Genomic DNA, 72,089 nt, shown 5'->3' on the forward strand with positions numbered 1-72,089 from the left:
CTTCCCATCAATACCTGGGAAGATTCTGGAAAGATAATCAGGCAATGAATCTGTGAACATTTAGAGACAAAGTCATAACCAAAAGCCAACATGGTCCTGTCAAAAACAGATCATGCCAGACAAATTTATTGCATTCTTTGATAAAGTGACAAAATTAGTGGACCAAAGAAATGCTGTGAATATAATTTACTTGGACTTCAGTAAGTGATAAAATAGACCATAACCTACTACTTGATAAGATTGAAAAAATGTGGATAGACAGCATCACCATCAGATAGATTTGTTACTGGCTGACCAACTGCACCGACAACATAGTCCTTAATGGAAGTGCATCTACATAAAGGGAAGTATGCAATAGGCCCAGCTTGGTGTCAGATGACACCAAACTGGGAAGAATAGCCAACACTCCAGAAGTAGTCTTAAGATATAGAAGGATCTTGACAGACTTGAACACTGGCCCCTATCTAACAAAATGAAATTCAATGGGGAGAAAAGTAAGGATGTACATTTAGGCAAGAAAAACCAATGGATGATACCGGGCTCAATAATAGTTACTACAAGAGTGATCTTGTTGCAAGCTGGTTATCACTGGCAGCAATCTATGGAAAACTTCTGAAAAAACAAGACTCCCTGGACCAATTAGAGATTTGTCACCTTGCTATAAATCAATAATCCACACTTATGAAACCAGTTCGAGAATGCAGTGTTTTGAATGCAGTATTGAAGAAAGATTGATTTGCAAACACACACATAATCATATACTGCTCTTTACTTCAATCAGAATAGAGCTGGAAAGGACCTTGGAGATCTTCTAGTCCAACCGTTGCTCAAGCAGGAGACCCTATACCCGTGATGGTGAACCGATGGCATGCGTGCCACGGGTGGCACACATAGCCAATCAGTGGGCATGCAAGGTCAGGTCCGGCGCATATATGCGTGCCGACCAGCTGATTTTTGGGCCTTCTGGGCCAACCAGAAGTAGGAAAACAGGCAGTTTTCTGCCTCCGGAAGGCCTTAGGGGAGGAGCCCATTTTTCTCTCTCCCCAGCCTCCAGAGCCTTTCTAGGAGTCTGGAGAGGGCAAAAATGCCTCCCCCAGAGGCTCCCCCATTTGCCAACTTCCAGTGGAGATCTTACTAAGGATTTATAAAGCGGTACTAATACTTCACGTGATTTTGATTCTATGCCTCTGTTTATACAACCAAGGATTGTATTAGCTTTTTTGGCTGCTGCCACACACTGCTGGCTCAAGTTTAAGTGATTGTCCATTAGGACTCCATGGTCCCTCTCCCAGTTACTGTTTTACTCATTACTCAATAGGGTGTCATCATGTAGTATACATTCTTGCTGTTTGCTCTGTTGTATTATGTGTGTGTTTGTGAAGCAATCTTTCTTCAATAATTTTCATTATCGAAAGAAAAGAATGAAAAGACATTTCCAACTTGATGTGTGCTAAATGAAGGGGAGATGGAAATGTTGCTGTATAGCATCATTTGGTACTGCAGCAAAATTGATGCTTGGTGGTAAAATAGCATATAGCACAGTGAAGATCTAATGGTCAATTCCAAATTTTGTTGGCTTATGATGCACCATTTCACCCAGATAAATATCATGACAAGAAGAATTTTAGTAGTATATAGATAAATTACACTGAAAGTAAAAGGAGAAGGGGACAGCAAATAATGAGATGGTTAGATAGTGTCATCAACACAATGAACATTAATTTGGGCAAGATCCAGGACACAGTGAAGGACAGGTGTTATGGTGTGCTATGATCAATGGGGTTGTGAAAAGTTGGACATGAACTACTAGAACTGAATATACCGAAGGCAACTGAAAGTCTAAATTGTTATTTGTTTCTTAGCTTATGTTTGTGGGTCTTTGATTTCATAACTGATAATGTGATTTTTCTGCTCCTTAGAGCAGAGTCATTACTTATAATGCCTATTAGCATGAAACTTTTCTGAGAATCATGGCCTCAAAGCTAAGTAATACCTTAGTCTAATTGAAATTAATGAGATGTGACTTAATCATGGCCAACTTGATCAATTTATTTCAAGAGAGCAATAGAATGACTTAGACTAAATGCAGCTCAGTTCTTTAGGATTTGGGCTATCTATCTACTGTACATAATTATATTATATTTCATTAAAATGATTACTGATAAAAGTTCAGTTCTGGGAAACCTGGTATCTTTTCATACACAGCTTGATTTTGTTGCTTCTGTACTTTGCACAATGAATATGATTAGTGGCAGTCTTCAAAGAGCTCATGCCACCAGATTTCAAGAACTCAATTATTTTTACGCTATTACTTACTACCTTAACCTCCCAAAATATAAAATTTGAAATACCTATTAATATCAATCAAAATTCTGTAATTCAATTAATGTAATAAATACTGTGTGCACAGTTGATTGCTAATTATTCTATATATAAAGATGAGAGATGACTACCATAAATTGGTGTATGTTGTGTTTCTAAATAAATAACAATAATTTTTGACTTGTCTGATTTGTTAAGATTTTAGGAAGGAAGGAAGGAAGGAAGGAAGGAAGGAAGGAAGGAAGGAAGGAAGGAAGGAAGGAAGGAAGGAAGGAAGGAAGGAAGGAAATTGACATGTTTTAGACCAGCCAGATTAAAGTTATAAAAGTATTTTTTTTCCTGTACCACATCTCTCCCTATTATAGTCTGATGGCGTGGAGTTTTTTTTTTTGTATAATTATTGTGACTTTAAAAGTTGACTTGGGTTCTAAATATTTATTTTAAAAAGTAGGTTATACATAAATGTTATAAATATATAACGTTCAGTTTATAATGCAGCACATCTCACTTAAGGGACTCCGGGCAGATTTATTTATTTAATAATTAAACAGAATAAAATTGTATTATAAGATGGTGAGTAATTGAGTATCCAAACTTAATTAAGTGTGGTGTATTATACATATAATGGCACAAAACCAGGCAATTTGGAAAGTTATTTTTGAATCAAGAAGCAATAATACATAGAAAATCATATTCCCTACCCGGATATTTATTGAAGAATAATTAAAGGAGATCTGTCTAGAGTTCTTATATAGAAAAGGTCTGGATAAATGAATAAATAAATAAATGTGTATTTAGTGCATACATAATGCCCTTCCAAAGTCTTAGTTATAATGTATATAAATATAAGACTTTTTCAGAGTCGTAATTATAATGAAAATATCTAACATACAATGGACCAAATAATCTCGCCATTTACCTTTCTAAAGCAAAAGGCATGTTAGAATCATTGCTGAAGGAACTAGGGCACAAGTGCATAAACTAGAGCCTTTCCAAATATTGTAATCAAAGTGTCATTTTCAGTGTGCTTGAAGGGAAATTTAATTTTAAAAATGAGTAGACAGTCAAATTAGCTGCATTTAACTGCATTTAGTTTTTGTCTTAGTCTAACCATTTATGTTAGAATTAGAGAATGAAAGCACCATAAGCTATTGCCTAACACCCTGTTCAGTGCAAGCATCCAAATTAAACAGCATTTTATTCATTCAATATGCAACAATATGTTTTATCAACTTTCTAGATTCTTCTTACTTTTGGTATCAGACTACCTTTTCTGACGTTTCCCTAATTTTCTTCCAGTCATCTGGCACTTCATCCATTGTCCAGGATTTTCTCATATCATCTTTCTTCATATTAGCCCAAAGAATAGTTCACTACAGCCCAGATATTTAAACTTATTCAAAGTTATTCTTTGACCATATTTTCATCCGTTTCAAAGTTGAATCCTGATTCTGGTTCTTCATAGTTGCTTCATATGGAGTGCATATCAGTACTTTCTTTCACCTGTATATGGGCTTCCTTATTAATTAATCCCCATTTTCACCTCCTGTATCCGTCTTTGTTTTAAGATCTTCACTAAAAATCTTTCTCAGCCTCTCTTCCACCTTTCCTCCCTCTCTTCCTTCTAATGATTTCAGCATCTGAGCTAAAGTGTCTAGCTTAGCAACACAAGGAGACAAAATAATGTAACATTACCATATGTCTTTGTACTTGTCAAAAGTAAAGCCAGGAGGTAAAGCCTAAGTAGTATTAGAATTTCTAACAGCTGTGGTTATGTTTGTTAGTCTAATCAACCATCTACTTATATTGGAATGTAACTGTAAAAAAAAAAAAAAAGGAGAGGGAAGAGATAAAGTTTTATTTTGACAACTCACAGTTTGTGTTTCCCAACAGAAAACTAATTAGACTCAAGAAATGGGGGGGGGGAGAGACAGACATTTTTGTTTTTAAAAAATCTATAGGATAAGCAAATATGGAGTGATGTAATGTATGCCCTTAATTCAAGATTTACTGATTGGTACATCCTAAAAAATGGCAGGGGGCTATACATGTATAAAAAATATATGCACACAGAAATATTGATTAAACTGATTATCAATTTAATTGATCATCAAATTGCTATTGATTCTTAGCTACAATATAGATGGATATTCTTCATACTGATCCAAATCTTCCAATTTTCCAAGGATTGACCATCACTTTTCTAATTGACTATATCTACCTTGCTGCTGATGATCCTTTTTTTCTTTCCAGTTCATACATTTGCATCTTTGGAGATTGTTAATGAATGCTTCTTTTGTTATCTGGGATATTTGTTTTGAATCTGATACGTCAATGTTAAAGAAAACAAGTTATTCTTAAATTTAAAGTGCACAAATATAAAATGCTGATACGGCTTTAGTGCTAAATTCAAGTTATGCACATATCATATGAATGTTATTGAAATGAATAAGAATAGATTGGCTAAATCCAAGTAAAATTCAATACATCATTAAAAGTAGATTACACAGTTTTTCAGAAAAAAACTTGAAATATTTCTTCTTATTGTTATTAAATGTTATTGTTCTCATGAATTAAATGATGGAGAACATGGACATAGCATTTAGAATTAACAATAAAGAGAACCATAATTTTGTGTTAGAAATTTTCCTTTTATCCTTCCATCTCCAGAAAAGATTCTCATCTGAGATCTTGGAAATCTCAGTAATAGTGACTGTACTGTATTTGAATGACATGGTCTACGGCTTCAATTAATGTATTGAACCACAGTCTTTGAACAGAATGGGTCCTGCAAACCCTGTCCTTCTCCAATTTGTTTTCCAGATTCTTTGGATTCCAGCTTCATATATGCGACTTAAATTAAATACATCCGCAGGGTTCTGATTGAGAGTAGATTGGGATAGATAATATAGAGAAAGCTTGTCTAACTCAACATGTACCATTTACATTGGTGTCTAAATGTATCAACCTAAAAATAATAGTATTTTTAGCATTTTAATAATTATTCTATAGTTCTTTAATAGATAATTTAAAAACCAGAGAGTTCTGTAACAGATTGAATTAGCAATGTGGGCTCCAACTTTTCCTTTGCATGGAGCCAGTTAAGAATAGCAAATAATAGGCATATTGTAATGAGTGCTTCAATCTGCCTATTCATTTTTGACCATTCAATCAAATTCAACAGCAAATTTACCAATTCTCAGAACTATGATTTTACACCTTTTTGCCCCTTGATTTAGAGCTCTCATTTTGCTTCTTTGAAAAAGTCCCAACCCACACAATAACTAATCTAGATATGAATTAGATAAGAAATGAGAGAACGCAGGGGTGAGCTTCAAAAATTTTAGCAAGGGGTTCTCTGCCCAGTTGCTGGGTGGGTATGGATATGGTGGGCATGGCCTAGTCGGCCTCCTGCACCATGGTGGGAGGAGGTGTTTTTGCTCTCCCTGGTCTCTCGGAACATGAAAACAGCCTTCCTAGGCTCTGGAGGCCCTCTGGAGGCCAGAAACAGGCCCGTTTCTGGCCTTCCTGAACTTCCAGCAGGCTCGTATTTCACCCTCCCTGAGCCTCCATGCACGCCCTGCACTTATCTGCATCCAAAATGGGTTGTGTGGAAACTCCTGGGATGGGTGGGGCGGGGTGGGTGGGGCAAGCCAGGAGCGGGATTTGGGAGTTCTCCAATCTGCACAGAATCTTAGCTAGAAGTTCTACCAAATCCCTGCAAACCTCCAGCAGCCCACCCCTTAGAGAAGGGACTAACAGAAATGGTAATATCTCTGTTCTTGGACAAACTCATTTTAAATATCTCTTTACTTATTAGTATATAACATAAATTAAAAATTGATCCAGAAAAGAAATAAAATGTGAATATGAGCCTTTGAATTGCTTTCACAGTTTTGAAAAATCAGATCTTACTTCACAGTTATAATCTATTCTTCTTCTTGAGTAGAAGGCCATCAAATGTCTTTTGTGCCTGTAATTGAGGGGAGGGGGCAGGGGGCGGGGAGAGAAGGTTTACTCATGTGGCTTGTGAGAACACCCCACAGCTGTTAGCCTTGTTTTGCATGTTTTACATATTTGCATATAACAAATATTTCCAAACATCCCAATGTTTATTTTAAAATTCATCACTAATATGTCTGGCAACACTGACCTCTGTGGATATGCGTTCCCTGGGTAAAACTATTCTGGAAACTTTTTAAAATGTTTGCTCTGTTTTTAGTGAAGGCCAGCACAAAACTAGCCCTGATGACTTAAAAGCAATGTTATTTTGTTAGCTAGAGGAATGACTTCAAGACCACAGTCATTTTCCTTATCTGTATCCCTCAAAAGTGAAAAAAAACTAAGATTTTACAAAATGGGGGAAAAAACTTTGATCCTCAATTATTTTAGTTTTTCTTACTGAAAGAGTGACAAAATCAGCTTGATGTTTGTGGAAGTTGCTACTTTGTTCTCTTTTTTTCTTTCAATAGACGAAAGGCATGAACAGTTTTTCTGCAGTGAAGATACAGTGATAAACCATGATTGATTGAGTTTGACTTGTCCAAGTGATGTAGTTTATATCCTTTACCACATAATAATCCCACCCACATCTTAATATAAAATGACAATGAACAGATTGCTTCTAACTAAAACATTTGCTGGTTAGAGATAATAATAAGATTTTATTTTTTTACTAATCAAAGCTACTTTCTACTTATTGTGCTCTGTTTGTGGTCCCCCAGCTGTGGTCCCCCAGCTGGCTGAACTCTAAGATGGACTCCATCAGAAAAACTTGTGACAAAGTGCCAAAACATGGTGTAGATCAGAGGCAGAAGACAAAAACCAAATCTGACTTAATAATTATAGTACATGAACATAATTATATAGATATATTTTTAATAGTACAGAAATGGCTTACCATTGTCTTCTGCCTTATCTAACTTTTTTCCTTTCCAAACATGTCCCTTTACAATTAGGCAACAGCATTTGCACCTTAGTGAGTTTGGGACACAGAGAAAAATATGCTGGATCCTTAAAGGTGAATGTACTGGATATTTATTTAGGACAACATGGTAAAAGGAATCATACCAAGCTTAGTTTGAGAGTCAGAGTTTAGAGCCTGGGTGAAATATAAATAAGTAAATGATGTACAATTCCATATTCATTGTCCCAAAGTATCTTATCTTTCTGACTCAAGAGAATTCCAAATGAATTCCAAATATCATTGTCTTTTTTTTTTTTTGTATTCTCTCTGCAAGATGCAGTAAATCAAGATGTAAACTAGGTATGTCACAGTGAAGGAGAAAAGAGAACCTCTCCAGAAGACACAAAATGTGAACTCATGGCAGAAATGATTTTGTCTCACAAATAAAATACCTATTTGTGTTTTCAATTTGTTTTGTTTGTTTCACCATTTAGATTTGTTTGTTTGTTTATTTATTTATATTTATTTATATTTGAATTTATATACCACCCTTCTCCCCCTAGGGACTCAGGGCGGTGAACAGCCGAAATTAAAATACATACAATATAAAAGTTAAGATAGCTAAAATAAATTAAATCAATCGGCCCCCAATTTAAAACCCCAAAGCTATACAATTAAAACTAACCCATAAAAAACCTAATTAGGCTAGGCCGGCTTGCTGAAATAAAAACGTCTTCAGAGCCTTACGGAAAGTGCGGAGATCCGGGATCAGTCATATTCTGGGAGGAAGCTCATTCCAGAGGATGGGTGCCCCCACAGAGAAGGCTCTTCCCCTGGGGGCCACCAGCCGACATTGCTTGACCGACAGCACCCTGAGGAGGCCCTCTCTGTGAGAGTGTATTGGCCGGTGGGAGGTTATCGGTAGCAGAAGGCGGTCTCGTAAATACCTAGCCCTAACCATGGAGCGCTTTAAAGGTGAGAACCAACACCTTGAAGCGCACCCGGAAGACCACCAGGAGCCAGTGCAGCTCGCGCAGGAGAGGTGTTATATGGGAACGCTATGTCGCTCCCGTAATCACCCATGCAGCCGCATTCTGGACCAGTTGGAGCCTCTGGGTGCTCCTCAAGGGGAGCCCCATGTAGAGAGTGTTACAGTAGTCCAGGCAGGAAGTGACAAGAGTGTGAGTGACTGTGAATAAGGAATTCTGATCCAGAAAGAGGCACAACTGGCATATCAGGCGAACCTGATAAAAAGCCCCCCTGGCCACGGCCATCATATGCTCTTCTAAAGACAGCCATGTGTCCAGGAGGATACCCAAGTTGCGAGCCCCCTCTGTGGGGGTCAATGACTCACCCCCAATAGCCAGCGATGGCACCAGCTGGCTATATCGGGATGCTGGCATCCACAGCCACTCAGTCTTGGAAGGGTTGAGTCGAAGCCTGTTCCTCCCCATCCAGACCCGCATGGCCTCCAGACACTGGGACATCACTTCAAGGGCATCATTGGGGTGGTTTGGGGTGGAGATGTACAGCTGAGTATCATCAGCGTACAGATGACACCGCACCCCAAATCCATGGATGATCTCACCCAGCGGCTTCACATAAATGTTGAACAGGAGTGACGAGAGGACCGACCCTTACGGCACCCCACAAACAAGGCACCTTGAGGTTGACCTCTGCCCCCCTGCCAACACAGACTGCAACCGGTCGGAGAGATAGGAGAAGAACCACCCCCAATCCCTCCAGCCAGTGCAGCATGATCGATGGTATCAAAAGCCATTGAGAGGTCTAATAGGACCAGAACAGAGGAGTAACCCCTGTCGCAATCCCTCCAGAGATCATCAACCAACGCGACCAATGCCGTTTCCTGCTGTACCCAGGCCTGAAGCTGGACTGGCACGGATCTAGATAGACGGTTTCATCCAGATACTGTGGGAGCTGTTGCGCAACCACACTCTCAACAACCTTCGCAATAAAGCGAAGGGTGGAGACAGGACGGTAATTTGCCAAAAAAGCCGGGTCCAGAGAAGGCTTCTTGAGAAGGGGCCTCATCACGGCCTCTTTCAAGGTGGACGGCAAGAAATCCTCCCCCAGAGAAGCGTTTATAATCCTCTGAAGCCAGCCTCATGTAACCTCCCGGGTAGCCAGTACCAGCCAGGAGGGACACGGGTCCAATAAACATGTGGTTGCGTTTAACCTCCCCAGAATCCTGTCAAATCAAACTCATCCCAGATAACATTCTCAAGACCTGCCTAACATACCCCGCCGGAATCTACCCAGTCAGAGTCCAAGCCTTCCCGAATTTGAGCGATTTTATCATGCAGATACTGTGCAAATTCCTCAGCCTGCCCTTGCAAGGGGTCCTCCCGCACTCCCTGATATAGGAGGGAGCGGATCACTCTAAACAAGGCGGCTGAGCGATTATCTGCCAATGCAATAAGAGCGGAAAAGTAATTACACTTTGCCGCTTTTATCGCCACTAAATAGGTCTTAATGTGAGACCTAACTAGTGTTCGGTCAGATTTGGAATGACTGGCCCTCCAACCACTCTCTAGGTGTCTTTTCCGGCGCTTCATCTCCCTCAGCTCCTCGGAGAACCAAGGAGCTGGGCAGGTTTGGTGCTGGGTCAGAGGCCGCAAAGGCACGACTCGATCCAAAGCCCCGGCGGCTGTCCTATCCCAGGCAGCCACCAGTTCTTTCAGTCGAGTCGTGAGCTAGAGTTTCAGGAAATGGCCCAAGCTCCCTCTGGAATCTTTCTGAATCCAACAGGGAACCACCTAGTCGGTTCCACTTCCCTGTGGTGGGGTGTAGCAGTCAGAAAGTCCAGCCTCAGAAGAGAATGGTCAGACCATGACAGGGGTTCAATAGCTATATTCCTTATATCCTGGCCATGTTTCTTATCTTTATATGCTGGCAAATCAGAATATTACAGTTTATGATAAAGCAAAATATGCAATTAAAATCACCCATCAAATAATAACATAAAATAACACAATCAATTAAATATGTAACATTAGGTGCTAACATAATGACATCAGTGCCCTAAATCTTCAAGCTTCAGAGGCTACAGAAGAGTTTTAAGCAGCTTTATGAAATGATGTTAGGATCAATGTCAACTAGCTTCCATAGATGGGCTATTTCTTATGATGGAGCATCTTTGAAATTAAAAGATCGATGGTCTTTGATCATGTCCCAAGTGGTCTTATGTCTTCTGAAAGCCTGAAATGCTACCTTTGAAAATGGCATTTATTTAACAATTGCTGACACTATTGGAAGTACTACTGGAGTACTTTATGACCAACTTACCACAAGGGAGTAGTAAAATATAGATACATAGTTAAGAATATATTCTGTCCCTCTCTATTCTGTCTTTATCTAAGACATTGCTATTCAGAGGTCACTTCATCCTGCCTTTTATGTACCACACAGACACAAGCATCCACACAAAGAGAACATGCTAGCTATCTTCTATTCTAGTAAGAATGGTGGATATCTAGTGGATATGTACTAGCTTTTGTTTGTAGCTATAATGTATTTCCTCTGCTAAATCACCTGATATAATTATGAAATGTGCATCATTATTCCTTGCTAAAGTTAGATTCCTGCTTTCAGAAATGCTCACACATACAGTTTACATACATGCAGTATACACAGCATCCTTCAATCTCCAACAGCTAAATAGAACTTCTGGATGGAAATGGCATTTGGCGATTGTGGTTCTCAATGTTTATATAGATTATTACTTAATTGTTCCTTTTTGAAATAATTTTTTGTTTTTTTCTCAAAATTGGCTGACTTCACATAATGTAGTAACCTAAAAAACAAATATATCGTACTCTGGCCTAGCATATAACGTGAATCCCATGAAGGGATTAGATACATAACAAATTTAGCAAAGTACCTTCCACTAAAATTAACAAAGCAAGGTACTAATTGTGTAAATTTCATTGTGTGATCCCAGTTTCAACAGACTTTTTCTTGGTTCTGTCCAGTGGGCTTTACTATGTACAAAAGATGCCCCAAATGAGATGGGTGTCCAATTCATCAAATGATATTCTGACTAGGGATTTGTAACTACAGTACATGAATTTTGATATGTCCCTGTGGTTTCTATTGATTGAACATTTTTATTGGAAGGCTGTCTTTAGGCTACTTAGAAGAAAATGACCCCAGCTAGCTTATTATTAATTAATACTGATCTATTTTATTCCTGATCATTTTGTTTGGTTTCTGTATATATAGGAAGGGTTACAAGTAGGAGTTTACAGGGAATAGGTTCAGAAAAAAATCAAAATCTGAATCCATCTCAGTTACATTATATATTGGAGTCTGTTACATAAGTAATTTCTTTTTATTCATAAAATGAATATCCTTACATTTAATTACAGGTTTCACCTTCTTTGTAACTTTACAGTTATGAGTTTTAACTTTATAACTTTATCTGATTGATTTGGAATAATTTTATCTCATAATCAGAATTTTATTGGATGCATATCAGATATCAATATTTCACATCAGGAAGTGTCCATTCTTGTTTATCTGGGGATAGCAGACTGGCGTCTCTGTTTAGGTTAAACAAAGTTCGCTTCGGTGGAGGTGATTCCGGAATACATCTTCAGAATTTGGCAGAAAAATTTACACTTTTCTGTCATACAAAATCACTGAGATTCATTCCCAGCTTGATACTAGCCTTGGTGCAGCCCCTGTGGGGATGCCTTGAGGCACAATCTTGCCATATTTTTTGGGAGGAATTCAAGCCTATTGGGCTCAAGAAAGCAGCAAAAGTCCTTATGTTTGTGATCTTGAGCATCTATTTCTTCAATCCATACCCTTTCTGGTTAATAAAAGCTTCCAATGAGATGACATGTGAGAGATATGTGGTGCATATTCTTTTTTGAGAGATGGGATGATGCCAGTGACTTTTAAGAAGTGTTGGACTGTCCTCTTCTCAACAAGCCATTATTGCACCTAACCTTTCTTTACAATTTTCATCCAGTATTTAATCTTACCTTTTGAGAAGATTATTGAGAACACATAACAGCTCCAGTGGATCCTGGATGAAGCAGATTACCAAGAGCTTTTCACTTGTGTTTCAGGTATGGTTATTGGACTGAGACAGCATTGGTTACACTTTTTGATTGCCTCTGCTGAGCGTGGAATTAATGTATCACATTCATGCTTGCTCTTCTTGACTTCTCAGCAATTTTTGATACCATTGACTAAGGTATCCTTCTGGACTGACTACAGGAATTGGGAGTGGGTGCCGTTATTTAGCCCATTGTCTTTCTCTCTTGGGGACTGGTTTTAGTTAGTGTTGATTAGGAGAAGAGATCTTATCTTCCATATCTAAATTGTGGAACACCGTGTACAGTTTTGTATTTTCACTGCTCCTATTTAACATCTACATCAAGTTGTTGAGGTATCAGTATGCTGACGATATCCATTATACACGATATCCATGTTGAAGTAAGTGATACTGCCAATGTCCTGACTCAGTGCTTAGAGGCTATACAAATTTGGATGAAAAACAATAGAGTTGGTTTAACCCTGGCAAGATTGAGTGGCTTTGGATTTTGAGAACACTTTAATCTAGAAATTTACCATGCACAATATGAGAGTCCTTCTGGACTCATGAATGCTGTTCAAAAAGTAGGTGGCAGTTATGGCTAAGAGAGTTTTGTCACAGCTTTGAGTTATGTGACAGTTGAACCCATTCCTGGACTAGTAGTTCTACACTCAGACACTAATTCCCTGGTCACCTCCTGTATGAATTAGTGTAATTCTTTCTGTTGGACTGTCCTTGAAGAGTATTCAGAAGCTTCAGATCATCCAAGTTGAAGTAGCATGGATCTGTGCATATTACATACTACTGCTCTAAAAGCTGTATTGATTACCAATTTGCTTCCAAGTCCAATTTAAGATACTGGTAATAACCTATGAAGTGCTGCATGACATGAAATCACGTTTTTTGATGGACCACTTATCTCAAATGGCATCTACCCATAGATCCAGGAGAAGAAGCTTGTTGCAAGTTCCGTCTGCTAGAGAATATCATCTTGTAAGAATTCAGGAGGAATTCTTTTCAGCTGCTGCACCCACTCTATGGAACATCATTTCCCTGGAGTTGGCTGGCCATGAGCTTGCTGGCCTTTTGAAGAGCTTGAAAACCTGGCTTTGCCATCTGGCTTGCAGATCAGAGAGCAGTGTAGATCTCATAAAATGGCTGTACTTTTTTTGAACGTCTGTGCTCTCCCAGTCACTGTACTGCATAAAAACTTTAATTGTTTTCAATGTTTGTATGTTTTAATTTTAAGCTGTCCAGAATCACAATGGGTGGCTACATAAATTGAATAATAAATAACTAAATAAATAAAATATCAATGGTTGCTTAACCACTAATATACTATTATATATTATAATACATATACATATATGCATGCATACATAGTTCGCTGGCTTCACATAAGCTATAATCATAAACTACAGTAGAATTATATATTGTGCTCATCCATAAAGTGATTTCTTTCTTTCCAGTATGAACTCAATGATTCTGCTTTTAAATATGATGGGGGGGGGGGGGAATTCTCCAATACATATTTTTTGTTTCAATTGAACTAGAAGAAAACAGCTCTCTCTATATATAGCTGGAATGATAGTGAATCTTGTAGTTCTGTTGATAAAAGTATTTCTTTTATTATTTAGCTATTGGAACTACATATCTAGAATTCTGCAGATGAAAAAGGAGTTAGTATATGTGATGCAGTGATCTTTGTAGCATTGGAGACAAGCTGCCTCTTTTTTGTAAAAGAATCATACAATCATCATTTACAAAGCATGATTTGAAAAACAACAGAGGATTGACTCAATTTTTCCCTGCTAGTGCAAAACAATAATAAAACTAGCTGCAGATGTGCAGATATTGAGTACCATCCAGGATTCAGCACGCATATGCACATCCAACTGAAATCCATGGATATAAAACAAATGACCATAATCAGAGAGCACAGGCTTCTTGATTGTGATTGTTTAAATTACATACAGTATACGTTCCTCCCCAAAATACTCTCATCAATTCATTCCCAAAAGAAAAAAAAAAAGCAATGATTGGAAATTTTTACCAGATGCCTTAGTCTCATCCATTTCCTTCAAATAAAAGGATCATGCCTGACTTTGAAAAAAGAAAAAGAAAGAAAGGAAAATCAATATTTTTAGGTCATGGGGATCATTGAGACAAAGATATTTACTGCTGTTGCAAGTAATGAAGCAGCCTGGCAAAACTATATCAGTGAAGAGTGGGATAATAAATATATTATGAAACAGATATAATGACAGGTATTCCCACTACAGAGTGAACATGAACTATGGCAATTTTTTCTCGATTCTGCAGCTTCTGTAGCTTGCTCTGAAGTCTTGTTGTATGCATTACAAATGCATAACATTCCTGTTGGTCCAGTGATGCATTATGCAATGCAAGAACTGAGACACATTTCAGAATATTCTGAAACCACAATAATTTATATTACACATTTATTTCAAGACACTGTAAATATACTAATCTATATTTGCAAGCACATAATTTTAATAACTATTAATGTAGACGACCTGCAAACCATAGCAAAGGCCCCCAGGCCTCCTAAAGTGCCCTTTGTCATTCAAATAGTATTAATGAAGTAATCCTGGCAATGGTTGGATTTGTATCCTACTGATAGTCACAGTTGTAACTAAGACATACATAAAGGCTTTTTTTGTATCAGAATCTATTACACTGTTTTCTAGAAATCAGTGTTCTCAATATATTTCTGGCAATGACCTGCATTATAAAAGCATTTTCATATCTGTGGTACAGCATATAAACAAATTCTATAATATTCAAAGCCATGAGTTCTTTGCTGTGCAATCAATAGCCATTTCCCTATAAAAAATAAATAAAATTAATTTTATTTGGGAGAATAAAAATGTTTCCAATGGCTTAAAAATAGGAATTCAATACTTTAATGTTTATCCCTCTCATTTTGATTTTTTTGTATAAAATATTAAGGATATTATGATTTCCATCATTGGGATCACTATCTAGAAAAGAATTGTTATGTATGCCAGGGAACAGTGTGTTATTAATATCTTCTTGGCCCACTGCAAGTTCATGTGGTTTGAAAGAACTGTATTCTTAGAAAATTTTTGTCAATATTCTTTTTCAGTTGATTCATGAAAGTTAGTTCTTTTTGAATGATTCTTCCATTATTCTGTTACAACATAGTGGTAGTGTTATCCCTTAAAAAAAGGACTAGGATTTACAAAGCTTAAACCTGAGAATGTAGGACAGTAAGTAGGGAGTAGACTGCCAAATCCCAAAGCCATCAACTGTCCTTCTCATACTCCATTTAACCCAGAAATCACAGAAAAAAGAAAGTCTATCTCCATCTTTCCTACATTTATATCTGTATGTTGCATTCATTGCAGTAAAAGAGGTAAATAGACAGCAGAAGCAGCAATACAACAAAGCAAAATTGGACCATTGCAGAAGTACTTCCTGGTTACATGTCCACCTAACTTAGAGATAACTCTGCTGAAAATGTCACAAGATACTAACCTAATTTTGTTTTTGTTTTACTCCTTCCCTAATCAAGTGGAAGAAAATGTGTTATCATCTTAATTTCAGCACATAGTTTGGATAGAAAGTGAGGTGGCAAAATGCCACATTTTAAAAGAAATCTACCATCACAGCGTCCTTCCAAGATCAGCAAGGTAATGACATTTTCATTGCCAATGATATAAGAAAGTTATTCTTTCTTTGAGATTCTTTTGACAAAAATATCAAGCAATGTGGTTATATTCCTGACATTTGCCAATTAATGGCTTTTGTAATAACCTTAATCCAGTTGTATTAGATTTATGAATATATATCTAGTGAGGTTTTAATATACCATATCCAGACCATTAAGTCACTTTTTAGAAAAAGAATATAATGAATATGAACTCATATTTGCAGACACACCATTTGTCTATTTATCTTTCTGTGATGATAGATCTTGGACTTTGCATTTATTAGAAACATTTAGTGTCAAGGCTAATGCTATATTGCCTTTATTTGCCTGTATGTTTATTTCACAAATTAATATATTTTTTATTTAAAGTACAGATTGTCCCAAAGAAAGTTGTCAAATAATTGAATTACAAAGCATCTCCAAAATAATATAAGGCAGATTCATATGTTCTCCAGTGACAACTTTCAACCATTTTTATTGTGGCCTTTTATATCTCTTTTCAAACTAGACAATTCTAAGGAAGATCTGCCATCATTTTGCGAGACCCTGAACCATGTTTGTGTTCAGGTACGCAGGGATTCGGTCTTCCATGACAGGATAGTTTTATTGTGAATTGATTGTTTTTTATCTTGGCTATATTTAGTTTTGCTGTTGCTTGCTTTTAAATATTATTAACTGCCCACAGTGCCCATTGGGCAGATGGAAAGACTTATACATTGAAGAAATAAATATGCTGAATTATGAGAGGAATTTCCTGTTTGTTTCATCGAATCGTAATAACTTATAAAAAGCCCATGACAGGAAGAAGGTTGGTTTTATGATCCTATCTTTTTTATTTATCTATGCAATATAGGATTATCTACCTACTTGTTCTTTCAAAAGAGACACAAAACAATATTACTCAATGAAGTATTTCTAAACAAAGAACTTTTCTATCTCCAGTTGAAAAAGTCTGCAACCTAATCCCATACATTCCTTTTGGTGTTATCTATTCAGGTTCATCATTGTAGTCTACTTTTCATGGCACAAAAATGACAAATAAATATGATGGGGTGAAGATTGCTTGTGAAAATTTGCTGCCATTTATTTGCATGCAGTTTACCAGTTGCCTATAGCACAGAAAATTACCATATCTCCCCAACATCTAGAAAAGCAGAACTCTGCATGCATAAACCCACACCAATCTGCGTAGAAATAAAACTATCTATTTGGATTCATTTATCAAAAGGTTATGATGTGCATACAATTTGTAATGGTGAAATATACAATAGTTAATTGGGTTTTTGGAGAAAAATGTTTGTAGATTGTTAAAACAGTCTGTAGTATCAATATTTCCAACTCTCTTTGCCAAGGGACCCCACTAGAGTTCTTGGAAAGGACATTTGATTTGCTCCTGCAGTATTGAGAAATAAATTTTTCACATAATTCAAACCAGCCTCTTGCACTTCCTTGAATAGTAAAGCTGTAAGATTCTCTTTCATTCATTTCTCTGCAACATGATTGTTGTTAATAATGAAATCTAAAATGCAAAAGGCTATCTCAGAAGGAAGTCAGTTGGTAAGTTTCCATTCTTAGGTTGAACAGAATGCAATAAATGCTTTATTTAAGCAATATTAAACTAACTAGAATTAATTATTAGTGACAATTAACATTTTGCTGCAATATTGAGGTTTATGAATGAATGCTAAGCTAAATGCAAGTACATTTGTTATATGCTGAAACTGCAAGCTACCACTATGATAGGAACATATAGCAGCCCAGCAAATGCTCTGTTGCATGGCTTATTTATTAATTGTTCAACTTACAAAATAAAATGCAAGAATTTCATTAGATTGTCTGGCAAAGGTGAATGGTGAATGAACCCTGAGCTTCACTAGCCAGAAAGAAGAAATGATCGGCAATGCCCTACTGTATTTAAAATCCTTCCTTTAAATGAAGAGAACTTCATTTGAAAAAATGCCCCCAAAAGAATAAAGTGAAGCCTATAGAGAGAGTATATTTTATTAATCTTGGCTCCATTTTAAAAATTGAATAATCTAGCACAGGTGTTGGAAGGCTGCTGTTTCACAAAAACTGTCGCATCACCAGAATTTTATTTAATAAAATCAGGGTTCCTGAACCAATGAGAGTTTGGAATAGAAATCACTTCTGAATAATTGTGTCCACTTCTATTTATTATAAATTGATGGTTGTGATACTGATGTGATTAAGGGTCTTTCAGACAAGATTCTATAGTTTTCTACACCTACACTTGCACACCTCTGCTTGATGGGTGATTTGGTTTGTACACTTTCAGTTCTTCCTGGCTTTCTGCTATTTTTTTTTTTTAATTTGATTTATATGCTGCCCTTCTCTGCCCTTTTCTACTCTTACATAGTTATTTTTCCTTCCTTTCCCTTTCCAGGCAGTGACACTTTTTCTGCTTCTTTTTTAAAGGCATATATGGCTCTGAGCATGGAAAACTTTAAACAACTTCAGGACATCAAAGCTTTACACTGAAGGGAAGAGAACATGTAATTTTAGAACATTTGAAATCTTTGGATGAACTAGAAATCAATACATTACATGTATTGTAATGTACATTACAAAAAAAAAACCGTTCTGAAGACAGGTAGAAAAGACACTCAATAGACTACAAGGAAAAATGCTTATGAAAAAAGAACAGCTTTATTCCAGTATTTAATAGTGGTGAGCTTTCTGTAAATGTTAGTTACAAACAGAAAGCCTAATCCAGATCACAAAAGCCATTTTCCCTTGTGGTTACAACACAACCATTCTATGATTTCCATTAGAAATATCCATAATTAGTTAAAATGAAACTTTGGAGAAATCAAACCACAATTTTAATAAATTTCATTAAATATTGATGTTTAATATTTTGATGATAAGCTTACCATATTTATTATTGTTATCCTCTCTGACCTTACTGAAATTGTTGATGAATGTCTTTTTACCATATTCAACTAAACAGTTGATTCAACAGAATGTTGATTGAGTTATTAAATACAGGTATTCCTCAAGTTATGACAGTTTACTTAGTGTCAATTCAAAATTATGACAACCCCCCCCCCCAAAAAAGTACTTACAACCCAATTTGAAAGTTGCGTATGTTACAGTGGTTATTCATCCTTATGACTGACTACAGAGATGGTGCAACATACCCCCTGCCTATTTCTCCCCCCATCCTGCCCATTGCTTTTCTGCCATGAGGCCAGTGTCTCTGCAGGCCTCATTTGGTTCTAGCCTGGGCAATGCCGCAGACGCCTTCTGCTTGTTGCTGGCTTTCTGGCTTGAATGAGCGGTTTCAGGGATTGGGGCGCAAAGGCAGCAGCAGCAGCCAATCAGTGTGGAGCTTATTTGTCTCATCAGGCTTGCAGAGCTGGTGAAGCTGTTTTCCTTAGTTCTAACATTGTTATAGCTTCACCAATGTCTGACTAAAGTCACTGTTTCTGCCACATGGGTCTAGAAATCTGGAGATCTTCAAAAAGTAAGTGAGCGATCAGACATGGGGTGAGGAGGAGCAATTGGAATCTGGGAGGCTAGTAAACATGTGGAGACCCAGCACGGCAGAATGGGGGAGAAGCATGAAATATCACAGTAGGTTGAGGGAGGCTTGAGTCAGGTGGCTTGTTCCAGCACTAGGTCCCCCATAGTCTCCCCCCCCGATACCTCATGTGCACTTAAAGACCTGCGAAGTGAATTAATTAATGCATTTAATTTAATGTAATTCAATTAACGAATCCTTGGGTTACAAATGTAATTGGCAGGCTCTATTACATTCATAACTCAAGGATTACCTGTATGTCTAATCAAGTTAGTGTCAGCTATTAGCAACAACAAAGCCAGACTTTCTCTAGATAGGTTTTGCTTAAATTTTCACAACTGTACTTGTACCAAATCTGTTTGCAGCATCACCTAGTACTTTCCAGTCTACTGTACATGCTACATAGATTGCTTAAAGTACTTCCTAATCATGGATTTCAAGTCTGGTACAAGTAGGAAACTTCCAAATAATTTGCAACAAGCGGGAAAAAGAGACATGTACAAGTGCAATATAAAGTGGCTTCTAAAGCACCCAACTAGGTGTTTTAATTTAGGTTGAAGCTGAAAGGAATTAGGCTAGCATTAGTTATTTTGTGCTCAATAGTAAGAATAGAATTAATGTCAGTGTAAACTTAAGAACAAAGCTTCCTTTGCAGTTAGATTTTCAGTCAAAAGCTCTGCATCCAATTACATTTTGAAATCGATTGTCCATATCCCAAAGTTTTCACTAAAAGCAGTAAAGCTTATACTCATGTTTTTGATGCTACAGCTATGAAAACTATTTTATATATGAGTGATTGTTAAGAAGGTAAAACACATTCAAGAATTTGTTATCTATGTAGGACCGAACCTATATAGCCAACAGTGAACAATTACGAGATATTTGAGCAAATAACAATAAAATTCCAAACAACTAAAAGTAGGCATTTAAAACATCTGACAGTGCACCTCTGCAAGCAAGTTCTTTAAACAGAACTTTAAAATTATTTAACTTTTAAAAAAAAAATCTGTTCTAAAATAGCCTGTAAATATTTATGTAAACTTTCTATATTTCCTCAAAAAGGATTCACAAATAGCTACCAAAATGCATTCCCAAAAAGTTAACAATTAGATTCAATTATGTCCTCTCCTGGTTGTGCATTAATATTAGATGCCAATACACAACCAAACCAAATGCTTATTTAGCGGCATAAAAAGATGGATATCAAAAATGTTGTTGCAGATTCAGGTGACAAATGATGGATGATGAACAGCTCTTGTCTTTTCATGTCATTTCTATTTAGCAATCCTGAGATTGACAAATAGGCAGCTGGGTATGGATCAGTCACATGATACAGTTGGCTCAGCATCTGCTTAGCAGAATGTCTATTGGTGCTGTGAAGATGCAGAGAGAAGGAGAGAGAGAGAGATGGAAAAGGTGTGCCATATTCCTTTCTCAAGGATAGCAACTCTTACTGCTGATCCTTTACAAGTTCCATTTGTACTTCAAAACCATAAAGCCTCCTTAGTTTTGTCCTGATGTTGGGTGCCTGCTTCAAAAGAAAAAGGAAAGGATGCTTTAATGGAAAACACAATACATTTCATATATACATTTCATGATTTTATATATATACAATGTACTTACTTCAGTTTTCCAGGAAAAATTGCAGTGATTTTTAAAAAATTGATGAGTTACTAAAATCCTTTGGCATGAAATTTAACTCTCTTTATGAAATTCAATAAGTGCCTAAAATATGCTGGTGCTTTCTTTCAGAAATTACAAGACATCACCATTCAGCATGATAGGAATATGACACAGTGAATCTTAAATTTATGTTATCTTAAATTTATTCATCCAATTCCTGGCAAGCTTGCAAAGAGATTGGCAGCTTTTTCTGCATTTGTCCTTAGAATAACAGCACTATAGTATTAAACTCAAAACCTACAATGTGCTTAATCTTAGCCATATTTTGAGATTTGTTGCTTTAGTCATAATTATGACTAATAACAGTTGATATATGGTAATTCATATAATATCTGAATGTTTCATAGCTGGCTGGTATGAACAAAGAAGAGTGAGCAGCATCTTGGTTCATATCACTAGCTACAGTTTAGCATGACATTCAAATCAGTGAATACAGAGCACCCACCCCAAATATTTATTTCCAGCATGTATGTATATGTATATGTATATGTATATGTATATGTATATGTATATGTATATGTATATGTATATGTATATGTATATGTATATGTATATGTATATGTATATGTATGTGTGTGTATTTGCTGATGCTTTATTTAAACTGAATTTGTATATCAGTGATTGCATGAGTTCTGTAGATGCTATACATTAAATAAATAAATAAACCTAATATGTAAGTTTGATGAAATTGTGTAGTTTAAGACTACAAAAAGTCTTGAAATAACAGTACAACAACAACAAAACAAAAAAAAATACAGGAATACGCCATGAGGAACTATGCTTGGCTTTAAAGGCACTCCCTATTGCACCTTGCTTGTTCCATTAATTTTTTTCCCGTCTTACAGCTGCTAAAAATAAAAAAGTAATACTGGATCAATATGAAAACCAAAACAAAATTGACAGAAAATAATTAGCTCAGATTTCTTGTTTACCAGACTGATGAATTTGCAAACAAAAGTGTTAGAAAAGTTTAACACAAGGAAATTGGAAAAGATGAGACTGTTATTGTAGACTCTATTTTTAATCAAACTAAAACTATGGAAAATTATGGAACTGAAATTCCAACAGCCAAAGGGAAAAAATGGCAACATTCCTGAAATTACTTACTGTTGAATCATTTCAATATGCTTTGATATATTGATTGAATATACTTTTACAATTCTTTAACATCAAGAAAACTATGTATAGGCACTTAGGATTTGTATTTGGTCTTCTGCCTCCTGAGCAAATGGAGATGTCTTTCTTGGGACTATGAATGGATATTAGTTTCCATTTTCATTCTTTTAAGGATATTGTCAGGTAGATAGATATAAGTAGATATTTTTCTTTGTGAATGCATAAAAGAAAGCTTTTGGTTGAGTGGTTGGAATCAGGGTATTGGAAATACATTTTCATTGAACCACATATTTCTGTATATAGTATTCAAGTTCTAATAACTATTTAAATGAGGAAGCATCTACAAAGAGGAGCTCAAAGTTAATTCATGCATGGTGAAGGGAGGATGTCAATAGTCCTCCTGTACAGACAATATAGGTATCAAAGGCCCATGTCTTGGGGTTTCCTTCTCCAGAACTCCATTTCTGATATTACCCAGCTAGAATTAGACTGATGGCAAATATAAGTCCCTCAATCTTACTGTAGTACAACAGCCCCCAACATTTTGGGCACCAGGGATCGATTCTGTGGAGAGAGGATTTTCTGATGATCAGAGAGGGCATGATTTCGCATGTTGCCTGCATCCCACAGATGGGGCTTTACTTGTTTGTTTCTGGCATGCGGTAGCCCAGTACTTGTTCATGGACCGGGGGTTGGAGACCTCTGCTATAGTCCATAAAATTCTGTTCTTCAGCAGTGCTGCCAAGCATCCTATGCATCATCCAGACTTTAGGTAATATTTATATGTACCTCTGTAACCAAAGATGTCAAAGAGTGTCAATAATGGCATGTAACCTAGCCTTATTTTACATATCATACATTGACTAGCAATACAAATCCATATTTTAACTACATTAGTAGAACCCAATAAAAATATAAATGTCAAAAAGATCTATGTTCAAATCTCAATGAGTGAGGGGAAAAAGGACTGTGGTGAGAAAAAAAGGACTGAAATATACATGTTAAAGTTAATGCAGCTTTTTAATGTCTCCCAGAACTGGTACCCGAAGAGCCAAATGATTTCAACTACAAGCCCTTCAGTGACATCACTTCATTGCATCTATTTTCTCCAGTACTTCTTAGAAGATGCTGATTATAATAAACATGTGATTCAGCCCAAGCAAAGAAAAATTTGGATGAGAACAATGCATAGAATAATAAAATCTGAAACACTAGATCTGATCTTGGGAGTAACTAACTACAAAGCAACTACATGTGAGTAAAAGTGTGACTACTTCTGTGTAGGATAATATTTTTACAGTCAGAGAAACATCTTTTGATGTTATATGCTAATATCACACCTTAATATTGTGCCTAAACTCAAAGAAAGTAGTACCATCAGCTTAGAGATGGTAATAAAACATTATTTTAATAGCATGAACAAACTTTAAGTTAAGTGGCATAAAATAGAAATAAATGAAACAGCCTCTTTCTAGAACAGCAAACTTATATTGATTAAATCTGTATGAAGTGAACAGATGGAGCTGTATCTTTTGTCATGACATATCTTGATTTGTGATTAGGGGAATCTGATCTGGGACGATGTGGGGTAGCTGTGAAAAAAGTAGCCTGTTAATTGCAGTCACAGGATGCACATCCTGGGGCAGTAATTTGTATAGTCATCTTGCCATTTTTTTTAACATGGCCATACTACTGTAGGCGTTTCTTCTGCATTTTTTTAAAAAATATTGATGCAATACCCATTTGCTGCCATACTGTCATTGCTGACATGGTCAAGAAGAGAAACATCTAATGACCAATGAAGCATGCACATCTCCATTACATGTATATAGCATTTGCTGGCACTCAGCGCTATATACATTACAGGTATATAGCATTTATATGGCACTCGATGCCATATAAAACTACTGGACATACCATAACCCGTGAAATATGCCTCCTCAAAATTTCTTTAACATAACAAAATAATTATGAAACTAATGTGTTTCCAGCAGGTTCATCTTGTTTTCTTTTTTTTCAATATCACCCAGGAGATTAAGTTAAAATTTTGGGCAAGCCTTATTATTTTGGGGCGCATGGAGCAAGATGGGACTCCTTTTGTCATCTTACCTGATATCCAGCTCTGAATTTAAATATTTTCGGGGAGGGCTTATTTTTGAGGGGAGGCTTATTTTAGTGCATGCATTCAAAAGCCTGATTGGGCTTATTATCAGGGGATGTCTTATTTTCGGGGAAACAGGGTGTGTGTGTGTGGGTGTGTGTGGGTGTGACTTATAAATAATATATATATTCCTTTGTAACTACAATGCAAACTATTGTAATTGTGCTTTCAAATTATTCTAATATTCAGATTCTGTCATGATACTTCACCCTTCACCATTCTTTGTTCAGCTCCAATTCTCAGCCTTAGAAATATTCTACACATTTGAACAGAAAAGAAAAGGAATGATATCTCATTTATTATCTTTTTATGTTTAAAAATTGCCAACAAAGTTGGATAATGATGAGAGGTTAGTGCAATGACATAATAATGCAAGCAATAAGTTGGGTGAATTGATTGTTGAATTCCCCTTGCAGAAAGAAGAGTCCATGCCATTTTATTAATGAAGAGAAACAACAGTGGATGAGATGACTTTTTAACAATAAATCATAGAGGTGCAAAAAGTAAATAGAATCAGAATGACCTTAAGCCAATTATATTTTCTCCACCTGATCTTACTCACAGGACTCTTACCAATAAAAAATGGAACATAAAATCATGTATGGTGCCTTAAGAAGAAACACAGTGGATAAATGTAACAAATGAACAAATAGTTATTCCCATCTTCTACTGCCATATATTCACAACTCAACAAGCCTGCTCCTCATTTGAACGGAGTCTACAAGGTGGAAAAAGAATGTGTAAACCTTATTTCCTGCTTATTCATGAAATGATTTTATCATCATGTCATATCCACTTAGTCATATTGACTAAAATAAAAAAGGCATCACTAACACCATTTCAAGGCCAAATATGTCATGGAGACTATGCAACATCAGTTTTAAGGCTGGATCACACATGCATAGACAGTAAGCTGCTGAATATAAAAAAATATTATTTCCCCCCCCCAAAAAAATAAATAAATGAATAAAGCCACACTATAGATGTTATATACATGTGAGAATCTTAATGCCAGGTTAATAGTAGAAATGTAAAGCAGCACAGCAATTAAGGAACACTTAGGCAAGATGCATTCTGAGAAACCATGCGCTCAAATCCAGGTATTTTAATGCTTCCAATTTTCTAACCCAAACAGCAGAGGTGGGCTGTTGGGAGTTTGCAGGAGTTGAGGAGAACCTCTAGCTAAGATTCTGTGCAGTTCAGAGAACCCCAAATCCCACTCCTGGATGGCCCCGCCCACCCCACTCTGCCCCTCCCAGGAGTCCCCACACAGCCCATTTTGGATGCAGGTGAGTGCAGGGCACACACAGAGGCTTGGGGAGGGCAAAAAACGGGCTACCAGAAGTTCTGGAAGTCCGGAAACGGGCCTATTTCCAGTCTCCAGAGGACCTCCTGGAGGCTTGAGGAAAACCTCTGGACCCTGGGGAAGGCAAAAACGCCCTCCACCATGGTGAAGGAGGCCGACTAGGCCATGCCCACCATGGCCACGCCCACCCAACAACCAGGCAGAGAACCCCTTGCTAAAAATTTTGAAGCCCACCCCTGTCAAACAGCCTTTCTCTAATCCCTCTCTATACCGTATATGCTCACTCAGGTCTCATAGCATCTTTCCTTTAAAAAAAAAAAACTTTTAGAATTTTTAAATTGTCCTATATTTTCCTACACTTATCCATTTTGTCCTATATTGTCCTCCACTTATCCATTTTTTTTTAAAAAAAGTCGTATTTAGCGTATACTTTGTTATACATATTTAGCTTTTTTGTGCCATAATCCAGGTTCCACTGCTATAACTAAAATGCCATAACCCAATTCTAATCTAAAACCCGATTTGGCACACCATGTAAAATATGATATATGCATATTACCGTAAAAAACTGGGTTTAGCTCTAACACTTTAATTAATTCTGTTCTTAGACTAAGAAGTCAGAAGTGTCTGACTCATGAACTTGACATTATCAATCTCAGTAATGTTACTCTCTTGGAATGGAAGGAGGAGCCTGTTCTTTCTACTTAATTGATTCTTTAATCAACTTGAAAGCTAGGGGAACACACAAAGCTATAATTCACAACACTGGATTATTAGTGTGTTTAGTGTGCTTAAAGTATACATTATGTCTATATTAAAGTTATCACATGTGATGGTGCACCTAGCTAATGAGATGACCTTCTGCCCTTCCAATTTTCTTTTCTCCATTAAATAATATTTAATCTATTTTGTACACTGTTTTATTATGGCTGTTCACCACCCTGAGTCCTTCGGGAGAAGGGCGGTATATAAATAAAATAAAATAAAACATTTTCTGTTTTATTTTGTTTTTACTTTTCATTTAAAATTAGGGCTTTAAAAAATGTTTTATTTTTATTTTTGTGATCTGAGTGATAGTCTGGGCAAATTTTTTTTGAAGAAAATAGGGTATAATATTTGAGCCACCTTTCCTTCTATGTGTTAATCAAGACAAATTTCATTGACAACTCAAATCTACTAAAAATATATACTATACCTTGCAAAAAGTAGGTTCCATAAAGAGTAATCTGCTTGTCTTGCAAGATGATGACATTACAGCAGATAATGACATTAAGCTCAAAATATGAAATGTAATTATTATTGTCTCATCCCTACAGCTAGAAATGTTATTAATGGCCATAAAATCATCCAGGTTTTTTAAAGATCTAGTTCTGCTATTTTTTATTAATTTCTTGAGGCTGCTAGTATCAAGCAACTGACTCTACCATTATATACCAGTAAATGCAAATGTGAAAACAAAGCCTGATGGTTTGCAGCCACTAGTACAGAAAACAAGAAAGAGAAAGTCAGTTGCAGTTAAAATAGATCCAAATTGTTACTTGTCTTTGGCCTTCCCTCAGATAATTATTTTGCTCGATCCTGTGTTCTATTTCAAACATTTAAAAAAGGAAAAACAATTTATCTAACACATTTTCCTGACATAACACATAGAAATCTTAAAGTAAACATCCACTGATGTTTAATGGATAAAATATTTGCTTACAATAGTGCCAAATGAACCTATGGATTTATACACAAAAAAAATGAACTATGGCACATATTCATCAAAAACAGTCATCATTATGTTTTTCCTAAATACTGCTAATTGGTAAAGGGTTTTACATGTATTGAAAATATATATTTTCTCTCATTTCTTTAATGGAGTCATCTCAAAATGAAGATAGATGTTTTATTTTGAGCACAAGACCAAACATAGATTACTTTCTTTAAATGTGACATAGTTTCTAGGAACTGAAACATGATCTACTATCCATTAATAGGTAGGGGACAAGATGGGACTGGAAGGGAGGGAAGGGAAAGGAAAGGAAAGGAAATACATGGCCTATGCTAAGTTGATACACAGCAGATACCAGATTTTAAAAGTTCAGTTTAGTGAGCTTCACAGTTTTCACAGTTTAGTGAGTGATAACTCATATTTGTCAGAAATGAGTTATGGTGGTCACAAGCAGAAGGTACAAGTTCCACAATAATGCCAATGAATTTTCCTCTATTATCTGCTACATAATACAGCACAGGAATAGTTAAGGCATACAAATTGGGCAAATGCAACGGAGTTCTGCAAGTAGAAAAATAGGGACCACCTTTGGTGAGAAGGTAACAGCATTTCATGTGCCTTTGGCATTTAGTCATGCCGGACACATGACCACAGAGATATCTTCAGACAGCGCTGGCTCTTCAGCTTTGAAACAGAAATGAACACCGCCCCTTAGAGTTGGGAACGACTAGCACATATGTGCGAGGGGAACCTTTATCTTTATTCTTGAACAAGACTAAGGAACAAAATTCATTGCAACTGCTTATACTAATAAACAAAAATCTTAAACTTGGACTATGAAAGTCAAATCTTCAATCATAAAGGATCATGGGGACCATAAGACAGGGGTGTCAAACTCGATTTCATTGAGGATCTAATCAGGATTATGTTTGCCCTGGGGGGGGCATGGCCGGGGTTGGTGTGGCCAGCTCAATATCACTTGTGTCGGGGACATCTGTGGCGGCCCGAGCACTCTGCCAGAGAAAATGGACTCCCAAGCTCCATTTTCAGCTGCGATGACTTCCTGCAACTTTCTGCCAGAGAAAACAGAGCTTGGGCAGTCCGCTCATCCCTTGCGAGCTCCATTTCTGGCTGTGAAGCCTCCTGCAACCCTCTGCCAGTGAAAAAGGAGCTCGGGAGGGCCGCCCCCCTGAGCTCCATTTTCACTGGCAGAGACACTGCAAGCTGATCTTTTGCTGTTTCTAGAGCAGCCCTGCAGGCCAGATCTAAGCACCCCACAGGCCAGATCCAGGCCCTGGGCCTTAAGTTTGACACCCCTGCCTTAAGCCAATTAATATTTTCTAACCTGTCTTAGAGTTTTATAAAGATAAAATAGGAAAAACCAAGTATACCATCTTGAGCTCTGGAAAATAAGGAAGTATGTAAATACAATAATTTAAGAGCTATAAATCATACATTTTCTGAAATATGTATAGATACCCAAAAGCCAATTCCAGCTTACCTGTTTCAAATCCAAACGTTGGCACAATATCAACTGTCCCATGAAAGGCTCCTGCCCAAGCTGAGGTAGCACAGCTGACAGTAGTAGGATCTGACTTTGTTGAATCACACTGTAGTGGAGGAATCTTGCCTGCACAAACTGAGGGCACTGGCAAAGGTCTGTACCGTGGGTCAAGATGTGAAGTCGGATGATGGTGATGATGCATGTGTACATGGGGATGATGGTGATGCATGTACACATCATGCATATGTCCATATGAAGAGCTCACCTGAGATGCTAAAGGATAATGCCAAGATTCTGGCATGTTAGATGAGGGAGGTGGAGCAGTCTGATGCAACGTATGTCCTGGCCAGCTGTTAGGATCTGCTACTGAAAAGGTGCTTGGTATAGTAATGGGAAAATCACGATGAATTCCACTTAAAGATGGTGGAGGTGGAGTTTGATAAGGACTGGTCCAAAATGAAGCTGGGAAGTTCCTCCTTTGGTTTGCAGTTGTTGGGTTCTCTTTTAAGAGAAAAAGTAAAAATTATATAAACTCTTAAAATAAATGTAGAAACACCACTGCTATTATGTAGAGCAATAGCAATAGCACTTAGACTTATATACCACTTTACAGTGCTTTACAGCCTTCTCTAAGCGATTTACAGAGTCAGCATATTGCCCCCAACAATTGGGTGCTCATTTTAGCCACCTCGGAAGGATGGAAGGCTGAGTCAACCTTGAGCCTGGTGAGATTTGAACTGCCAAATTGCAGGCAGCCAGCAGTCAGCAGAAGTAGCGTGCAGTACTGCACTCTAACCACTGTGCCACCATGGCTCAGAGAAGCTAAGGACGCTCATAACTGTTTTTAAATGCTCTTGAAACTACATCAATAAATACAATAATCATAGCATATTTTCTGATCTACAGTGACCAATGCTTTATATCTATTATACCTTTTAAATTAAACCTAAAATTAATTTCATATTATTAAAACATAATGCGAAATAATTGAACATCTGATGAATTAGTGATTTTTGAATCAATGAGGTAGTTTTTAAAAACTGTATAACATGAAAACAATTTCTAAAATTATGGATACAAATGTTTTTATCCCATCTTTCTTATAAGAATGGGGTTTCTCAACCTGCCTTATAAAATATCTCTACAGGGATGCTGTTCAACAGAGAAGGCACAATTCCTATTTAGATATATCCTAATCAAAAGGACCTGTGACATGTTGGCCTTGCCAGTACTCGGGGAAAAAATGATCATAGGCAGATTCTCCTGCAGTTATCCTTAGTCTATACCTTAACCATAGCAACTTTAAGATGTGTTGACTTCAACTTCCAGAATTCCCCAGCTAACATCAAAGTCCATAAATGCTGGGTTGAAAAATGCTGTTCTATGTCAACTATGACCTTAGAGGTAACAACAGCTTGAATTATACCAGAAAACACCCTTGGATTGCAAATCATGGAGTAGTATATTGAACATCCACCCTGGCAATAAACCTAGGAGATTAAATTTACCTGGTGGTGGATTTGTTGCTGGCCTGCATGGATTCCTATTAGATTTTTAGGCCTGGGCACATGTCATATATTAGTTATTATTAATTTAGGATACTATTATTTCTATTGTTCTGAAACAGAGGTTTTAATCCTCTGTTTGCAATCCAAAGGCCTGCTATAAGTGATTTCTATCAATTTAATATGTTAATTTTACTTTCTTCCTAATTTTTGTTTGTTGTAGCATTATCAATTAATGATTAATGTACTGAGAAATAATAATACTTTCACAAATTCTGCAAATCCATATAAATCATTTGTTCATGCAATTAAGTTACACTACTCTATCAATTCAAGATACTACTATCTCTTTAGATCTGGCCATCGAAAGCAAACTTAAATTCTTTCTTAATTGTATTTCTTCATTGAACTTTCTATTATTATTAGTCTGCTGTTACACTAATGAATGTGTTATATGGTTTTAAGTTTACTAGTGTCTGAAGAATCATGTGTGGTAATATTATTGGAACTATCTAATATAAAATAATGATAAGCAGAATAGAAAAGAAAGAACTAGAGAAAAATCACAAAATACAAAGACCTTTACATAGAAGTAAAACAACTGTGGGAAAGCAAAGCAAAGATAGTAATAGGTGTCTCAGTCGCAATCCCAAAGCAATGGGATCACTGCTTGAAAATACTTGGCAATGGCAAAATCATTATCAATCAATTGCCAAGGACAGCTTTACTTGGAAAAGCTTACATCCTGTGACAATACCTTTAATACCATCAAACCACAACATCTGCCAATCCAAGGTCCTCGGAAATGCCAAATCCAGATGTCTAAACATCTGGCTGATTATGCAACCAACCATAATAATGTTATACTGTCTTTTTATATATAAAACTCAAGGCGGCGAACATGCCTGATATTTCTGTCCCCTCCCTATTTTTCCACATCAACCTTTAAAAAGGGTTGGGCTGAGAGATGACAGTCCTAAAGTCAATGAGCTGACTTTCATGCCTATAAAAAAGCATAATCATTTACCAACCCAAATTGTTGGAATTTGTGCTACTGTTTTCTATTACTATGATTATCTTTAATAAGAAGTGAGAAAATTACTGAGTGGCATGCTTGTGTCCAAATTTATAAAAGTGGAAAACACTTCATAACTTTTGTTCTGCCATTGCAAAACAGAAGTATATTGAATATTTTTATTCACTCTTCTATCAAGATAAATCAGCAGATAATTCTTAAACCTGAATTATTTTCAATATTAGTTTGGGTCTGGGATAATTTTAAATCTCTAAAATATTGAGATAAATATTAATTATTTATAAGAACTGGTCTGGAATGTCATATACTAACAAATCAGTGGTTAAGAGCCCTGAAGAATAGAAAATTCATTTGTTTATCTGCAAATGAAATAATTGAGTAAAAGTTTACCTTTTATGATTATTGAAAAATCAGATAATGTTTTAACTTTTTAAAAGTATTTGTTGCCAATCCCATAAATAGTGAAAATGTAAAATGGGTGGAAAGATACTTACTCCTATGATTTGGGCTTATGTCACTATGTTAATTTCATATCCATTCCATACATTTGTTTAGTTGATTTAAATTGGTTTGCAGAGCTGAATATACTTTTGAATTACATATCCCATGTTTCAAATTTATCATTACCTGAAGAACTATGCCAACTGTTTGCAAAGTTTGAGGTGCTACAAAATGATACTACTCTTCAGTCTCATAAAAACAGAGTGCTCAGAATGACAATTTTAAATCAACACCGTGTGTACACTTTATCTATTAGCTGAAACTTAATTGATATAAAGACCAATGTTATTGCATATGATCACACACTGATATGTTTAAAATTAGGAAAATGATTTTCTCTGTATATGATAGGTTGCTTTCCTTTGTCTTTCAAATTTTTTTATTTATTTATACATTAAGGATAATAATGATAATTAAAACATTCCCAATTGTTTTCACATTCTTCTTGAAGTTATTTAGATTCCATCCATGCAGAGCGATATTTTTGCTAGCTGGCCTAATTTCTCTAGCTGCATATATTATGTGCTGAGTGCAGACAGAAGTATGGTTTTGTGTTGCATTGTACTGTTTTTGTTCTTTAAATAAAGATAATGTAGTAAGCTGAAAGAAATCACAGCATGTGTTTTAAACATTTGTGAAGAAAACAATGTTAAATTCAGCTTTCCTTTTAAAACTTACCTCTCCATAAGTCTGTTTTGGTTTTGGAAATAACAGCCTCTGAATTGAAGTTGTTAGCTTGATTTAAAGCTCTTGAGAAGTGTTCATCCACCACTGAGCCAATGTCTCCCTGAAAGTAGGTGAAAAGGACGCAGCGAGAATTAAGATATTCCATTTCAGTAGGTTGATCTTTCTCATCTTCCTCTTGCTTATTAGAAAGTGTGACTTCCAGAGTTTCTTGCATCTTGCTATATACAATTATTTTATTCTAAGGAGAGAAAAAAAAATGGATAGACAGTAGAATAATACATAATTACATATCATAAAAGCTAATGATAGTCAACCTATGAAAGTCAACCTATAAACAAACATTATATATTTGTTACAACTGTATTCATGACCCATTCTATATAGTAGGAAGTTTGTTAATTAGTTACTATCATGGCCTGTTAGGTTCTCCTTTATATTTTCCATCTGGTTATTTGATTGTAATTGAAAACAAAAATTAAAATAAGTCTGGTAAAAATCCTATCCCACTCCTAAACAAATACTTTTTTTAGGATGTCTCTTTCCCGGGATGACCAATAGTGGACAGTAGATGATGGAGAAAGAAGAGAAAATTAATCCCTTCCCTCAGTGAAAAAGAGTAAGTGTTCAGATAGGAAATAGAGAAGCCATAGATTTTGATGAAAAAAGGAAGAATGCCAAAATATTATTTCAATGTTATTCAGCTTTAAGATGTTTCTTATTTGGCAAAAGCAAATTCTTTGTGGTATTTTTGTGTATTGCATAAAAAGGCAGATTTAAACTGAATAAATAATGTGGAAAAAGAAGAATTATAATGTCAATCATATGCTTAATTACTTGGAAGTAAATCTTAATTATTTTCCAATAAACCAGACAATTATGCTAGGAAAAAAACCAGCCCAATTTAAACCAATTATTTTCAAAATATTCCCTATTTTTTTTACAAAAAAAATTGTCTATTACAATATGATATTTCAATATTCTATTATAAAAATAAAAAGTAAGATTTAAGTAGAATGCATTATGTTTCAAAGCAGTTTAGATTTTAGACATGAAAACATCTGCTTCTTGACATACAAGTTTGTTCAAAGTAGATATTAATATCATACAACTTTAAATTATAAATAAATAAATAAATATTACTTTAAATAAACTTGAATACCTACATACAAAAATCAGTTACAATTAAAATGAAGGGGAGAGTTCCTAATTTATACTGCTCTGACACTAATATACTGTAGGGTGGGCTTGAAATAATTAGCCTAGCTTTAATAAAACTGCTCTTAAAATAGCAGAAAGAAAAATTAATAAAACAAAAATCATTGGAGTTTAGACCATATTTGTGAATTCCAACCAAGATGGTATTAAGGGTCACTTCCCATGTATGGAGAAAACATTTGTGTGTGTGTGTATGTGTGTGTGTGTGTGTGTGTGTGTGTGTGTATGTGCATAATAATGATAAAACCTCATGGAATGCAGTAAAAACCAAAAAAAAAAAGTGAATTCTCAGATGACTATATTGGGGCCAAGTCAATATTAGTCCCACTTCACCCACGCACAGCATAGTCTAAAAGTGTTGTCATCCTGATAAGAATGTACTGATTTATTTTGTTACATCAGACTCTTAAGTCAAAGGGTAAATGCTGAATTTCAAAAATAAAATTTTATATGTAGTTTTGATATATATATATATATATTTCACTTTTCTTTGAAATCAATACTGTAGTCAAACATATAGCAAAGTGCTGCTTTCTATCATTTATTTAAATTTTGGCAGCTAATTCTGCACACGTATAGCAAAGAAGTCACTGAAATTGTATTTAATAAAACATGTCTACTGAAACTGCTGCCATGGTAAATGTATATGCAGACATTTGATTCATATAATTCTTAATTTTGTTGTATTATATCTGTTTGGAATTGATCTATCTACTTCAAGAATCAATAGATTTCAACAAACAGCAAGCAGTAGAAACAATATAAGCAAAATAGTCTTATGGCACTTTTAGCAGAAATATATTCATTTACTGAGACACTATATTTTCATGCATTACAACTCAGTTAATCAAATACTCTTATGCAAAGGATTATAGTCCATCATGATACAGTTTGCAGTAATACATCCTATAGTTTTTTAAAAGTTTGCTGTAACGAACCAACTTTCTCTTTGGAATTATGGGACACTGATTTCTGGTGACATACTGTATCTAAAAGACTAAAACTCAAAACTGACTAGGCTTTCCATTTAAGACGACTAGGCTTTCCATTTATTTTGCCTTAGGGTCTACAATCATCATAATGATCAAATTTTCACTATGACAAACTCAAACTTTTTTTAAAACCTACTTTCAACTTAGACAAAACAATGTTACATTACCTTCAGAAAGAAAATTCTAGACATGTATTCTGAATACATATACCTGTAAGTAAAAGACCATACTGAATTTAATGTGATTTCTTTCTGGACATGCTGCATATTCAAAACTGGGGCATAAAGGCAGAAAATTAGCCTTCCTTAAGGACAACCTCCAGCTTTTATTCAGAATTAATGGTGAATTCATGAATTTGCAGCTCCAACATCCCCCCCCCTTTTTTTAAGCAAAGTATGCAAGCAGGCTGACCTTCCAAGTCCCATACACTCCTACTTCTAAGAGAATAGTAGAACTTTGAACAGATCTCAGAAAGGGCTCTCAATATTGTCCTCATAAAGGTTTTCACATTCCAAGAAGAGGATAACTCAAGAAACCCTCCAGCCTTGGGCACAGAATTGGTAAAAAGAAGAAAAAACAGCAAACTGGCTATATCTCCCATAATCCTCTGATACTGACACCTCCATTTTGGTTTGGTGGGAAACAAGTTTAAATATGAAGTACCACCAGTTTACAGTATATTCATTCTATGTTACTGAAGTGGCAGCACCTTTTCTTCTGCCAAATAGGCAATCCTCTTACAGGTTCCTTCTTAAGACTCTGCTCATCCAATAGCCTCTCTTCTTCAGTTTCAGCCATCTAGCTATCAAAATCACCCAGGCCCCTCCAGATGCAAAGTTCTGATGCTCCTCGTTTGAGCAGACACTTCATCAAATGATAGCGGCTGAAGCCACAGCCACTACACCTACACTGCTCAGAGCCTGCCCAATTTTTTGCTCATATGGTGGCAAAAATAAACTGTCATTCACCATGTAGGGACATTTTGGATCATATTCAAACTAAGGTTTGAAGGGGTTAGTAGTAAGCCAAAGCATATGTTCATGAATACAACTGTGAGTAAGTGACTGAGTCAAACACTGTGTCTGATTGGATTCATATGTCCTTTTATATGTAGTCTCCATGTTGAAGAGATGAGTATCACTTCTAGATTAGAGAATGCCATAAGAATATTTGTGTATATGGTGTGTGGCTGAAGACAGGTCTCAACAAAGACCTGTCAACCATCCATTCTGTTCAACCAGGTACCTAATGAACCTCAGGAGTCAAGCTCCTAAGTGATACAAGGCATTGCAAAGATCACCCAGCCCCTTCTAGAGATGAACATCCAGTGCTCCTTTTTGAGCAGGCACTTCATCAATTTTTTTCTCACTGTTGGGTTCATCCATCCCACCTATCCCAAGAATGGGACTAGCAGGCTCGGTCATTCCCATTTCTGCTTTCTCCGCCCCCTACGAGAATAACAGCTTTCCCGTTGACTTGTTAAGAGTCTCACCTGTTGGCTCGAGGTGAACGGTGGTGTGGAGAACGGACAAGGACTCGTGGAACACACGACGGATGCTGCGGGCGATTTCACCTGGGAAGAGTGACACGTCGCCTGCGCCTGATGCCTCACCACATCCGAGCAACTCATGATACCCGCAGGACCTGCTCTTGCTGGTCCCTGCAGCTCTACGCTCCGGTCGCAGCTACCTTTTCCCAAGCGATCTCGACAACGGTGCTTTGATGGGACTGCGAAGCCAAGACGCGTTCATCTTCAGCAGGCGGCCGCTTTAACACTTATATAAGAAGTTCTGAAGCGGCGGCGGCGGCGGCGGGCGCATAAGGAGGCATCGTAGCCACGGGGAGGCAGAGAAGCGCAATACGCCTCTGCCGCCCTGATTATCATATACGCAATACGGAGCCCCCACGCTCGACCAGTTGCTAGAGCACCAGGCAGCGCGTCCTCAACTTAGGAAACTCCGCCTTGCCCTCTTCGGATTGGAGCAAAGTTTGCATCGAGACTGAAAGCGGACTGTCACAAAACAGAAACTGCCGGATTCCCTCCTTTATGCAGGTTGCTAGTGCGCGCTCTGTCAGTGTTAAGATAGGGGTATTGCGCGATGTCGTATGTTTTGCTTCGCGAAAGCGGGGAATAGCAACTGCGCCCAAGGAAGGATGGGGAAATAAGTAATTTTTATTTTATTTTGCTTTTGCTTTTGCTGTCAGTGTATTTGGCAATTTGAAATTCATCGTGGAATATGCATCAGCCTCTAATTTAATTTTGCATTACATTTTTGTAACCTTAACCGAAAGATGAGACATACAACGAGGAAAAATACCCAACAAATTTTCGTTCTAGTCTCAGCAGGTACAATGTCAGTTGCTTTCCTAAAGTATGTTATAATAGTCAATCTTTACAGGAAGATTTGTAAAATAATTTCAGAGATGAGAAAATAATTTCAGGAAAAAAGAAATGACAAATCTGTAAGAATTGATGCAGATCAGAGCTTTTGTTCTCTTGTGAGTTTTAAAGGGACACCTTGTGCAATTTAATGCCAAAGCTCATAAAACTACCACCAAACCATTCCCGACTGGAGCATTTTGTGAATTACTGCTTTGCTAGCAGTAGAAATGCTATTATTGCCCAAATGCACTTTTGGAAAAATGCTTAATTGCACTTTTGGAAATAGTGCTGAATTTTTGTTTTATTTATGCAATATTATTATTATTATATTGTGCATGCTTTGTTACATTGTTGACAAAAGGCAAATTCACACTAACTCATCTCTCTGCTTCTATGCTCTGCTAAAGCTACAGAATGCCCAGAATCATTGTATTAGTATATTATTGCTATCCATCCAGAGGCAGCATATGGCAGTCAGACTACCAATTGATGGTTACCATATAATCAGGGGTGAAATCCAGCAGGTTCTGACAGATTCTGGAGAACCGGTAGTGGAAATTTTGAGCAGTTCCAAGAACCAGTAGTGTAAATTTTGAGTAGTTTGGAGAACCGGCAAATACCAGCTCTGGCTGGTCCCAGAGTGGGGTGAGAATGGATATTTTGCAATATCCTTCCCCCAAGAATGGGGAGGGAATGGGGATTTTGCAGTATCCTTCCCCTGGAGTGGGGTGGAAATGGAGATTTTGCAGTATCCTTCCCTGGAGTGGGGTGGGAATGGGGATTTTGCAGTATCCTTTCCCTGGAGTGGGAGGAGAATGAGATTTTGCAGTATCCTTTCCCTGCCATGTCCACCAAGCCATGCCCACAGAACGGTAGTAAAAAAATGTGGATTTCACCACTACATGTAATGTTATAAACTGTTTCATATAATGCTTTCAGAAATTGCCACATGCTTCAACTCATTTTTTCCAACATTTTCATCCACCCATGAAGATGTAATTCTGTCCTCTATTGCAAGCAAATCACCCATGTTCATTAAAAGCTTGACCATAACTATATAGCAATATAGTCATGGGCATTTAAGTGGGTCATGAATGGCTGCTATATTGGATTTCTTTGTGCCTTCATTGGGATACTGTAGATTTACCATCCACATATCCATTTTTTTTTCCTGTTGAAAGGTGGCCCATTGTGTAATCTACTCCTTGGGGAGGGGTCAGCATGTGCAACCCATGTGTCGGTATGTCACTCACAGAACAGAACACCGAGGGCTGCATGTGGTTTATTCATAATGGCTGCTGCATGGTGGAGACTGAATGATCCTCTTATTCTTTTCGATTTGTGGTGTGTCTGACTGCCTTGTCTCAGCCTCAGCATCCAGATTCATTGTTTGTTAGATATGAGTTGCTGCAACAATAATGTGATTAGTCAGTGTTGCCTATCAGTTCCTTTACTTCATTGCCCTTTTCTCTAATGTTGCTACTGAAGAAATATCCTGGCCCTGGTTCTGCATGGGGATGAAGGGGAAATGAATTGCAATTATTGACTGCTCTGCTCTGCAGTTTACTGGAAAACAACATAAGAGCTGGAATGGAAGTGTTAACAGCCACCCATGACCAACAAGGTGTGGATGAAGTACAAAAAGGTGTACATACAATGTGAGGCAACTGGTCAATCAGCAGCAGACTGCTACCAAAATATGTGGCCACAGGGGGTGTTCAGGCCCTTTGTACAGACTATTCCAGCAGAGGTATGCAAAGCTTTCTGGTTAAACAGGAAACACCTGTAAACCAATGTATCAAAATTAACATGAAAAACACTCAACAAGCTCCTTTCTTTTCTCCCACCTTCTCCTACTTACAGTGTGCTACATGTGCTATGAGGCTTGAATATTATCCATGCAAGTCAGACTCACCAACGCAACCCATATTCCTTTCACTCTATGGCAATACTAGGGAAAGCAGGTATCCTTGCAATTGTGGGTACTCAGGTTGTGGCATGGGGATTGAGGGAAAGTTAGACTTTATATCTGACCTGTTATTTCTTTTTAGCAGCCTTAAGATCACCAGCATCAATGTCCCCCCACTTGGAGGTTGCCAGGATAATGTGTATGGGTATGGTTTTATGAGAATAGTACAAAACCTGGCAACCATGTGGCATTCACAGTGACTCATGTATTTCCTATTGCCAGATGTTGCAAATCTACTATGCAAGACTCGACTTAGCAAGATGTGATACCCTGCCACAAAATATACAGGTTTCTCCAAATCAGTTAGGAAGTACCAAGGAAAAACCACACACTCATTAGCACTTATATTATTACCTTGTCAGATAATGAAATGCCTACAAACAAATTATGAAGCTCAGAGAGCACCAAGAACTCCAACTCAGGGCAGAAGAAGCTGAACCATAGGTGGAGATTTAATAATAATTCAATTACGGTATTGAATAGTAATAATGAATTAATACTATTTCAAAATTACTGTCCTACTGGCATGCAGGACAGCACACAGAAGCAATGCTGTGATGCTAGATCCATTCTCTCACAATGTTTGTCACTGCCATGTCAAAATTTCTCTTTCCTATACTGCAATATGGAAAGGATGGAAGTATACTGGGAACTCATCTGTGTGGCAAACCTGGTGGAATTTTTAGTAAAAGTACATAAATTGGCAAGAGCCTACAGATGAACAGCTATATATGAAAATACATCAATCTACAACCTACACTTAATTATTGTTTCAGTTGTGAATCCTGTGCTTATGGTAATGAGCAACCAATTCTATTGCTCTTGGATCAATGCAGAGCATGGCACTTCTCTTTGATAGCCCCTATTGAAAAGGTAAGAGAAGCACAGTTTCTCCTCTTCTTAATTCTTACTGCTGCTTTCTCCACATTTCAGAAATGTAGGGACAAGAGATGATTAGACATCTATGGATTTTGCTACAGCAGGGACTGGGCATCCCAGAAGAGCTGTAGGATACCTTCAAAGCAGACTGCAACTGACCAGACTGCAGGTGACCATGAACTCCCTTAATTCCTTTTGATACCCTATTCCCATTCCTATTTTTTCCTTTGCTTAAAATTGTGTTCTTTTCTAAAAAAATAAATAAATAAATAAAAAGATTTTGGCTAGGGTACAATTTTGCTGTTACCTTCTGCCAATGTCCTATGTTAACATGTGGATTAACATGAATGGGCACAGGGGCTGTGTATTTGCACACAGCAGGTAGTCAGTTGCTATTCCAGGCAGGCACAGCTGCTTTCTTTGGATTTTACTGAGAACACAATCTGTAGTACAGATGATACTGAATCTGAAAAGCTACATATGGGCTTTCCTAGCCAGTGAATCAGATCATGGGTAAGCTTGCAAAGAGATGCCTACAGATATGAATAGAAACATGCACAAGCACAGACACAGAAATGTGCCAGTACTAATGCCTATCTACACACTATTACTGGTAATCAGTTCCATGTAATTGTTAAAAAACTGATAGTTCATGGTTCTATGAGTATCACAAAGATGGGCCATTTTTCACTTTCCTTTTGTTTTCTTGTCTCCCACTGCTGGAATGATGAGATAAGATAAAGACTTTAAAGTTTGTTAAGGGCTCTCAGGAAATCTGGGATTTGGGGACAATATACATATTACAGTGACTGAAGGAACGAAATCCAGTTTTGATCAGATCTTGGAAGGAAATACTGCCTATCCTTCCCAAAGAAGGATGGTAGAGATAGACTCCATAGCAAAACTCAAAATGCTTATTATAAGAAAAGTGGAACTTTAAAAGCAGAACCATTGAAAGAGAAAGTTTCAGGCAATCTCAGTCTCAACAAACAACTGTTGCATTTTTAGGCCTAGATGATTTTTTTTCCTTTTCATTAGTTTTATTTTTTATTTTCTAAATTGCTATTTGCTTAATATCTTACTTTATTAATATTTTCTTATGGAAGAACAATGATAATAAAAGAAATCAGGCTGTTCCTTTTACACAATCCAAAAAATGAAAATGTATCTATTTTCATCTTATTTGGTACAATCCATTTTACACCAAAAATATTTGAGTAAATTGAAGAAACATCTAAGACTGAATATACTGCATATGTCTTTATCAAACCTTTATTTAAATAATCACTGCTTTTTTATTTCCATTTTATTTCCATTATTTTGCTATGAAGAAGGCATTAATAGAGAATTGAGAATTATTATCTTTGAATTATTTCTAAATAAAATTAATGTAAAGAGATATATGCAGGAAAACTTTCAAACATCAGTTGATTTTTTATGTATACATTTAATATTTAAATTCTATTGATAGTTCCTGAAAGAATAATAATTTATATTAATAAGTCACAAAGCTCTATCTTTTAGAAACATGAAGCTTTTAAGCCGTTTTAAAGATACTGTTTTCTTTTCTTTTTCTTTTAATAAATGAAAAAGGGCTATGCTTCTTAGAATTTTCAGAAAACTCTATTGGGCAGTATCTGATTACTTACGCATGAAGATGTACAGCACACAAAATACTACTTTTTTCCTTATTTTCATCCATTTCATCTATATTCTACAATTAAAGAGTAAATTCTCAGAAGAATTCTAAGAATATAAATCAAGTCTATAAATCAAAAGTTAGCACTAGGTGAGATTTAAAAGTTCTCTTATGGATTGTGTTGATTTTTCCATACAAAAAAAGAAGAAAGGATCAAATTGTTGTAATCCTGGTGTGATGTATTACAGGGAGGGAGGGAGGGAGGGAGGGAGGGAGGGAGGGGGAGAGAGAGAGAGAGAGAGAGAGAGACAGAGAGAGAGAGAGAGGATAAATAGATAAGAGAGAGAGAGAAATAGATATATAGATGTAGATGTAGATGTAGATGCTTTGCTAGTTTGAAAAAAAGTAAGCAAATCTTGTCTGCATGGTGCACAGTTAGCACAGAATAAATACATATAAAAAGCTTTAAGAACAAAGTACAATAAAAAAGAAGCATAGCAAAATATTTAGATATAAAGGGAAAATCCATAAAATGGACTCTGTAAGGACCCAGTTCAAAAGTAATTTCATATCATACATAATAAGGATTGAATTTCCAAGTTCTGATGCTTACAAGGATAAAATGCTAATTAGACTACTTTTCATTCAAGCGAAAATATGCTAGGGTACATTCACCAGTTTGTGATATCTGATTGAAAGAAACAAGGCCACACAGTTTTCTTCTTTTTTTAATAAAATATTTCATTTTATTTACATCAGTAGGAAGAAAGCTCAGCCAAGCTTTATCAGAACAGTCTAACAGCTTCACTCACTCAAACAACTGTTTGTATTCTTTTGTGGGTGAGTCTTCCATTCAAACATATTTTGTTGGGAAATGTAGAAGAAAACCATTCTTTTTTTTTCCTGTACTCTAATGTTTCTCCCAAGCTATTTTAAACAGGAATCACCTAACAAGTTATGATAGAAAGCTAAGCTATATGGATACCTATCATGTATGTATGTATGTATCTACTGTATGTTGCTAAATATTAAACATATTCTATCTTGAGTTAAGAAAAGCATTTACAAAACTTAGTGGCAATTTCCCATCTCTCAGAGCCAGTTAGCTTGGAACCACCTACTGATCTAACTATCAACCAATAGAAGGGCTAGCTATCTACCTATCTATTTTATCAATCTGAATCGATCTATTGAAGGTAAAGGTCTTATCGATGAAAGTTTTTTTTATTTATTAGATATGGAAGCCAAATCTAATTTAACTTACAATAAAAAACAGATACCAGAAAGGAAGAATGTGAACAGTGCATAAAATAACTCATATAAAAATAACACTAATGGAGCTCCACAGCTAGTCAACCTTGAGACCTAGAAAAACAGTTTTTTAAAAACATCTGAGATGTCATTGGGATGGAAGACACATAGAAATCTGGCAGAAATCATTCCACAGAATAGGTGTACAACAGAAGATGCTTGTCCTGGTCAGATGATTCTCAGGTAATACACAAACACAAATTGATAAATGACTTGTCCCAGTGGTTTTATGTAGATACCAATAGGTGGGAAGGAAGCATCAACGTTCCACAAATGAAGAAACAAGGACACAACCTCTCTCTCCTGCTACTAGCTACTGAGAAAGGAGGAAAACTACTTATTACAATGCCTATCCACAATTAGTCCAAAATAAACGTGATCAATGATATTGAAATCTTCTGACAGGTCCATGCTAGCTCTGTTGGTCATTAGCAAGTAAGGACAATGCCATTTCTGTCCTGGACCATGGCCTGACACCTGACCATAATGGGCTTCCTCCAGGTCCTCTGCAAATGCTCTCAGATCATATTTTTAATATGGATCCAGCTGTCCAAGCGCTTAAAGTCCAAGGATGCCCTCTTGAGGAGAAAATATATCATTGTCTTCTTCACACTCAAAAGAGATTGACATTACTGCATGATGTACAGTTAATTTTCTGAATAGTCTTGGCAATCTAGTAGATCATTGAATCTAATAGCAGGTGGAAGTTGCTTATGGTTATAGGCTAATTTTTACCAGAATCTATCATGCTGGTCCAGTGTGATTTGCTAAGGATTTTTAGCATGTCATTCTAGGCCGAGATCAATTGACTGTTCTAAAGTTGTCAGGTAGCTTTCACAGAATCATAAATCTATGAGCTAGATTGGAAGAAATTTATTCATTAAAATAAAAATTGATATTATTTTAAAATAGCAAGATGATTTTTAGTTTATGGTTTTATGTAAAAATAAAAATGATTACAATAAATGTAGGTGAATTTACATGTCCCAGGATAATATGGAAGGATCCAATCTGGGCGGGTCACCAGAGGCAGAGATTTAGTCTTCTGAGCTTTCAGACTCATGCTGGAGCCCATCCTCAGGGAATTCTCTTTAGCAAAAAATGTGCTTTGAGCTATTCTGTGTGTAATATTTCTATGATACCTGGTTGTGTGTGGCTTTTTAGTTGTTGATATGGGTGTTGATGACTGGTTATTAAGTCATTGTTCACTTAATAGTCAGCCATCTACACCCCAACCAACAACTAAAAAGCTACACACAGAACAGTCCAAAGCATACTCTCTGTTAAAGAAAAGTTGCCTGAGGATTCAAGTCCAAAAGCTCAGAAGACAAAACCTCTGGTCCTGGTAACTGATTCAGCAAATATAATGTGGGTGTGGATGGATGGATGCTACAGATATTTGAAAAATATATTCCAAATGGAAAGCAATAGTATAAAAGACAGTAAATGCCAAAGTTTACTTCATCTACTTTACCATAAGGATTTTGAGATGAATGCTCTATAATCATTTCAACATACAGAAAAATTTAATATATTCTGTAATGAATAAGGTGATATTTTATCATTTAAAATAACTTTTTCCATCAAATAACAAGATTTAAATTAGTTTCTTCAGAATATGTTCCTATTCAGGTCCAAGAAGAAAAGGGCTTACTTATTAAAAAGAAATACTAAATGGGGACTTTCTAGTATGATCATTCATACTAGATTATTCTTTCCATAGATATCTGCAAAATCCTTAGAAATGAGAAAAAAGTAGAGTTCACATTATTGTGTCAGTTATATGCAGATCTGAAGCTTGCTGTCTCCAATTTTTTTAAAAAAACATTGTTTTTTAGAATATATTGTTGGTTTTGTGCATGTTTGTGCTCATTCTTTGCATAATTTGCTGCATTTATTTATAAGAATTAATTTTCAGTATGAAAGATGGACCCTAGCTAAGTACTCATCTGGGAGAACATCTAGGAGTCAATGAGCATAGATAGCTAGACTAAAAACTGGGGGAAATGTTCAGAAAGGAGTAATGGCAAACAATTATCATATTAGATAATGAAACCTGCCTCAATAGGTCCATGTAAATTATGAGAAACTGAATTCTACCCAAAGGTATTTTATTTAACCTTTACATTTTAAAGCAAGTTTAGTAGGTGGCAAACGAAACAAAGTGACACTACTATTCTCCAAGCTATTTGAAGTAGCCATTTTGTTCTGCCTTAGTCCACAATTATTACATCAGGAGAACCTTCTGAAATTCAAGAAACATGATGAAATATAGAGGAAATCATTCTAGATCATTATATTTTTTCACATTAAATTTGAAATATCATTGCAACTAAAATGGTACCTTTATTAAAGCTTTATTGAGCCAATAGAAATATTTGTACTGCATTTTTTAATGCAACCAATACATTAGTAAAAAAAAATCAGACTGGTCTTTGGTTACTATTAAAACATGTATAATTTTTTTTAACCCTTTAATGTGAATATTATTCCAATTAGTTAAAGATGTTCCATTTTATATAGTTTTATAAAAACAAAAACAACCAAGCTGTTTCTTCCACCCTTTTGTCCCAATAAAACCCATGGCGATATCGGCAATCCTGTTTAATTTTAGGACCACATGCAGCAAGAATGAGCACAAACAGAAATTTCAAGTATTCAGAACCATGAATATAAATAAAATCAAGAGGGTGGCATACAGCACAAGTGATTTATTATTAGCCTTCCAAACAATGGAAGGTAAAATTGATTGAAGAAGATTATTGGAGATGAGATGGGCTTTTAGATCTAGCTCTTCAGATTAGACAATGCAGTGGGAGAAGTACTATGAGCAAAGAAAATATTTTATGTACAACTGAAGGTTCTGGGGTTTAAGTGTTTCTATTTTTTAACAAAGCAAAGGGAAAACAAAATAAAATCATCTACAGAAGAGTATAAAGGATAAGCAAAAGTTTAAAAGTTTACTTAGATTTTTTTCAAGAGGTCATATTTAACCTTTAAAGACCACACAAAAAGGTTTATGGCAAATGGAAGGAGAAGTGGAATAGGCTTCTATTTAATCAATAATAATGACAGCTGGTGTGTACTGAGCACAGGGATTAAAATTGATGTATGTTTATGACCATAGTTATTTGGAATTCTTGGAGAATAACTGCAATTCCCAATCCACATAACCAAAAGAGTTCAATAGCTTCAAACCTACACCTGTTAACACAAATTAACAGGCAAACTATTGTGATGGTGGAAAGAAACTTGCCTGCTTATTCTTAAATTGGAATGAAAAACTGTTAATATACCAACTACATTAATTCAACAAAGAGACTAGGGCCACACAAAGATTGCCAATTTCACTTTGTAGATGGATCCTTGATTCCAAGCCATTTAATATAAACCCAATGGGAGGGTAGCTCATTCCAATTCTTCTGAATCAGAAAAGAGATTGAATCAGAAAATACATTTATTTTATAAACTTATACACATAAACAAACCCATTCCAAGCATTGCCTAGGAATAGAAAAACCTACATGCTCAAGATGAATACTTGAGTGTATAAAAACAACTTGGCTTAATTATCTACCAGTTAAGCACTTACACCTTGTTGGTGCACAGTCCTAATAGAAGCCTAGGATTAAAACTCCTTTAAGCTCAAGAAAATGTAGATCCCTCAGAAGGATTTAAAATATATGTTTAATAATCCCAAGCAGGAAATTTGTAGGATCAAACACACATGCACAGACAGACTTTTTAAAAAAAATTCTCAAACTTTTCCTTGCATAGATTTATGGTTTTAAAATTAAAACTGATTAAGATTCTTATGAAAGACATTCCATAGTGTTGACCATTGCAACACAAACCTGATTCCACTGACACAAATACAATTTTATGCAGACATCATTCTATCACAAAAGGCAAATGTAGGTACTTAACATTGCCATGGCATCTCTATACTGACGCATAATGTTATGAAACAAGATTTGCTTTCAGGGTTTTTTTCCCTTTGTTTCACAGAATGTTACCAAGAATAATGACAGTCTATTATATGAGTTCTCTATAATAAAAGTCTTAAAGATCTAGACATTTTGCTTCTTAATATGGGGAGTGAAAAAAGATTTTTTATTTATTTACCTACCATATAAGTATCAATTCTGTATTGGTACTAGAAACTGGTCCTTGCAAGTGAAAAAATTGTAATGTCCAGTTATTTTGACAATTCTTTCTTTATAGGATACAATTGCATAAGGTCATCACAAGTTTTTCTAGTGGAATTCTTTTAGTGCCTTCAAATCCCTGCCCAGTCTCACTGTTTCTGTAAATTCTAGTCCACACACCTAAATTATCATGTGGAGTTGTTGTCAAAGCTGCAACCAAGCTTGAATACTACAATTAAAATAAAACTGCATATTCTTCCTTGTTACTCTACTTCGCTGCCCTTTTGTTCTCATTTCTGAGAAACTCATCTAGGCAGGGACCAGCCCTGTCTAAACATAGCAAAGCCTTCTAAAATGATGGTAAAACAATTTTCACAGAACAAATGTTGCAAACAATGCAAATATTGAAAAAGTAGATGCAATCAATCTAATCTTATATGTTTACTTATTTCATTCACCTCTTCAGCTATTTTCAATTCTCAGGTTCATAATTTGCAAGATAAATAAGAAAAATAAGAAAAGGAAAGGAATACTACAGCCTTAACAATAGTTAAGGCACAAGTTCTTAAGGTTAAAATTCTTATAATAGCCAAATGGGACCAAATCAGTTCAAATAACTTTATGAAATCAATACTGTTAAATGAAATAAAGAAAAAAATAGCAATGAATTCCAAAGGCAATGAATTCCACAGAAAAAGCAATAGAATATCCTTGGGGGGCTATTCTGTCTCTCTGTCTCACTTTGCCACAGTTTAAGAAAATGGCTCTTGAGCTTTTCTGGATTCCTCTAATCTAAATGCTATTCTCACACTAATTTTTCTGTTCAACATTCAAGATTTTCCCATTCCTATGTTTCTTTTTCACATCTTCTTTAATATGCAAACCTGCCAAGTCTGTTCGATCTATTAAATTTAATTATCTTAAATATTAATTTTTACCATAGTCCTCAAAAGATCTTGGCAAAAGTGATCTAACACAAGAGACCACAGGAATGAAGGAGTTAAGACATCTTCAATTTAATGGAAACGATGACCACAGCTGTGACATCATGAATAATGGTGGCCCAGTGGTTAGAATGCAGCACTTCAAGCTACTTCTGCTGACTTCTGGCTGACTGCAGTTCGGCAGTTCAATCCTCACCAGTTCTAGGTTGACATGGCCTTCTATCCTTCCAAGGTTAGTAAAATGAAGACTCAGATTGTTGGGGGCAATATTCTGACTCTGTAAACTGCTTAGAGAAGGCTGTAAAAGCACTGTAAAGCGGTATATAAGTCTATGTGCTATTGCTATTGCTCAGGCTAAGAATGCATGCTTCGATATTTGAAGTAATTCATGATATTTGTGAAGAATGGGATTCAAAATAGCAGCTTCAATCTCATATAGATAGATTACATCTTGAAAATATTAACAAAGAAATTATTGATGCAAAATAAAAAGAATATCTTGGAAGATTTATAAGATAAAGAGACAAAACAAAGTTTTTTTAATGACAAAATAAAGAATTTACAGAAGTCCTGGAAAAAAAGAATTATAAAACAGAGAAGTGGGAATATAAATGACAAGTCAAGAAATTGGTAAGACCAAGAAAAAAAAATCCCTTCCAGGTCAAAGAAGTTAATTAGAGTCTTAAAAGAACTTTCAGGAAAAATAAAAATTGAAAGGAGATCAAATTCTATGACACATCTAAGTAAACTAAACATTAATATTGTTGAAAGCAAAAGGATTGAGTATGGAATTGAGTATGTTTGATCAAGGTTAAAATGACATGTTTATATAAATCTAGGTTTCCCTTACAGACATTTTGCTGACACTAGCAATGATATGTTAATGATTTATGGATAAGAGATGGGTTATGAGAAGAAGAGATATTTGCATATAATATTATAGGGGTGATGAGTTATTAAGTTTGTATTTATTGTGATGAAGATCAGAAGGTACTTCTTTATATTTCTTTTTCTTATTCAAGCCCAGACTTCAGAGATGAAACTATATGTTACGTCCTGCAATTTTTTGAAATTGTAATTTCAAAGTTTCTCATAAGTTTCTCTGATGTACAACATATGCTCACTTTCTGAAAGAACAATGTCCATCTTTTTGATGTAGGGATAATTCTCCACATGCATGTCCCTGCAGAGAAATAAAAGACAAAGTTGCAGATAGTATAGAGACTCCTATGAATACAGTTTGTATCTCTAGAACAGTGAATTAGAGCCATTGTGTATTTCTTTAATTCTTAGGTACAAATTTATCCTTGAAGTATGATGACAGACACGTTAAAATATAATGTGTTCGGGGTTTGGTATTCCTGCTTTTATTCAGTGTCCTTCCATTTTAACCTGTGGGTGTTAGTAGGTTGATTATTCCTTTCTGTGATATTTGATGGCAGGGTAGTTCAGAAATTAATCATAAGGTTGATGGAGAATTGTCACTAGGTCTGTCTCATCTCCCTTACATAACTCTCACAAATCTCTTACGTTCCACATTGAACAAGACTCTAAAGCATAAATTGAACAAGACTCTAAAGCATAAATTTAGCAACGTGAGCTTGAGGTACTACATTTGTACCTTCTGCTAGGTAGGTACAGTAGATAGAATAAGAGACATGATAAGGGAAGAGATACAATATCTGTGTTCTGATCCTCTCCAATTTCTCAATATACTTGATCTTTGGAAAAAGGATATTATGTTTAGAACTTTCAAATTACAGTAGAAATGATGGTGAATAATCCATGATGAGATTATTTCTGGCAATTCTTTAAAAAATAACATTGAGTGGGTATGAGAATGCATTAAGTTCAAACCAAAAAGCTGAAAGTCCTGCTTCTTCCTCATATACATTTTCCACAACTAAATCCAATCAATGTGTTTTCTCTTCTAACTTAGACTGCAGCTCTAATTCTGATATTGTTGTTCTCTGACAAACAATTTACCAGGATCTCCTCTAGTTTTGCCCTAGTTTCTTTGATGCAAAATAAATTTCTACTCTAACATGTACAAGGCATGTTGAGCCATTTGAGATGTTTGTATATAACATGTTTGTTGTCAGTTGTATTGATGATTTTAAAATACTTTAATTGAATTCATTTGCCAAAGGCTGTCCTATGTCTTAATATTTCTTCTGCAAGTGATACTTGGAGTGCCTAAATATGGAGATGACATCCTTGAATTATTACATAGTTTAAGCAGTCAATCTTAGAACAGATGCTTACAATTTTAAATTTACATTTGAAAGACTCAGAATCTATTTGGATTCTAAAACCCAGAAAAGAAGTCAAATTAATGAATCAATAGTATTTTCTGAAGTTGAATAATTACAGCATAATCCTAGATCTCATGCACTAGTGGGCACATTTTGCTATTGGGAATGCCACAGAACATGCTGTGTGGCATTAGAACAATGGCATCACTAAAAGTTGAGAAAAGATAATTAGTATCTTTCTAAATACAAATAATTAATTTGTACTTTTGAATTCCAAGCATCACTGTGTTGGACTGCAGTCAATCATAAATTTTAAGACTGAATACAATACAAGTGCAGTTATTTCACTAATGGAATAATATTTTTGTCCTTCATTTACAAGTACTCCTTGACTTACAGACATTTAATGACTGTTTGAAGTTACAACAGCACTGAAAAAAGTGAGTTATGACCAGTGGTGAATTGCCCCCAGTTCGGACTGGTTCACAAGAACCGGTACTAAAACAGGCAGGAGGCCCCGCCCACCGCCCCGGATGTCATCATCAGTGATCTGCACATGCACAGAAGCTTCTGCGCATGCGCAGAAGCAAGGTGCGCGCACAATCCTGTTGCGAACCGGTGTAAAGGTAAGTAGAACCCTGGTTATGACCATATTTCGCATTTATAACTGTTGCGGCATCCCTATTGGTCACATGCTCAAAATTTGGACACTTAGCAACTCACTCATATTTATGATGGTTGCAGTGTCCCGGCATCATGTGGTCACCCTTTGTGACCTTCTGACAAGCAAAGTCAATGGGGGAGCCAGATTTACTTAACAACCATATTACTAATTTAACAGCTGCAGTGGTTCAACTGTGGAAAGAAAGACTGCAAAATGGGGCAAAACTCACTTAACAATTGTCTTGCTTAGCAGTGGAAATTTTGGACTCAATTGTGGTCGTAATTCAAGGACATACACACACTCCAAATCTCTCTTGAAAAATTTGGGCCTTTGAAGTGTGTCTAACAGATTACAGTGTAAAAAAAATTGAAATACTCTATTTTTCAGAGTATAAGTCGCACTTCCCCCCCCCCCAAAAGAGGTTGAAAATTTGGGTACGTCTTATACTCCGAATGTAGCTTTTTTGAATCTTTTTTTCAGCCCTAATGAGGCCCTAGCGAGTAAAGCGATCTTGCATGCTTTTTTGCCTGCTTTTCTCAGTGCTTCTCTCTCCAAAGATCTGTGCTTTAGAAGCTGTTTTTAGCCCTAACAAGGTGTTAGCAAATGAAGCGATCTTCCGCGCTTCACCTGCTTTTCTCAGTGCTTCTCTCGCCAAAGATCAGCTGTGTTTTAGAAGCTTTTTTTTATCCCAACCCAGTGTATGTGAGCGCACGCGCGCTCTCAAAACCAGCAAAATAATGTGACAAAGCTGACCAGACTAAGGATGCTAGCCAGATGAATGTCTGGTAGGCAGATTTTTTTCCCCCTATTTTCCTCCCCAAAAATTAAGGTGTGTCTTATACTCCAGTGCATCTTATACTCTGAAAAATATGGTTATGGTTATTTGGAAAAACATGCAGTTAAGTATCAGTCTGAAGTACTTAATCAACACCAAGTACTTTGACTAGACCTGAGGTATGGAAGGGAAAATGGCCTGGAAAATCATTTGTGGGTGAGATAAAAAAGTACAACTTTGATGTACTCTTTTAAAGAAGAAAAATGGCTAGCCTTGATTAAGAAATAATCTTACTCAAGAAGATAATTAAGAATCAGAGCTTTAAACAGAGAGATATTTACTCAAAGATTTAGTGACACCACCCCATTGTTGGGAAATAAAGAGCAGAAAACTTTCTTGTGAATAACAAGTAAAGGAGGAAGTTTGAGTAGTTGAGTAGTTTGGCTAGTACAGATTGTGATTGAGGGGTACCTTGTACATAACTAGGCTGCATACCTAGCCTGAATACCTAGCTAGGCTGCATACCTAGCCTGAGACCAAAAGGAAAAAATCTGCTTAGAGTGTGCCTGTGTGATAGGATCATGGCTAACATAGCTGAAGAGGATAAATGGGATTAGAATGGGCTAGTAAGGAGGAGATTTATGGATCAAGCAGAAGGCTGCAGTGACAAACACATTTGTTTTAACTGAAGGAGAATGGATGAATTGTTTGAATGTGTTCTGCACTTCTGAACTTTACTGCTTCCTTCAAGAAACCTTTCTTGTTGGGAGGAGGAAGAGACAATTAACCAGCAGTTTATATTTTTCTTATTGGATAGAAGGAGATAGAAAGAAAATTGCCTTTTAGAGTTCCCTGCTGGTTGGAGAGTTGACAGCAGGTTTGTTTATAGTGATTTGAATAGAAACTAATAGGTTGTTGTTTGGGAAAGTTGCATCCTGGCAAGGACATTCACATCAGGAAGCTTAAGGAAGCCAAAATGGCAGGCACAGTAAAGATTGAACCAGGGGTGAAATCCAGCAGGTTCTGACAGGTTTTGGAGAACCGGTAGCAGAAATTTTGAATAGTTCAGAGAACCAGCAAATATCACCTCTGGCTGGCCCCAGAGTAGGTGGGAATGGAGATTTTGCAATATCCTTCCCTCAGGAGTGGGGAGGGAATGGAAATTTTGCAGTATCCTTCCTTTGCCATGCCCACAAGCCACACCACCAAGCCATGCCCACCAAGCCACGCCCACAGAACCGGTAGTAAAAAAAATTGGATTTCACCACTGGATTGAACCCCCTCTTTCACATGCGTCAATATTGTTTGTGTGTGTAAAAAGGGATGGGACTTCAATCCATGGTAATGCCTGCAATTTTGCCCACTAGCCCCAGCTACATGCTCCTGCTACCGGGTCAGTTTCTTCAACACTATAGTGTTGTGCTATTGTGTGAAAAACAATGCTACTGGGAGCCATGCATATAAGGGAAACATTTTCTCAAGGCAAGCATGAGACAAGTTCATGCATCTGAGTTGATAAGAAAATAGTTTGGCCCTGTGTTCTTTCATGCCATTTTTCTCTTTACTCCCCTAAAGTCTAAACTAAAACTATGGTATTTTGTTGGGATCTCCCATTTGTATTAATCATCAACCATAGACAGCCAGTAACACTACAATTTGCTCACCTTGTACTGCATCTCCAAGGGATTCTAAACACATTTGAAACTCCATGTGATGTAAGAATTAAGACCAAGCTAACATCATTAGGTGCTGGTAAAATCAGAATAACTATCACAATTTACCAGATCAGAAATATGAATTCAGAAATGATACCTCCAATTCACAGTGAACTCTAGAATATTTGTTGTTTGTTTAAATCTTTCCTTTTTTTAATTAATTAATTGTAATCCATTTAGTAGTTAAAATCATCTTCCTATCCTGTTTTGGATTTATTGCCTCCACTTTGGCAAAGCTGAAATGTTTCTGTATATTGATGCTGGTGTGTTTATACATCTTTTTTAATAAACAAGTTGGGTGTGCTGGTTATGAAAAATTCAACCACCTACTTTAATTATGCATCATAGTATCTATCTCTTCACCCCAAACATAGCAGAAGGAAAGATGTAATACATGAGTCATAAAGTCATATCATTACTCTAGCCATGAAATACCTACTGATTTAAAAAGGAAAAAAAGAAATATTTTGAAGCAGATTCATAGGGCACTATTCCAAAACTGTTAGTTAGATAATTCAAGCAATCAGATATCTTGGTGAATGAAATTTCTTTTCAGAAACAGCTAAGATTTTAGGAAGAGACTCATAAATCTGATCACATTGATAGGACACACTTTTCCTATACAATTCTGATTCATATTGAAATAGAAAAATGTGTGGACATTTGGTTGTAGGTGGGCATTCATCAGTTTGAATTTTGGACAGGAAGAATGTAAACCCAGATGGTGGACAGCTTGAGACACTCAGTCAAAAGGCAAATATTTTGGCACAGAAAACGTCAAAACTCACGTGCCAGTTATTAACCATTTCATCTGTGAACATTTGGGTGCAAATATCTATCATATTCATTTATTTATTAGATACATTGACCTTAAACAATGTAAAAGAGCTAAAAGTCAATTTGAAACCAACAAAATGTTAATAGATGACAAAATGCAGTAAGAGCTGCAAAAAAGAACAACAGATAAACAAAAATCAAAGAAATCAATACAGCGATGTACATTACCAATTCTTTCAGGTAGAATTCTATGGAGAGGAAAGCAGTACTGCTGTGGCTTACACTGAGAAAAATATTCAATAGAATCCATACACACTGTGCAGTGCATGGCAGCAACATATATCCTTTGGGGCTTTTTTCCCCCCTTTATTCCTCTACTCTGGAGAAACCATGGCATTTTTACAAGGTCTAGAACAACCATATTAAACTACAGATCAGACTTAAGACTTATTCCCAGTTATCATCATTAAAACTCATCATTAAAATCACCAGGACCAGATGGATTACACTCCAAGGTTCTGAAAGAACTGGCAAACGAGATCTCAGAACCACTGAACTATATATTTCAAAGATCCTGGATCACAGGGGAACTGCCAGATGATTGGAAAAGAGCTGATGTAGTTCCCATCTTCAAAAAAGGGAAAAAAATAGATCCAGAAAACTACAGACCTATCAGCCTGACCTCAATACCAGGGAAGATTCTGGAAAAAATAATCAAACAATGAATCACCAAACACCTAGAAGCAAACAAGTAATAACCAACAGCCAGCATGGGTTTGTCAGAAACAGATCTTGCCAGACTAATCTTATTGCATTCTTTGACAAAGTGACAAAATTAGTGGACCAGAGGAATGTTGTTGATATAATTTACTTGGACTTTAGTAAAGCATTTGATAAAGTAGACCATAACCTACTACTAGATAAAGTAGAAAAATGTGGGTTAGACAGCATCACCACCATATGGATTCCTAACTGGCTGACCAACTGCACTCAACATGTAGTCCTCAATGGACTACATGGGGAAGTATCAGTGGAGTACCCCAGGGCTCTTTTTAAGGCCCAGTGCTCTTCAACATCTTCATCAATGACTTGGACAAGGGGATAGATGGGCTCCCGGTGGTCTTCCGGGTGCGCTTCAAGGTCTTGGTTACCACCTTTAGAGTGCTCCATGGCTTAGGACCGGGATATCTATGAGACCACCTTCTACCACCAGTAGCTTCTCACCGACGAGTACGCTCCCATAGAGAGGGGCTCCTCAGGGTGCCGTCGGCCAAACAATGTCGACTGGCGGCCCCCAGGGGGAGAGCCTTCTCTGTGGGAGCACCCGCCATCTGGAATGAGCTCCCCCCGGAGATACGGAGGATCCCGGACCTGCGCGCTTTCCGCCATGCCATCAAAACATTTCCTTTCCAGCAGGCCGGCCTGGCCTAACCTCTCTTTTAAACTTTTTTTAAAATTTTTAAAATTTCTAAATTTTAAATTTGTCTTATGAATTTGGGGTGTTTTAAATTTCGTTCTCTGGGCCAATTATTTAATTGTATTTTAATGGATTTTAACATTTGTATTATATGTATTTTATTTGGCTGTTCACCGCCCTGAGTCCTTCGGGAGTAGGGCGGTATACAAATTTAATAAATAAATAAATAAATAAACTCATCAAATTTGCAGATGACACCAAGCTGGCAGGAATAGCCAATATTCCAGAAGATAGGCTCAAGATACAGAACGATCTTGACAGACTTGAACATTGGGCGCTATCTAACAAAATGAAATTCAACAGTGAAAAAAGCAAGGTTCTACATTTAGGGAAGAAAAACAAAATGCACAGGTACCATATATGTGGTACCTTGCTCAATAGTAGTAACTGTGAGAGGGATCTTGGAGTCCTAGTGGACAACCATTTAGATATGAGCCAGCAGTGTGCTGGCCAAAAAAGCCAACACAGTTCTGGGTTGCATAAACAGAGGGATAGAATCAAGATCACATGAAGTGTTAATACCACTTTATAATGCCTTGGTAAGGCCACACTTGGAATATTGCATTCAGTTTTGGTCTCCATGATATAAAAAGATGTTGAGAGTCTAGAAAGAGTGCAGAGAAGAGCAACAAAGATGATTAGGGGGCTGGAGGCTAAACCATATGAAGAACGGTTGCAGGAACTGGGTATGTCTAGTTTGATGAAGAAAAGGATAAGGGAGACATGATAGCAGTGTTCCAATATCTCAGGGGTTGCCACAAAGAAGAAGGAGTCAAACTATTCTTTAAAGCACCTGAGGGTAGAACAAGAAGCAATGGGTGGAAACTAACCAAGGAGAGAAGCAATTTAGAACTAAGGAGAAATTTCCTGACAGTTAGAACAATTAATAAGTGGAACAACTTGCCTGCAGAAGTTGTGAATGCCCCAACACTGGAAATTTTTAAGAAGATGTTGGATAACCATTTGTCTGAAGTGGTGTAGGGTTTCCTGCCTGGGCAGGGGGTTGGATTAGAAGACATCCAAGGTCCCTTCCAACTCTGTTATTCTATTCTATTCTGTTCTAAAACTGATGCCCATGTTTGATCTCTGATTACTGAAAGGATCTAGATAATCTGCTTTCTCTAGGACACTGTGCAATTGTAATCCCCAAACTCTCTTTACCATTTTTCCTAAAAAGAGAAGGTTAGAGACCAAGCAAATAGCTTTTTTTAAAAAAAATCAGCAAAATCTATGTTACATGTAATTTTGCACTTTTATTTGTGTGGAAAAGTATCATTAGAGTTGTATAGTCTACTTTGGACCTACTGAACAAGAGATGCATCTCAAAATCAGAAAAGAAGATTTCCAAAATAAAATTTCTTTAATAGTAGTACCAAATAGTAGTAACCCAAAAAGGCAATCAACTTGTTAGGTTAGGCTGGGTGTCCGCAACCCGTAGCTCTGGAGCCGCATGTGGCTCTCTCAGCCCTCTGCTGAGGCTCCCAACACTGCTGCTACTGCCGCCTCCATGGCCTGCTTGCTGCTCTTGCAGCACCTTGCGCAACACAGTGAAAGTTAGTGCACTTCACAATGGGGGAGACTGGGTCCTCTCCTCCTCCTAGAGCCCATTATGATGCGGAGCCACAATGCTACCCTGCCCCAATCACCTCTGGCAACAGCAGTGCTATTGGCTATGTCTCGGGGCGGGCCAGTGTCTCGGGGCAAAGAGCAGGTCATGTATCCAGTATCAACCAAGTAGTAGCCAAGTGGCCAGAAGTAGCCACCCACCATTTCCTGCTGCAGTCGGCAGAGAGAGAGAGAGAGAAAGAGAGAGAGAGAGAGAGAGAGAGAGAGAGAGAGAGAGAGAGAGAGAGAGAGAGAGAGATTCGGCTTGATTTGGCTCTGTCTGCTCCCCTCTCTTCACCTTTGCCTAGTTTTGCAAGGATACAGTGGATGCTTCCTTGTGAAGGGGGGGTGGGCGTCCCATACTTTGCCTGCCAAGCATTTTCAGGAGCATCCAGGGACTATATTTTCCAGCCACTTTGGACTGAGTTACAGGATGCGTATGCATGCCTTTGTGAGTATGCTGCTGCTTGGGATGATGCTTCCTTGAAGTGCGTGCGGCGATCTAAGCTGGCAACCTCATGGTACTGTGATGTAACAGCCTGACAGTCACTCCTTTTGCAATGCAAGGTTTATTTTTGTATCTTTCCAGAGACAAATTTCCTTACAGTTATTCCTTGGGTGTGTGGGTTGGGAAGTGGGGGTGGGGAGTGGGAGAGAGGGAGAGAGGGAGGGGGAGAGAAAGAAAGAGACAGAGAAAGAAAAAGAAAAAGAAAGAGAGAGAGAGAGGTGAACAACACATTCAAGGCCAGGTGCGGCAAGAGATGGCCGGGAGGGGAGGGGTGAGCGGGGCCGGGTGGGGCAAATAATTTAACAATTTGTTCTCTGCCCTAATGACCAGCTGGGTAGACATGGCTGGGGCAGTCATGTGACTGGGTGGGAGTCACACCAATTGTTAAATTATTGGCTCCCGGTGTTTTCTTTTTCTGTGGGAAACAGGTCCAAATGGCTCTTTGAGTGTTGAAGATTGCAGACCCCTGGGTTAGGCTTACTATGAATGCAAGGCCACAAACAAACAAATATGCTGACTCTTCTAATCTCTTAGATTGGGATCCTAATTCTGACTACTTTCATCTTGACTCCTTAGCATTTGAAAATAAAATTTTAAAAAACTCCATCCATTTAGCAGTTTCAATTATGAGAAACTGAATTAAGAAATGAAGTTACATGGAACTGTTGATGTCAAAGCAAGATTTGGAAGACAAAGAAAGAACTTCGGTAGCATCACCTGAAAATTGGTCATATATGCAAAACAAAACTCAAGGATCACTGACAATGACAAATTGACAAATTTAGCAAAAATTGGAATGTAATAAAGATCAGCAATCTGCATGAAGTGTCAAAACAAAACTTTTCATCATCTAAAGTAGGATGTCCAAATTGTGCCCACTGGCCAGATGAAGGCTTGAATGGCTAGTAATGCAGTCACACAAGATAATAAAAAAAATATTTAAAAATAAAGTAAGTTTGTTATTTATATACAGTAATTATCCTACATATTTTATATGTGATCCAATGCAGCTCAGGCAAGCCAAAAAGCAACCATGATCTAAAATATCCAAAACAAATAGATAATCCTGGCACATTTAGGAGCAAAGTGGTATAGACTAATGAATTAAATTGAAATGTTTGGTCACAATCCATACAATGTACATTTGGAGAAAAAAGAGTATAATATTTGTGAAAAATAACTTTAGCAATTGCTAAGCATACAAGTGAAGGTATTTGGAGTTGTGTGGCAACCAGTGACACAGGAAGCACTGTGTGGATGAAAAGAAAATGGATCCAACTAAAAATTAGCACAAGTTAACATATATGCTATGATGGTAGATGGATTCATTTAGATCTGTGATGGTGAACCTATGGCACGCATGCCACAGGTGGCATGCAGAGTCATATCAGCGGACATGCAAGCTCAGCTCTGGCGTGCATGTGTGTTCTGGCTAGCTGATTTTCGGGCCTTCTGGGCCCACAGGAAGTAGGGAAACAGCTTGTTTCCTGCCTCCGGAGGGCTGGGTGGGAAAAGGCCCATTTTTCGTTTTCCCCAGGTTCCAGAAACTTTCTAGAAGCCTGGGGAGGGCAAGAACAGCCTTCCCCACCCCACCAGAAGTTGGAAAACGGGCCATTTCTGGCTTCAGGACAGTCTCCAGGGGTTGGGGAAGGCTGTTTTCACCCTCTCCAGGCTCCTAGAAAGCCTCTGGAGCCTGGGGAAAGCAAAAAATGAGCCTACCATGCCCAGCGTGCCATTGCATGCCAAAAGCAGGGGGAGTGTGGGACGATTGTGCGTGCATATGCGGAGGGCGGGGCGCATAAAATTATGGGTGTGGGCATGCGACCTTGCGACCCCGTTTTTGGCAGGCGATGGCAAAAAGATTAGCCATCACTGATTTAGGTACACTTCTTGAAAATGCAGAATCAAATGAAACCTTCAATTTCTTCTCCATTTTACTATATGCAAACAGGACAAATCATCCTCTGAGCAATGAAAGAAGTAACATAAAAATATGTTGTTCATTTATTGAATAAGCAATCACCATCATTCTGAATTACTCACAAATCCAAAGTTAATATAATAAAATAAAGCATTATTACAATCCAAAAAGATAAAAATGAAAAAAAAGCCAAGTCTATAAACTAAAAAACAATGCAAATAAAATTATATTAATTTAAATTAAAATCTAAGAAGCTTAATTGTGTTACTTGCACATGGGAAACCTATTAAGGGTCTTCCACAAACACACAGCATAACAAAGAATTTCTTTTCAGACTTGCTTTTACTTACTGAGTCAGTAAATCACCTGTTCTTTTCAATCAAGTGCTATGTCATTTTTCTTCACTCATTCAGCACTGTCACTAATAGCGCAGATGTGCTGTTCATATATTAATAATAACCACTTGAAGAACTAAAAATAGTTTTTAGCATTAATTTTCTAGAACAGGAATGTAACATCTGGAAAATGACAGTATGGATTATTCATTGTACATTTTACATTTACACCTGCAAATTACATTTACAAATGTACATTCTACATTTTCAGTTTATTAAAATCATTATGCGATGAGTTTGGTTTTCAATTTATCCATCTTAGAAAAGAAAAAAATATTTTTCTCTAATTTCCTAATTTGTACACACACAACAGATGTGCAATCAGGAAATTTATTTCAAAGAAGTATAAAAATGACATGCTAACAGCTGCAAGCTTAACGGTCGCAAGCTTAAATAAGTAAATAAAACCAAAAGTAGAGTTGTTAATTATGCCGGCTGATATCTGTACTCTTCTTTCATTCCAGGATTTGCATTATGTTATTGTTTGATAGTGATTCAGTTTACATATTCTTCTGAACATGGAATGAATCAAAAGCAATAGTAGCTGTACCAGTCATAAATATAAGGAATCTAATATCCATAGATGCAGTAATTTTATCAGACAACTGATTTGATAAATCTGATGATGACAAGTTCCAAAACTTGTCAAGGATATTGTTAGGAAGAGGTAGAGGAGGGAAATGAGGCTGATTTTATAACTTCCCACACCCTTTATTCAAGTTGAGCTTTATTCAATACATAACAATGCTGGGTTGCATAAAGAATATAATCCTAAAGTTTGCTGAAAAAAGAAAAGCAAGAAAAGATTTGAACCTTTGTCATTGTGGCAGAATTTCCATCAGTTTCTTTCACTGACTGAAGATACCAATCATAAACTACAGGAGTAGAATATGTAGAGGCACTATTTTTGAAAGTTGGTAATAACTTTCATATCCAATTATGCAGATAAAGCTACATTCAAATTTACCATTAGGTTTAAAAAGACTGAACTGAGTAAATCCACATAAAAATGCAAGCTGAACTAAATATATCTCCCATCACTAATAATACATATTTGCTCTAGAACTAGTTAATATTTTTCTTTCTCTCTCAGAAAAGCACATTTCTCACATAATAGTGTGTGTAGCAACAGAAAACCTGCAACAATTTTATAACATTTCAGTTGGCTTAGAAGAACCCATATTTTAGGAGGGTTATTTTTCCTAAACCCAAATTCTTTCCAAATCTAAAAACAGAAAAGGACAGCTCCCAATCTGGTATCTGCTAAATGCAGGTAATAACAATGATACTTAGTCTATTTGCCCAGCTTGATCGTAAAATGTGGTACTGCTCTAATCTTCAAAGCATGATGCCTGCTGAAGCTAATGTTGTTGCAGCACAACTGTCACATCCCGCAATTACATTTTTACACCATGGATTGCTTCTATTACTAATTCTAATTTCAGTACTTGAAACCTATTTCTATGTTAGGACCTATCCTCCTCTCGCTTTTTCACAGATGTTTCCTATCTTTATAACTTATATAAAGAGAATGTCTTATGCTTTAAAAAATAGTAGATACCCACATTCAAAAAGGCTATGAAGTTGATTTGATGGTGTGAATAGAAGGGTAAGATAAGGTTTGTTTCTGTGCCTGAATCAGAAAAGCTTTAAATACTGCTCATTCTTTGTGATGGGTTTTCTAGTTATAAATCCATGCAGCATTTATACACCATGCATCAGTACTACAAGATTTCACACATATGGTTTGAAAGTAAAGTGTACACCAAGGAACAAATATAGCTGCAATAAACTACATCAGCAGAAAGACTGCAATAAGACTGTCAGCATGTAACAAGCTTATTAAGTATGTGATTTTATTATAAGGATATAAATTATACAGTAAAGCTTACATAAGTTAAGGCTGTGTCAAAATTACCCTAAAGAAAAAATAATAATAATCCCCAACCTGTAATAAAAGGGTAAGCAACAATGATAGACAATATATAGAAGTCCATGGATTTATGACCAGAACAGGCAATAAAAATAAGCAAATACAATTTCATTCCAACAGCAGACAGCTAGAGCTATAAATTTACTACAAATTCTGCACAAATGAAAGTTACAGTATTTCAGCTACTATATGTAAATTGTAATGAGTTATTTTGATTTTTATCCAAAAGACAAATTCTCATTTGATGTAGTTCAGTACTTCAGTCTGTACATTATTCTTTGTAGTACCGGGCTATGCAAACTTCATTTTTACAGCCATGTCTCCAAGATGCTTTATAGTAGTGGTACTCATCACTCTGTGGAAAAGGACAAAGAAAACCAGGATCAGTGTTCAAACAGTTGATATGAGGATTATTTATACCATCCACTAGAAACCAGTGTAGAACTGACTCAAAGGAAGTTTTTATTTATTTATTTATTGTTTATTTGTTTTTATCCCTCCTTTATTATTTGTATAAATAATCCCACGCAGCCGATATACCTAAAAGTCCTTCCTCCTTCTATTTTTCCCACAACAACTCTGTGAAATAGGTTGATCTACGAGACTGGTCCATAGATTGTCCATTGTAATTTGTAGCAGAAACAGACTATATTTTAATACTTGGAAAAAATAGTTTTTTATTTGCTGCCAAATACCAGAGGGATTATTAGAGGCTTAATAACCTGTTTTATCGCTTTTTTCTTTCAAAAGAAATATTTTTAAAAAAGGTGGTATGATCTTAGGGCAACACCTTTGGCTTTTAATAACTGCTGTTTACCTACAGAATTCAAAGTTTTCCTTTTTTTTTCCCTATACTGAGTCTTTTCATGATCATCCAGCCCAAAATTGATATTTACATATAAAATACACTTTCAAATTTGAACTGATTTTTCCAAGTTGAACAGGACAGTTCTGTAATATCCACTATAAACTCTTAATGTGAAAATATGGCATGTTTAATACTTAGGTGGGACACGTGTTTGCATAATTAGTAGATATCAATCTACACCTGAAGAAATCTTTTTTTTTTATTGAAAAAGTTTTACAATTACATTTTCTCCCCAATTCCCCCCCCAACCCTCCCTAACCCTCCCTAACCCCCCCTAACCCACCCCTCCCCCCTGGACTTCCACAGAATATAATCCAAATCAAAATCCCCTTTTTATAAAACTTGAACCCCTCCACCCCCTGTATATTTTTCACATCTTCACAAAATTCAAATATTTCTATCTTTATATAATACTTTCAGTTAAAAGCTATCTGATATTTCCTAGTTTGATATTTATTCTGCACATAATCTATCCACTTTTTCCACTCCCATTCATAAGTCTCTTGTGAGTGATCTTTTAAATATGCTGAAATCTTCGCCATCTCTGCAAAGCTGGCCATCTTCAAAGTCCATTCCTCAATAGTAGGCATAGCTTCATTTTTCCAATATTGACCTATCAGTAATCTCGCTGCTGTTATCATATACAATATCAACTTTGTTTCACCCAATGTAAAACCCTTAACTATACCCAATAAAAACAATTGTGGATAAAACTGAATTTTTTTCTTCAAAACATTCTGCATAACCGGAACTTCCGGTGGCTCCGCAGATCGTCGAGGACGGTCTTTATAGACCGCCAGCCACCCGATCTGTTAAAACCGCCCTGACAGCGCTAAACAGCTGTCCGGCGGTTTGAAAAAACTCTCCTTCGGGCAAAGAAGGAGAGGAGAGCCGGAGGGGGTGGGTAGAGCTCCCCGAAAGTCACTGGATTAATTCCAGGGACTCGGAGGGTGAGAGCTCCCCAGTTCACCCCTCCCATCGCTCCGGATCGCTGGTGCCTCTGTCTTCAGAGCAAGACGTCTGCGTCCAATTCTGCCGGCAAACAGTGAGTTTTAATGATTTCCAACAAGGCAGACAGAGCGGAAGCAAGAGTGCAAGCTTTTTAAGAGAAACAGAACTTAACTCTGTGAATACATTGTTGCAAACGGAGCTCTCTGGAGTTGGAGGCTGGGAGGAAGCCTTTGTTATGGGCGGAAGGGAAAGTGAAAGTTAAAAGGAAACTGCTTGTTAATAGCCCTCTGCCTGAAGAGAAAACTACTGGGTTTTGAGTATAGTTTGAAGAGAGGATTGTTTATTTTGGAAAAACTTTGGAATATACTTTCTAAGACTGTTCACAAGATTTTTTGGCTGTAAAAGGAAAACTTTTCTTTAAATAAAATGGCTGCTAAACAACTAAAGCCACCAACTTCTAAAGGGGGAGGAGGTTCCCCTGTAGTGACTCAAAAACAACAACTTCCGGCTGATACACAGTCACAAGACCTTAAAGAATTTATAATGGGTGCCCTGAATAATCAGACAGAAATGATGAAAGGATTCTCAGAGGAGTTAAAGAAACTTACAAGTGTGGTGGAGGAAAAACATGATGAAATAAGAGATGATATTGTTTATGCAGTTTCAGGATTGGCTACTCACATGTTAAAAATTGAGGAGAGAGTGCGGGAAATTGATGATGCTAATTTGGAGATTGCAACTAAACTGGGAGAGGTTATGATACAGACAGAGAAAGTGGATGACGAGATGGTTATGTTACAGTACAGGTCAATGGAATTTGCCCTGAGGCTGAGAGGTTTGAAAGAAAAGAGTGGTGAAAATTTAAAAGATGTTTGCTCCAATGCTTTAGCAGAGCTGATTCCAGAGAGGCCAGAAGATGTGGCAATTCAAATGGACAAAATTTACAGGGTCAATTCCTGGCTGGCAAAACAAAAGCAGCTACCAAGAGATGTGGTGATCTACTTTACAACAAGGAGAGTTAGAAATGACATTTTGCAAGCGTCTTATAGAAATAAGATTAAAGTGGAAGGACAAGAGCTGGTGGTCCTGAAAGAGCTTCCTCCTAAAATGTTAAGAGATAGAAAGCAGTTTGGCTTTTTGGTGAATGAACTAAGAAACCAGCAAATTCAGTACAGATGGGATGTCCCATTTGGGATAATAGTGCCATACGCTGGGCAAAGACATCGTTTAAACACAGTTGGAAAAGCAAAAGATTTTTATGCCAATGTTTTAAAGGCTGGAAGGCCACCCTCACCAGGGGGTGCTAGAAAGCAATTGGAAATTACTCAACAAGAGAAAGATGGAGGGCAACCACAAACCTATGCTCAAGTGTTAGCTGGAGGAGCTATTCTGGAAGAAGATCCATTACTGACTGGGGGTCCACCACCAACCTTGGAGTCATTAACGATGATTCAGCTGCCAAAAGATCAACGATTGACAAGGGCTACTTATAAACAACATATGGCACAACAGCCTCAAGATTCAACTCAACAAGCCCAAAAAACGCAAGCAGTGGGAGGAGCTAGGCCGAAGTCTAAAATGGCGGAGGAGGTTCAGCTGATGCTCTCGAAGCTTGGAACGCCCAGAGATGGCAAATAAATTTCTATCTTGGAATGTTAACGGTTTAAATTCTCCACAAAAAAGAAAGAAAATATTTCATTATTTGAAGCAATTTCAGAACGATGTTATTTGTTTGCAAGAAACGCATATTAAATCTTTAGATCAAAAGTACTTGATAAATTCGAAATTAGGTACACACTTTGTGGCATCAGCACCAGAAAAGAAAAACGGCCTAGTAATATATGTTAAAAGAGGCTTAGTGGCCAATTTAATTGAGGCTGATACTCAAGGTAGATATATTGCAGTTGAATTAACAACACAGAGTGGGAAGCTGCTTGTAATTGGGGTATATGCACCTAATCAACAACAAGATAAATTTTACAAACTTTTACATACTAAAATACTACAATGGGATTATAGATCCTTATTTTTAATGGGTGATTGGAATGGGGTATTAGATACCCAGAAAGATAAGAAAAGTCTTTCCAAGATCTCAATGCGTGCTAAGTTGCCTAAATCTTTTTTTGATATTTTGGAGGATATGGAGCTTAGAGACATTTGGAGAGAAAGGAACGTATTGGAGAGCGATTTTACTTTTTTCTCAGATAGGCACCAATCTTTTTCAAGGATTGATTTTATATTAACTACAAACGATCTTTTTTCTAGGGTGAAGAGTACGAAGATATGTCCAAGAACTTTAACTGATCATAGCCCGGTTTGGGTGGAACTAGAGCAGGAGAGAGGGGAAAGGAGGTCTTGGAGGCTAAATGAGAATTTATTCAGATATGAAGACAATTTGTGTGAGCTTAAAAAACAAATGAAAGAATTTTTTATTAATAATATGAACAAAGGAACTTCGATGGAGATGGTATGGGATGCGTGTAAGGCTTATATGAGAGGAACATTAATTTTTTTGAATAATAAATATAGATTAAAACAACAAAATAGACGGAAAGAGATAGAGGAGGAAATTAAAAAGAAGGAACAATTGCTTATAATTAATCCGGGAGATAAAAAGGCAAAAGATATGATTAATATTTTAAGAGAGCAATTTAATATGTTAATGGCGGGGCAAGTCGCAACTAGCATACAATATGCCAGACATAATACGTTTTGTAATGCTAATAAACCTGGGAGATGGTTGGCTTACACGATGAGGAAAAAACAGAAATCACGTATTATAGACAAAATAGAATTTAGAGGTAAAGAGATTTATCAACATTTGGAGTTTTATACAAAATTATATGCTAAAGAAGCAATTCAAGATGTTGATATTGATAGATATCTAAAGATGGAGATTCCTGAATTAACGTTGGAACAGAGAGATAGATTGAATCAACCTATAACTTCTGAGGAAATTGTTGGAGCAATTAAACAATTAAAAATAGGTAAGGCTCCGGGAACAGATGGACTAACAGCTGTTTATTATAAACATTTACAATCCGAAATGTTAGAACCATTAAAAATTTTATTTAATAAAATACAATTAGGAGGAGGAGTACCACCTTCTTGGAAAACAGCCTTTGTTTCACTAATTCCAAAGGAGGACCGAAATTCCATTAAGCCGGAGAATTATAGGCCAATTTCACTTCTGAATACTGACTATAAGATTTTTGCTAAAATATTAGCTAATAGACTAATGCCAGTTATGCAACAAATAATTCACAATGATCAATCTGGGTTTATAAAAGGTAGACAAATGAGATATAATGTTAGACAAATTGTAAACTTATTGGAATATTTGGAAAACATAATCAAGTCCCTGCAGCGTTTATATTCTTGGATGCAGAGAAGGCATTTGATCGTTTGAACTGGCAATTTTTGTTTAAAATAATAGAGAAAATGCACTTTGGGGAATATTTTACACAATCAATTAGAGCGATATACCAACAGCAATCAGCACAAATCATAGTTAATGGAGGTTTAACAGAGGCTTTTAAAATTGAGAAAGGAACAAGACAGGGGTGTCCTCTGTCCCCACTATTATTTATTTTGACTTTGGAGGTATTACTGAATAAGATACGTGATTCACAAAAATTGAAGGGTATTGTAATTAGACAACAAGATTACAGATTAAGAGCCTTTGCAGATGATTTGGTTATTACCTTATCTCAACCTATAGAGTCGGCTCCATATATATTGGATATAATTAATCAATATGGGAAAGTATCAGGATTTAAAGTTAATTCACATAAGACAAAGATGATAGTTAAAAATATGACTACATTTGAAAGAGACAAATTAGCAAGATTAACAGATTTTGAAATAGTTAAAAAGGTTAAATATCTAGGGGTATACATAGCAGCTTCAAATACAAAATTATACAAAAACAATTATGAGGTACTTTGGCAGAAGGTACAGAAGGATATGGAAAATTGGAAAAAATTACAGTTGTCTTTATTGGGAAGAATTGCAGCAATTAAAATGAATGTTTTACCTAGATTTTTATTTCTGTTCCAAATGATACCTGTGCTTAAGAAAGATGAAAATCTGAGAGAATGGCAGAAAGGTGTTAATACTTTTATTTGGGCTGGGAAAAAACCCAGAATAAAAATGAAAATTATACAAGATACACGTGAAAGAGGGGGTCTTAAAATGCCTAATTTAAGATTATATTATGAAGCAGCGGTTTTATCACAAATCAGTGATTGGTTTAATTTAACTGAGGGGAGAATTTTGAATTTAGAAGGTTATGATTTGTTATATGGATGGCATGCCTATTTGTTATATGACAAAAAAGTGGATAAAGTATTTAAGGTTCATATATTAAGAAATGCTTTGTTAAGGGTTTGGAAAAAATATCAATATAAGTTAAATTATAAGATACCTTTATGGGCAAATCCTAGACACGCAATAGAAAATATAAGTATAGAACAAAAACAGGAGGTGATTACCTATAAAGAGCTTCTTATTATGGAAAGGGGGGTAATGTACTTGAAATCTTTAGATATACTGAGAGAAGAAGGTATAACTTATACATGGTTTCAGTATGGTCAACTTCAAGCTAGATGGAAGGAAGATCAAAAAATTGGCTTTGTGCAAAATGAGGAGAATCTGGTAAAACAAATTAGAGATCAAAAACAAATGCATATTAAAAGGTTGTATAATGCTTTATTGGAAATAGATTCTGAGACGGAATTGGTTAAAGACTGTATGATTAAATGGGCACAAAATTTTCAAGAGCCAGTAATGATGGAAACTTGGGAAAAGATTTGGATTAGAAATGTGAAATTTACACAAGCACAAAATTTAAGAGAAAATTTTTATAAAATGTTTTATAGATGGCATTTAGATCCTAAAAAATTATCATGTATGTATTCTAATGTGCAAGCTAAATGTTGGAGATGTGACTGTGATGATGCAACTTATTATCATATATGGTGGACTTGTAGAAAAATCAAAGCATTTTGGATAAAGATTTGGTGGGTGATGCAGAATATTCTCAAAAAGAGACTGAAATTTACCCCACAGTTGTTTTTACTGGGTATAACTACGGACTGTACAGTTGCAGAGACTAAATTGATTTTGAACCTGATAACAGCAGCAAGATTGTTGGTAGCACAATACTGGAAGAAGGACTTTTTGCCTACTATTGATGACTGGATATTGAAAGTAACTAATTTAGCTGAAATGGCTAAAATTTCAGCATATCTGAAGGATCACACACAAGAAAGGTACATACAGGACTGGAGAAGATGGATAGATTATATACAAAATAAGTATCAGACCAAAAAATATCAAATAGCTTATGAATGATTTCTTTTATTTGTATAAGCGTTATATAAGTGACATTAGAAGTATTATGTTTAAGAAATAGGATTTTATATATGGGGGGTTAAGAACTTTTTTTTATAGGGATGTTAGTTTAATGATTGGTTATGCAATTTAGATTATTGTTAAAGATCAATAGAAATACCTTGTGTTCTGCTCTGGGAAGTCGGGGAGGGGGAGGGGGGTTGGGGGGGGTTGTGGGGAAAATATGTTTGTTTTTAAAACTTTTTCAATAATAAAAAAAAAAAAAAACATTCTGCATAACCCACCAAATTTTTATCCAAAAAGCCTTCACTTTCTTACAAGTCCACCACACATGATAATATGTGGCATCTAGGCAATCACATCTCCAGCATTTTGGTTGAACATTAGGGTACATGCACAACAATTTCTTAGGATCTAAATGCCATCTATAAAACATTTTATAAAAATTTTCCCTCAAATTCTGCGACTGTGTAAATTTAACATTCTGAACCCATATTTTTTCCCATGTTTCCAACATCACTGGTTCTGCAAAATTTTGTGCCCACTTAATCATGCAATCTTTAACCAATTCAGTTTCTGAATCCCTTTCTAACAAAACATTATAAAGCCTTTTAATATGCATTGGACCTTTCTCTTTTATATGTCTAACCAATTCTTTCTCATGCATCATTATACCAATTTTTTGGTCCTCTTTCCATCTCAATTGAAGTTGATTATACTGTAACCAAGTTAAATTAATCCCTTCTTCCAACAGCGTTTCTAAAGTCTTCAGTTGCCATCTGCCCGCACCTGCAAAAAGAACTTCTTTATATAAACCCCCCCCCCCCGAGTGACATTATATTTGTATTCCACATGATACGACCAAGATCCAGCCATAGCGGTATTTTGTAATCCCATTTGATTCAGTGCTTCTTCCAAACTCTCATCAAGGAGTCTCTAAGTATGTGGCTTTTAAATACTTTATCCACTTTGTTCTCATAAAATAAGTAAGCATGCCAACCAAATTCAAGATCAAAACTTTCTATATTCAATATTCCAGTCTTTTTCCTTCCAAACCAATCATTTGCTTGGGTCAAAGCTGCTGCTTCATAATATAATTGTAGGTTTGGAAGTTTAAGACCTCCCCTTTCTGGAACATCTTGCATAATTTTCAGTTTCACTCTCGGTTTTTTCTCGTTCCAGACAAACTTATTCAGTCCACTTTGCCATTCTTTCAATTGTTTATCACTTTTAAGCACCGGAATCATTTGAAAAAAAAAAAGAAATCTTGGCAAAATGTGCATCTTAACTGCTATTATTCTTCCAAGTAAAGACAGCTGCAGTTTTTTTCCAAGTCTCCATATCTTTCTGTACATCTCGCCACAACACCTCATAATTATTTTGAAACAGTTTCATATTTGATTCTGCAACCTGAACTCCTAGATATTTAACTTTTGGTACTATCTCAAAACCTGCCTTGCTTTCAAGTTCGTGTTTTCGATCATATTTTTAACTATCATCTTAGTTTTTTTCTGGTTCAATCTAAATCCTGATACTGTACCATAATCTTTTATAATGTCTTTCATCTGGATTATTGATTCCATCGGCTGTGTTAGGGTAACAACCAGATCATCTGCAAATGCCCTTATTCTGTAATCCTCTTGCCTTATCACTATTCCTTTCAAGGTACTCGAGTCCCGTATTGTATTCAACAAGACTTCTAATGTTAAAATAAATAACAATGGGGATAACGGACAACCTTGTCTTGTTCCTTTTTCAATATTAAAATCTGTTGTCAAACTTCCATTAATAATAATCTGTGCCTTTTGTTCTTATAAATTGCTGAAACCACCTATATAAATTGATCCCCAAAGCCCATCTTTTTTAAAGTCTTTAATAGAAAATTCCAATCCACTCTATCAAAGGCCTTCTCCGCATCCAAGAAGACCAGCACTGCAGGGATCTGTTTATTCTTCTCAAGATATTCCAGTAAATCTATAACTTGCCTTACATTGTCCTTTATGTATCTGCCTTCTATAAATCCTGCTTGGTCACAATGAATCACCTCTTGAATAACTGGCATCAACCTGTTGGCTAATACTTTTGCAAATATTTTATAGTCATTATTCAGAAGAGATATTGGTCTAAAATTCTCAGGTTTTTTAGGACCTATTTGCTCTTTCGGTATCAATGAAATATAAACTGTTTTCCATGATGGGGGTATTTTACCCCCTTGTTGTATACTACAAAATAAATCTTTAAGATGCTCAATCATTTCTGTTTGCAAAGTTTTATAGTACACTGCAGTTAAACCATCCGTCCCAGGAGCTTTAGCTGTTTTCAATTGTTTAATTGCGGCAATAATCTCCTCGGCTGTTATAGGATAATTCATTCTCTCCTTTTGTTGATTGGTAATTTTTGTAACTCTTTTATTTTCTAGATATTTTTCTATAAGTCCATTCTGTGTGTCATCTTTGGCATATAATTTAGTGTAATAATCTACAAAAACTTCTTTAATTAATTTTTGTTGAGAAATTTCCTTCCCTCCAATATCAATACTATCAATAATCCGTGTACTCTGCTTCTTCCTTAGTGTATAAGCCAACCAACTGCCCAGTTTGTTAGCGTTACAAAATCTGTTGTGTTTTGCAAATTGTAAATTTGTTGCTGTTTGTTCCGCCATG

General features: G+C 36.4%; 1 protein-coding gene across 1 annotated transcript; it reads right to left on the reverse strand.

Moving 5' to 3' along the window:
• Positions 1–21,018: 21,018 nt before the first annotated feature.
• Positions 21,019–36,599, reverse strand: VGLL3 (vestigial like family member 3). Its single transcript, XM_070943705.1, has 4 exons — positions 36,447–36,599; positions 32,739–32,985; positions 29,016–29,519; positions 21,019–21,065 (listed from the first exon to the last, which is right to left on the reverse strand). The coding sequence occupies exons 1-4, from the start codon at positions 36,582–36,584 to the stop codon at positions 21,019–21,021; spliced, it is 936 nt and encodes a 311-aa protein (XP_070799806.1). The 5' UTR covers positions 36,585–36,599.
• Positions 36,600–72,089: the final 35,490 nt, after the last annotated feature.

The sequence above is a fragment of the Pituophis catenifer genome, unplaced genomic scaffold, assembly GCF_029215685.1.
Source record: "Pituophis catenifer annectens isolate HBS135680 unplaced genomic scaffold, rPitCat1.0.hap2 SCAF_4, whole genome shotgun sequence".
Classification (NCBI taxonomy): domain Eukaryota; kingdom Metazoa; phylum Chordata; class Lepidosauria; order Squamata; family Colubridae; genus Pituophis; species Pituophis catenifer.

Bases quoted from the DNA above. Each gene is read 5' to 3' on its own strand.
- VGLL3 (XM_070943705.1), bottom strand. From the start codon at position 36,584: ATGAGTTGCTCGGATGTGGTGAGGCATCAGGCGCAGGCGACGTGTCAC. The intron at 32,986-36,446 runs GTGAGACTCTTA...TTCTCTCCTTAG, and splicing joins CGTTCACCTCGAGCCAACAG to AATAAAATAATTGTATATAG. The intron at 29,520-32,738 runs GTAAGTTTTAAA...TTCTCTTAAAAG, and splicing joins CAAAACAGACTTATGGAGAG to AGAACCCAACAACTGCAAAC.